This window comes from Amblyomma mixtum, chromosome 5 (assembly GCF_055824585.1).
Source record: "Amblyomma mixtum isolate Tamu chromosome 5, ASM5582458v1, whole genome shotgun sequence".
NCBI lineage: Eukaryota > Metazoa > Arthropoda > Arachnida > Ixodida > Ixodidae > Amblyomma > Amblyomma mixtum.
In genome coordinates, this window is record NC_143016.1 from 183,436,277 (window position 1) to 183,508,365 (window position 72,089).

The 72,089-nt window shown below is 48.2% G+C and overlaps 1 protein-coding gene and 1 pseudogene across 1 annotated transcript; both read right to left on the bottom strand.

Annotated features, from left to right (window-relative positions):
* Positions 1-21,943: 21,943 nt before the first annotated feature.
* On the bottom strand, positions 21,944-25,083 carry LOC149345025 (uncharacterized; annotated as a pseudogene).
* A 24,044-nt stretch (positions 25,084-49,127) lies between these two features.
* Positions 49,128-54,372, bottom strand: LOC149345026 (uncharacterized). Its single transcript, XM_089542816.1, has 2 exons — positions 54,240-54,372; positions 49,128-49,675 (listed from the first exon to the last, which is right to left on the bottom strand). Exons 1-2 carry the CDS (start codon positions 54,370-54,372, stop codon positions 49,128-49,130), a joined length of 681 nt encoding a protein of 226 aa, XP_089398942.1.
* Positions 54,373-72,089: the final 17,717 nt, after the last annotated feature.

Sequence of the window (72,089 nt, forward strand, 5' to 3'; positions counted from 1 at the left end):
AGGGCATTGAGAAGATAATGCATGAGCGATTACTCTCATTCTTCAACCGCCACCATTTGATTGCAGACTTTCAACATGGTTTTAGAAAGCATCGCTCTACGGAAACAGCCCTCCTGAGCCAAAAAGAAATAATTTTAGACGCGTTCAGGTGTAAGCATATGGCATTAGGCATATATATAGACTTGTCTAAGGCTTTTGAATTAATTAATCATTCCATCATTCTTAACAAATTAGAAATGTATGGTGTGCGTGGAATTGCCCACTCGCTTTTGTCATCTTATCTGTCCCACAGGTCACAGTTTGTAGATGCCAATAAAGCAATATCTTCACGGAAGGCAGTTACCACTGGTGTGCCGCAAGGAAGCATTTTGGGCCCACTTTTATTCTTAATTTACATAAATGACATTGCAAGCTGCACAGATAATGCTACATTCGTTTCGTATGCCGATGACACAACCATTTTTATTACAGGCAACGTGGAAACAGATTTAGAAATAAAGGCTAATAAGACACTGTCTGACTTAGAACGCTGGTCCGCGATAAACGGCTTAAAAATCAACCCGATGAAAACAAAAGTAATCTTGTACACGCCTAGAGGTAAGATGTTGACAACTAATATGAATTTGTGTCTGGGCAGTGAGCAGTTAGAGATAGTGGACTCCGATAACATCCTTGGGGTGCATTTTTCAAAGCACCTTACCTGGAATGAGCATGTTGATCTCCACAATCAAAATTGTCATCTGCCATTGGTGTCATTGCTCGTCTGCGTCGCATTCTCCCGACCAAGGTAAAATTTGGTTTGGTTTGGTTTATGGGGTTTAACGTCCCAAAGCGACTAAGGCTATGAGAGACGCCGTAGTGGAGGGCTCCGGAAATTTCGACCACCTGGGGTTCTTTAACGTGCACTGACATCGCACAGTACACAGGCCTCTAGAATTTCTCCTCCAAAGAAATTCCAGCCACCGCGGCCGGGATCGAACCCGCGTCTTTCGGGTCAGCAGCCGAGCACCATAACCGCTGAGCCACCGCGGCGGCCAAGGTAAAATTAATGTTGTACAATGCACTGGTGGTATCTGTCATGCAGTATTCAATCATTGTGTGGGGCACAACTGGCGTGACAAACTTGCAGAAACTACATTTTGCTACAAAAAAGAGCTGTACGTTATATAGCTGATGTCCATTATACATACTCCACAAAACCACTTTTTCCAAAATATGAAATTCTTCCTGTGTTCTGTTTTTATAATTACAGGTTGATGTTGTGCTACAAAGGTTTTGTAAAGTTTGGCATCGATTACATAATTCATCTGGCAAAACTCCAAAAACATTACGAGGAACTTTAGCGGCTAAAGTGCTGAAAGGCGAAAGCCTGAGTGCTGCATTCTGCTACACGATTGTTCACTTCACATTTTGTTGGTGCATTAATTAACTGCCAATTAATGACCCTTAAGCTTCGCCTTTAGGAGTGGAACGCGACAGCGTGTTGTAGCGCTGCCACGGAGTCCATTGAACGCCACCACCCGTTCGGCGCGATGCCTTGCCCTTTGAACGCAACGCTTTTTAAGGAAAGTAAATGGCGCAGTAATTCTCTGTCGTCTCGGTGGACACCTGAGCCGCACTGTACAGGAAGGGAGGAAGTGGAGTGAAAGAAGAGGGGCCGTAATGAAGAAAATGAAAATTGTATTTGAGGAAAGGAAATTACGCATTAACTGTCTCGCATATATCAGTAGCACTAGTCGAAAATTGTATTTGACGAAAGAAAGTTGCGCAGTAACTGTCTCACATATTTCGGTGGACACCCGTCAAAATTCGCGCGTGGTGACATCACGACAATTTGGACCAATCTGAAACGCGGACAAATACGCCTTGCTCGTCAGTAAATTGTTTTTTGAGGAAAGGAAATGTATCTGTCTCGCATATCTCGGTGCACACCTGAACCTCGCCGTAACAGGAAGGGAGGAAGATGGGAGTGAACGAAGACACCGTATTCACTAGACGCACCTTTGTTCATTCCAAACCATCGAGCTGGCATAGCCGAGTGGTAGTATGCTCGACTCGCACTCCAGAGACCGGGGTTCGATTCCCAAGCTCGGCCAATTTCTTACTCGGTTTTATTTATTTATCTGGCCTGACTAGAAGGGTTAATTTGACTAATTGGTTAAGTAAGCAATTAACTAAACTCAAACTTACTTGGAGCATCACTATACGATCCCTTTAATTGGTTGCATGGTTAGTAGCCAAAGTACAATTGGCCCCGTTTGAAATTCGCGCACTGTGACGTTACGACCGTTTCGACCAACTGAAAAGCGTGACATTTCTTGTCGACAGCTCCTGCTTACAACGATGAGGCATTAAAGGCTTCCGCCTTAAAAAACACAAATATTCGTCAGACCCGACATAAAGAAATGTCGTTTGTACACACCCCGAGAACCTCCTATGATGAACAATCTCTATCTTATACATTACCTTCGCTGTTAAACTTACTAGACCGACAAAATTTTGATCCCTCCAGAAACCGAAACTGTCGCATTAAACATTTTTGTCAACTTCTTCATTTGCAAGACTAAATCATGCCTTCCTATTCGCCTAATTTTGTTCACCACTGTTGCTTATGTGTGTTGATTTATCTGTATTACCTTTTGTTGCTTCTCCGATTGATTGCCGTCTTGTTTCATTCTGTATTACCCGTTGCTTTGTGATATTTTTTCATTTTTTTGTGTGAGACTGGCCGTCATCCTGCTGTCATGCCAACTAACAAGGGGTCGGGACCTCGTCAAGCTGTTCGAGCTTTTAGTCCCGTAATCCTCCTTTTCTAAGGAAATAAAATGAATGATTGATTGATTGAGACACCCGAGAAAGGTCCTTTGAAGGTAGATGACGACAGATTCGCAGCGGCCAGCGACAGAACGCCAGACAGTAAAGCACCGAGCTCAGACAAAATCACTGAGGCGTGCGGGTTTTCAGAGAGGTCGTTACCTAGCACTGACTGTAGGGCTCAGGTGGCTTTCCTATGCGAGGAAAATTCCGCACGCGACGAGCCTCCGGGAATTGCTGTGTTGGCTTTTGACGCTGCGGCGAGGGCCGGCACCTTAAAACGTGACGGCACCGCAATACCAGAAAGCAGTCATGCGGTGTAAGCGACGGCTGAAAGATCGATTGTAAGCCAGGAATGCGCATCAGCGCTGCATCAAAACAAAGGTCATTTCAAGGATGAGGGAACGACGGCCGCTCGCGACCGAACACCCGAAAACGAGTTGTGGTTGAATGAAATCGCAGGAGCGGTGGATTTTTCGGAGAGACCGTCGCCTAGAACTGCAAGGAAAGCGCAATTGGCTTTGCTGAACGGCGAGAAACATCGTGAACACGACGGGGCTTTGGAAATTGATGCTGCGGCGAGTGCCGGCAGCTTAACACGCGACGGCGCCGCGATGACCGCAAACGCAAGAAAAAGATGCGCTAGGGTAGCCTTGAGAAAGCGTCGGCGCGCAGGCAAAACTAAGGTGAACGGTTGCGCTGAAATGAAAAAGGTACGGGTCATAAAGCCCGCGAGTTTGAGGACCGGCCAACCTTGTAACTTTGCAAAATTGCATCCGCGGCGCTCAGGAGTTCATAGGCGTCGCATTAAAGCCAAGGTAACTAAGCGTGCGCAGACTGGATGTAAACCACCTGCTCCATTGTGGGACCGCAGCAGGGGTTGTCAGGAGACATGTGAACACTGCTGCTGCCTGAAGAAAGAAGCGCGCGGCCGCCGGACAAAAGGGCGCCGTAGAGCGCGCGCGGGTCAGACAGAGACGAGACATGCAGGGAACCGAGAGAGGGGGAAGCGCCTCTCTCGTGTAAAGCTTTTTCAGCGCTGCCCGGGCTTTGCATGCCAGTCGCAAAGAGACGGAACTAATCAGCCCCGCAGCTTTTTGTGAACCGTAGCTGGTAGAACGGCAGCCCGACCACGCCGGGCGCGGCTGAAGGGTATTCCAAGAACACATGCGTCTTGTATTTGATGTTTGTTTTTTTTTCATGTACGGCAGAGAAACGGAAACGAAGTGTTGAGCGTTTATGCCTGTGCGGGATTTTGACTTCGTGTTTTCTAGCCGTCATGATGTAGCTTAAAGACGCTTGTTAATTCCCTGCGTAAAAGAGTTTTTTTTTTTTGTGACAGCCTTTGAGGTTATGGAATGGATAGTTGCAGTGTGTGGGTTTTGTGTGTTATGTATAGATTAGTGCTTGAGATTACGTGAGCAGTAGTGGAGCTCTACTATCTTCTCGTCTGATCTATCGAGGCCGTCGGTCTGTGGATGGCAACGGCAGCTGTGATTTCTTCCAGCACAAAAACCTGATTCAAAATTGAAAAAAATGCGGTGGCATTAAATCGCCCGCATAGGTCACATCCGCAGCTCACCCAACCAGACCGCCTGAGGGGGGGAGCCAAAAAGGGGAGTTAATTGAGCAGCACAGCTTGAGGCCTTGTTCTTTGTTTTGCCTGGCACGTACGACTCGGGAGAAGGGTGGTGCTCCTGCCATGCCGGGGTGGGGGCATTGTGCAGATTTGACCACTAATGCTCTACCTGAGACCCTTGGCCTGCAGACACCGACCCTTGGATCACCCAGGAAACAGAGGACCTGCCTGGCTGATGCGGCCTCTTCAGAGGACAGCGAGGAGCTGTAACCCCTTTCGAGGCATCTACCTGGCGGCGGACGAGCTGTCGTGACCCTACTTCTATCCACGTGGGCCCGACCAGCAGCAACCGTGAACACTCGACGAGGCCGACAACCTCGCGACGGCGGTGGTGAAGTGGGTGCTTGGAATGCCGCCCTCCGAGCGAAATTCCTTGAGCGGAGGTGACCACGGCAGTAGCGGCGAAGGCCGGAGACGCGCCGGAGGTATTGCCCGAGCAACCACAGCGGATGCGGAGGTGACGTGGCGGCGCCAGTCACGCTGGCGGTTAATTGAAGACTTTTGTGTTCCCGACTCGGGTTCTGGACAACAGGCGGGGAGGCAAGTTCATTCACCTGCTGGAAGACTGCGGGAGATTCCTTCCCAGCCGGGCTGGATGAGTCAGCATCTCCCCCTTCCCATGGACCCAGCTGCGAGAGAGTGGAAAAGCCCGCACCTGCCCGGCAATGGGTGGTAACACCAGCCTCCACTTCGGTCCATCCGATTGGACAGTGCTCTTCGAACATTATTCCCCAGCCAGAGATCTGGGGAATCCGAACCATATTTAACTCGGCTGTGAGTGTGGCCGAGAGAAGCCTGCTAGCGCCAGTCGACTACGGTTGACGAAGACGTACACCCCTTCCACTGAGAGTCTGTCTCAGTCGCTCTATGTAAATAACGTAAATAAGTGTATAAAGCTTTTCGTTACCTTCCTCTAAACCCAGTCTCCCATCCTCCTCGTCCCATCACCGGTCTCCGGCCATGCTACCCAGGTCGCAACAATCCTCTTCCCCGGATCGGCGACGCTCTCGATCGCCTCTGTAGCGCGAAACACTTTTCTTCGATGGACCTCAAGTCAGGCTACTGACGAATTGAGGTCGATGAGCGGGACCGTGAAAAAACAGCGTTTATTACTCCAAATGACCTTTATGAATTTACGACCATGCCTTCTGGACTGTGCTCTGCACCGGCAACTTTACTACGCATCATGGACACCGTCCTTGCCGATTTATTTATTCACATACACTAAAGGCCCTTTTCGGGCATTACATAGGGGGGGGGGTGTACAGTAAGAAATAAACAATACGCCACACAGTTGTACAAGCAAGACAAATTCAAAACCATAGGCAAAATCGGGGGGAACAAAGGTACAGAAACTTCGAAGTTCACAGGACGCAGGAATGGACGCTTCCTAATCCGAATTTATTTGTAAAAACTTTAGTTTCTGCACAAAGGCGTCATGATTTCAAATCTTATCATGATTTCAATCATGATTTCAATCAGCACTTATCATAGAACTCACACGTGCAGCATATATTAACCAATCTTGCCAAAATATGAGGAGTACTCTGGAGGCTTTGTTATATTTTACCACTGAAATATAAACTATTAATATATAACGCGTTGTTCTATGCTCAACTAAATTACTGCGGACTTGTATGGGGCACAAGATCAAAAGAAAACATAAATAAGATTTTTTCTCTGCAGAAGAAAGCCCTTCGTCACGTATTCAACATTCCAAGTGAAAGCCCATTACACAATACGTATAATGAATACAAAATTATACCCTTTCCAATGTTATATGACTTTAACCTGTCGATGAGATATAAACAGTTTAAAAACTTATAACAATGCATTTTTGTCTTTCATCATCATCATTTATTTTCCCTTAAGGACCCCTAGGTGGGGCATTACATAAGGGGGGAGCAAAAATACGAAATCACAAACAATAGGAACATTTGAAATATAACAGTAAAGAAGGCAAAACAATTGTTAAAAGAGCATTGAAGAATGAAAAAGGGAACAACAGGTACACTGGGGCCGTCACGCTATATATACAGGAAGAAAACGGGAACACTGATTAGCAGACAAGGGTTAAAAAATGTAACATGTGCAGAGGTGGTACTGAAAATTATCGGGCATTACACTGTAAGTGCGCTAACGTAAATGATGAGATAAAAGCAGGGTTTTGAATTTATTTGCATCGCGCCCAGTTACAACTGCCTCAGGTAGCTCATTCCACAGTTCAATGGCGGATGGCAGGAAGGATTTTTGAAAGGCATTGGTGGAACCATGTAAACGCTGTAGGCTCAGGCTGTTCAAAAGACGACGAGATGTTCTATTAGGAGGGAGTAGAAGTGTGCAGTGCAATTGAGGAAAACTGTAGTATAACTTGTGGAAAAGGCAGAGTTGGGAAAATTTACGGCGAAAAGACAGTGGCGGTATGTCAAGCGATGATTTTATGCCAGAAACACTGGTTCTGCGATCGTAACATGAAGTAATAAATCGGGCTGCACGACTTTGTACTGATTCTAATGCTTCAATTAGGTATGACTGGTGCGGGTTCCAAATGGGTGAGGCATATTCTAGTTTAGTACGAATGAATGTTTCATAAGCGAGTTTGCGGATGAATGGAGGGGACACAGCTAAGTATCTCCACAGTCTGTTGAGCGATTTTGAACTTTCAGCTACTATGTTTGAGATGTGCTCGGACCATGAAAGTTTGCTAGTGATTGTTATTCCTAAGTACCGGTAGGACTCGACTTGTGTTAGGGGGATTTACCTTAAAGAATACTGGTAATTTAAGCTATTGCGTTTACGTGATACTGTCATGTACTTGCATTTTGAAACGTTTAATGGGATCAGCCACCGGGTGCACCAGTTGGTTATTTCGTTGAGGTCATTTTGGAGGAGGACTTGATCGTTGTTTGATGATATGCGTCGATACAGAATGCAGACGTCTGCGAATAGGCGAATTGACGATGATATGTTGCAAGGAAGGTCGTTAATAAATACCAAAAAAAGAAGAGGGCCGAGCACAGAGCCCTGAGGAACACCCAAAATGACGTTTGTAGCTGAAGAATGGTGGTTGTCTATTACAGTGCGTTGCGAACGGTTAGAAAGGAAACAGTGGATCCACGATAAAACCAGCGGGTCAAGATGAAGGCTCGAAAGTTTGGCCATGAGGCGACGATGGGGTACGCAGTCAAATGCTCTAGAAAAGTCCAGATAAATGATGTCAGTTTGAAAGGCGGAGTCGAGATTAAGGTGAAGGTCTGTTGTGAATTCGAATAGCTGTGTTTCGAATGAAAGACCTCGACGCAAATCATGCTGATTCGTAAAGAAAAAAGAATTGGCGTCAAGGTGTGATGCAATGGCTGAATACAGTACATGCTCTAGCAGTTTGCAAGAGATGCACGTCAAAGAAATGGGGGGGGGGGGGGGGGGGGAGGTAATTCGTAGTGTCAGAACGGCTGCCAGATTTGTGTACAGGGGTTACGGTGATATTTTTCCAGTCACTTGGAATTGATGTTGTGGCGATAGACTGATTGAAAATTATCTGTAAAATCAAACTGGAAACCAGTTTGGTACCTTTTAGAATTTTAGGCGATATATTGTCAGGGCCTGGATTGCTACAGATCTTAAGGTTATCTATTAGTTTCGCTATGCCTTCAGATGTGATTGTGACCGGCTGCATTTCGGAGTAGTTAAAACACGGTTGAAAGGGAAGGTCGGAAGTGGGTTCATGAGTGAACACAGAAGCGAAATACGAATTCATGACTTCAGCGCACTGGTTACCTGGTACATGCGAGCCATCAGAATGGGTCAATGACATGTGTGGCGGGCAGCGTTTCGTGGTTAATATGCTGCAAAATGTTTTGCGGTTTGTCGCGTAGAATAGTTAGAAGGTCTTGGTGGAAGAACTTTCGTTTGGAGCGCTTCAATTCGCCTGTGTATTCACGTAGCGCTTTAAAGCAGGAAGAACACTTCTGGGGAGAATCCGCTTGCTTAGCTTCCCGAAAAGTACGCTTTTTTCTTCTGGCTAGTTTTCGCAATGAATTAGAAAACCAAGCTTGCTGGCATCCCCTCGAATGCGCACCAGTTGAACGCACCTGTCGATGGAGACAGTATTTTGTGTTTGAATAAGGACCAATTTTCTTCAACTGTTCTATAATTAGCGAGGGGACTAAAATGTTGAAGAAAGACATCTAGTTCTGTATTTATCTTGTTAAAATTGGCTTTGTTGTAGTCCCTGATGTACTTGGTTTCAGGTTGGCGATGTTTTAACGTAATGGAGAGGTCGAATAAGAGATTGTTGTGATCGCTTACGCCCTTTATGCTTTGAACAGACTTAATTAACTCGGGATTAGAGACGAGAATCAAATCCAAAATGTTAGAACCACGAGTTGGCACAGTGACCATCTGAGTGAAGTTGAACGTGAGAGCAAGGTCGACAAAGTTTTTTGATAGGGTGGATTTAGCAATGAAATTATTCCAGTCTATATCAGGTAAATTGAAGTCGCCGGACAGTAAGTAGGTCGTACAAGGAAAGCGGGAATGCAAGTTTAAAATGACAGAGTGAAGTTCATCAACGAAAGAATTATCGCAGTCGGGTGCGCGGTAGCAAGAAATAAGTATTAGCGCGTTAGCCGGGATTGAAACATGAAGGCAAAGGATTTCGTGATGACAGTTAGTTGCTATGCGCTGACAGACGAGCCTGGGATTCATAAATACCAAAACGCCTCCTCCTCGACGCCCTACACGGTCAAGCCTATGGATGGTGTAGGTTACGACATTACTGAGAAGTTCGTGGTCCTGAATATCTGGGCTCAGCCATGATTCAGTCATTATTGCGATGTCAGTATCGTTATCTTCAAGAAAGGTTTCCAGTGCTTCCTTTTTGCATATGTAACTGCGAACGTTTGAGAGCATGATAGATACTGTGTTAACAGTTAGCGCTTTTTGAGGGTTATGGCTGTGATGAGCTGCGTGTGAAACAGTTGAAACACGTGCACATTTGGATGGCTATGACAGTTCGACGACTGAATCGGACTCAAGCTTTGTAGATGAACTGTTTGTTATCCATGACCAGTTTATCATAACGGATCTTAAACTTGGATTCATACTGGGATGCGTATAAGTAAAGTTTTTTCCTAGCTAGACGCACTCGCGCTGATAAGTCTTCTCTAATGGAAAAAGACGTGTCCTTCAATTCTGATGATGCGGCAAGGATTTTGGATTTATCTTTGAAGCGCAGAAATTTTACGATAATGGGACGATTCTTGGATGCCTGAAAGCGGCCCAACCTGTGTGCTCTTTGCTTTGGTTTGGTTTATGGGGTTTAACGTCCCAAAGCGACTAAGGCTATGAGAGACGCCGTAGTGGAGGGCTCCGGAAATTTCGACCACCTGGGGTTCTTTAACGTGCACTGACATCGCACAGTACACGGGCCTCGAATTTCTCCTCCAAAGAAATTCAGCCGCCGCGGCCGGGATCGAACCCGCGTCTTTCGGGCCAGCAGCCGAGCACCATAGCCATTGAGCCACCGCGGCGGCCCTGTGTGCTCTTTCGATGTCGCCAGCTGTGATGGCGATGTTTAGTTTCTCCGATAAAAAAGTAACGATATGTGTTTCAGACTGAGCCCATGTTTCATTGTTGGAATCTTGAATTTTAAAGAATAGCAAATTTGATCGCCGCAGACGACTTTCCGCATCTTCGCATTTTTCCGTAAGTGTTCTGATTTCAGATGTAAGCTTGGCAACGTCGCCATGTGAGCTAATGCTCTATCTTTCTCCGTCCTCATGCAGAAACGTCCGCTCTACCTAGCGGCACCGCTTTAGAAGTCACCAAGTTCTTCGTGCATGAGATCGTACTTCGCCATGGGGCACCTGACGTGCTGATCACTGACAGAGGCCCTGCGTTCATGGCTGAGCTGCTGCAGGACATCTTGGTTTACAGTGATACCGACCACCGCCGAACAACGTCGTAACACCCTCAGACGAACGGGTTGACTGAAAGACTGACTCGAACCCTTTCTGACATAACCTCCATGTACGTCGATATTGAACACAAAACGTGGGAAGAAGTGCTCCCTTATGTCACCTTCGCCTACAATACGGCCATGCAAGAAACATCGCAGATGTCCCCATTCCACCTCGTTTACGGCCGTACAGTGACGACGATGCTCGACGCAATGTTACCCCATCTGGACGACTCTAGCCTTCACACTGACACCTACACCTTCCTGGGACGCGCCGCAGCGGCTCCCCAACTAGCCAAAGTACGAATTCAGGAACAACAACTTCGAGATGCAGACCGCTACAATCGGCGCCGTCATGACGTCCATTATGCTCCTGGCGACCGTGGGTGGGTGTGGTTCCCCATTCTGCGACGAGGACTCAGCGAAAAACTCCTCCATCGCTACTTTGAACCATACCGCGTGGTGATCAGGTGATTGGGCGACCTCAACTACGAAGTCATTCCCGACGGATTTCAGAAGTCCGGACGGTCTTCGTGCCTTGAACTGGTTCCCGTGGTCGGCTTGAAGTCTTATCACGAGCGGTAGACTCGCTAGACTCGCCCACTAATCCTGTTCCGTCCTTCCGACCACTTCACTCACTCCCAGCATCGGGACGATGCTTCTTTTTGCCGGGGAGTAATGACACCGTCCATTCGTCGTCATCGTTCAACTGGAACCACGACAGCGCGGAATGCGCGCGAGAGAAAGAAAGAAGCCGAAGTGTCTGGCAAGCGAATGTTCCGCTTTTGGGCTGCTACCGACGTCCGCTGCAGTCGCCTACCTTGACGTACCCAACCATGTCTGACGTACTGAACCACGCAGGACAATGTAAAATACACTAGATTGGTTTGTTGGTTTATGGGGTTTAACATCCCAAAGCGACTAAGGCTATGAGAGACGCCGTAGTGGAGGGCTCCGGAAATTTCGACCACCTGGGGTTCTTTAACGTGCACTGACATCGCACAGTACACGGGCCTCGAATTTCTCCTCCAAAGAAATTTCAACCGCCGCGGCCGGGATCAAACCCACGTCTTTCGGGCCAGCAGCCGAGCACCATAGCCACTGAGCCACCGCGGCGGCTTACACTACATTGATTTCTGGCATTGTACTGTGGGCTGCGAAGCGATATTGAAAATCTAAAAAGCAGGAAAGCCAGCTTAACGAGCTCGCGGACGGACGTTTTGACGGTGCATATTGCGAACCATAACGCCTTCAATCTCTTCAATGCGTTGTTCTCTCGTCGCCTCAGGTCGTTCACAGCTACCACAGCAAGTAGCATTACGTCTAATGATTTCATTCCTCTAATAACGGCCGATTTCACCACATGCAGGGACGAAGAAAAATACACTTGGAACGTGCACAGCAGCGGCCGTGTTTCAGTCTGCGTATGGGGAGCCATTAGCTAAGATGGACCAGGACACCAGTACTGCATTGCAGGACGTATCTACCCAGATCTGCGCGGAGGTGGTAGAAATGGTATTCATGCCTTATGTGTTTGCGGGCCGTTTCCGGATGGGCTGTGTCACTTTCAACAAGATGGAGCGCCTGCGCACACAGCCAAGGCTGTCCGAGACCTTCAAAGCCTTGGCGTTACGACTATTTCGTGGCCTGCAAGAAGCCCCGAGCTAACCTTTATAGAAAACGTGTGGGGACTGATAAAAAAAGCCTCTCCAAGAAATTGAAGCTCTCTAATAGCAACCCAGATCAGCTGCGGGAAGCCATAGAAAAGGAGTGGCGACGCCTCCGCAATGACCGCGCGCTCGTCCACTCCCTCTACGAGTCACTCCCGAGGACAATCCAGAGCCTAAAGAAGTCTTGGGAGCCCCATTCCGCTATCAGTTTGTCTTCTACACCTCCTCTAAACCTGTAGAAAAAATAAACCGACGTGAAATGAGAAGCCAGCGATCTGTTGCATTTTCTGTCAGGCAAAAAAAAAACAGTGCAATAAAATTCAACCGGCCGCTTACGCTTACTTGACGGCACCTCGAACACTATATCTGCCTTCCACTATATTGCCACGTATCATTGTTGTGTTTGTTCGTTCACGCTCAAGGATGCAGGAAAGGGTTGTTATCACTTTTGTTCGTGACGCGAGAAGCGACCAGACTAATCTCGAATGATCGCAGCCATGAAAGGCTGCATCTAGGTTTTTCCAGATTACTGTAGATGATCTTGTCCTGTTTTCTGGAAGTTTCCTTGCCGGCTTTAAATTGAGCGATGCCGCGAGCGGCGGGCATTCGTAGTTCGACGACCGCCGAGCACGCCTGTTGTTGCCCGAGCTCGTCCAGACCCAGCGAAGGTTTTTTTCGGCGCTGGCTTCCTGAGAAGTTTCATCGACAAGTGCAGGCGGGCCCCGGATCCACTGCGACCCGGAGGTTCCGCAACCAGCCTCCCCCGCCCAGGCGCCGTGCCTTTGCCGGTGCTCGGGCAAACTGCGTGAAGTTCGTGCAAGCAGCAGCCCAGCCGGCCACCCGTGACGTCATGGGAGGCCCGGGACCTGCTGCCCCTCCCGTGTTCCGTGCGCCGCCCCCAAAGGCGCACTGTTTTTCATTTACAGTTACTTCCGACGCGACAGCTGACGACATCGTCGACGGCATCGAGTTGGTTGTCGGCCCGAAAGGGCTAGAGAGCCTCCAGCACCATGGAGGCATGAAGTTCTGCGTCGCCATGGCCTCGGCTGCGGCGGCGGAGAAGATGCTCGTGGAAGGCGCCTTCAACGTGAACGGCACTTCCGTCCCAGTAGCCTGCGTGGGTCCTGCCGTGGTCCACGTGACTGCTTTTCGTGTGCCGCTGTTCGTGGGAGACGCGGCGCTCGCAGCGGCACTGAGCTCCTACGGCAAGGTGCTTGACATCACCCATCCCGTCCTCAAGGGCCGTCGTCACGTCGGCAACGGGACGCGCGTGGTCCGGATCGAGATGAAGCAGGCGGTGCCGAACTTCTTGACCGTCCAGGGCCACCGCGTCATGTTTGACTACCGAGGCGTCCGGAAGGTGTGTTCCCGCTGCGGGCAGGACGGCCACATCGGCGCGGCGTGTCGAACGCAGCGGTGCGCTCGCTGCGAGGTGTTCGGCCACGACACGGCCGGATGCGGAGCGGCTTGCAGGCGCTGCGGTGGAAGCCACGCCACAGCGGACTGCCTGCGACCACGGTCCTATGCGGCGGCCGCCGCCTCGAGAAAGGAACCGAGCAAGGACAACGTGGTCGCAGAAACGCGGAGCACACCAACTGTCCGGACGCCTGTTGCCGACGCGGACCTTACGACCAGCAGCCCGAGGGAGCCCGAGCCCACCCCCGCGACGGAGGTGCCCGTGAAGGAGCAGCTCGAGGGGACGCCTTCAAACGAGGTGGAGCCGTTCGGTGCTGTTTTCGCGGAACCCTTGCCGCCGCTACCCCGCACCGCTTCCTTCAACACCGAGAGCAGCAGCGGCGATGAGTCGAGCGTGGCGTCGGGCGACCTGGTGGACGTACCGGACAAAGTCACGCCGCTTCGCCTAACAGGCGACTTGACGTGCGGCCAGGTGTCAGGAACGACGACTCCTGGAGGTGCGGACGACGCGCGCTTCCCGTCACCAGCCAGCCACACCCTCCCATCGGCGACCCTGGCGTCGGCATCGGCTTCAGCTGCGAGCGTCGCCAAGACCACGCAGCAACCGGTGAGCGAGGCCACAAGCGCCGACGGCCCCGAAAACATGGACTTTTCCCGACCAGACTTCAAACGTGCCCACCCCCAATCATCGGAATCCGAAGGGACTGTTAACGAACGTTCTAGCAAAAAAGTGCCGCGCGCGCCAAGCGCCGCCCATGGCAGCGCTCTTTAGGTTGTATGCTATGCCGTCGGTGCTCTTGGCAGTCATGGCGGTTGTGCATCTCCTCTCCCTGAATGTTCGGGGGTTTCAATCCGTAGACAGACAGAGAGAGGTGATGCACTTTGCCAGGGCTAGGGGCGTCGACATCCTGTTTTTACAGGAATGCAACTTCCGTACTTCACTTGATGTGCTGAATTTCACCACCCGGTTTTCTGTTTTTGCTTATTTTTCGTTGACTGATTTTCATATGTGCGGTGTTGGTGTCGTTTTTGTAAACCCCTGCCTGCGCGCGGGTGCTCATTGCACTTTCGGGCTGGACGGCCGCACTCTTGCGGTCGACTTCACACTAAACCAGCGGCGGGTACGTGCGTTGGTTGTATATGCGCCAGCACGGCGGACTAGTAGTTCTGATTTTTTTGAGCGCCTCGACTCATTCCTCCTTGATCCCTACCCCACTTTCATCGTCGGTGACTTCAATTGTGTACTTAACATCGACCGTGACGTCCGCGGACAGGGTCACGGTCGCCGTTATTGCGGTGCCCCCGCGCTCCGCGATCTCGTGACTCAGTTCCGCTTGTCTGACGCGTGGGTGCAGCTTCACGGGGATGCCTTTGGAGCGACGTTTGAGAGAGCACAGTCAGCGAGTCGGATAGACAAATTCTATTTTCCACCAGAGCTCGCTTCTTTTGTCGTTAGCTGCGAAGTTCTCGCGTTCCCTGCAGGCACGCCGGTGATTTCCGATCACCACCCCTTGTCAGTCAGGCTCGACTTTGGTGAGGACACCCCACGTACTGTTACGTGGCGCATGGACACGAGCCTACTGGCGGACCCGGAAAGCGTGGCGTCGCTGCGTACGGCGATGGCAGCATCGTGGAAGAGCTTCGTTGCGACTGATTCATGGGACACACTCAAGGCTCGTTGGCAGGCAACTCTGGTGGCGGCCGGTCAAGACCGCAGACGCCGGGTAACTCATGCACTGAATGACACCCTCAAGCGCATCCGTATAGTGCAAAGGGGAGCACCCTTAACCTTTGCCATGAGCGATTACCTGAGTCTACTTAAAGCACGTTACCACGTGTTGCTCTGCCAGTCATCACGGGCAGCTAGTCGTGCACACCAGCTCGGGCGGCCGATATCAGACCCGGCTGTGCTACGACACGTACGCGCAGGCACGGCAGAGGAATTCGCTCCCGCTACTGTGCCTTTCGTGACACTCCCAGACGGCACCCAAAGCAAAACCACGGCCGATATCTGCACGATCTTCGCAAGCCACTTTTCGAACCTGTTCTCTACGGACAGTTGGCTACATCTTCAAGATGGTTATGACGGGCTTCTACAAAGTTTTTTTGGAAACTTGCCACGAGTAGCTGAAGAGTTGCATGAAAACCTTTGCGCACCAGCCACAAGCCAAGAGCTGCACGCCATCCTGCAGAGTATGAATGCAGCCTCTGCCCCCGGTCCAGACGGCATTCCAACAAGTTTTTATTCAAACTTTTTTTACGAGATCCAAGGAGCGCTCCTGAAGATGGTCAACGGCTTCCTCGCGGTTGGGTTACGTCCAAACTCTTTCCGCGAATGTCGCATCATACTCATTCCGAAAGCGGGCGGTGACCCCTCCGACCCGCAAGCATGGCGGCCTATAAGCCTCTTAAACGCAGATTACAAAATAGTCACATCTTTACTGAACACAAGAATGCGGACGATCCTACCTCACCTAATCCACCGGGCTCAAACCAGCAGCGTCCCTGACCGCTCTGTGTTTGATGCATTGGCACTCACTAGAGACCTGTTCACATTTGCCAGCAGGACGGGCTTCAGCGGGTGCTTTGTTTCACTAGACCAGGCGAAAGCATTCGATCGGGTGGAACACTCGCATCTGTTCGGAGTCCTTGAAGCTTTCGGATTCCCTCCGCAAATTGTCAGCAGGCTGCGCTTACTTTACGCAGACCTGAACGCTCGTCTCTCCGTAAACGGCCACCAGAGCGCTCCCTTCTCAGTCACCAGGGGCATAAGGCAAGGATGCCCTCTCTCCCCAACATTCTTCGTGTTGTGCCTGGATCCACTCATCCGTCGCATTAACGACAGCCCATCCATACGCGGCTTCCCTCTGCCTGGCCAGGGCCAAATCAAGGTATCGGCCTACGCCGATGACGTGTCGCTTTTCCTCAAGGACGAGGATAGCTACGCCGCTTTTTCGCGGCTGTTTCTCGAGTACAGCGAGATATCTGGGGCCCTATTGAACAGGGGAAAAAGCAAGGCACTAAGGTTTGGCACCTTCACACCGAACCTTGCGGGCGAGGTGGAGTGGGTGCAGGGAGTGAAAGTCCTGGGAGTAGTATTCCTCGCCAGCGGAGAAGTAGCCCGCGAAACCTGGACTAACCTCCGCACGAACGCTGAGAAACGCCTCTCGGTGGCGTCAACTTTCCGCCTTTCAATGGCAGAGCGCTGCTATATAGTTAAGTCCACAATCCTAGCCGCATGTTTTTTTGTCGCCCGCGTCGCAAACCCACCGCGCACGTTTGCGCGCAGGCTAACCTCGGCCTGTGGCTCTTTTGGGCGGGCAAAACCGAACTTGTGTCACGAATGTTCATGCGCCTTCCATCGTACATGGGTGGGTTTGGTATACCTTGTATCCGCACCATGTGCAATGTGCTCGCCTTGCGAGGAGTACGAGATCTTGTACGCAACCCAGAATACCCCGGGAGAACACTCCTCACATACTTTCTGGGTACAGCGCGTAACGTGTTTTTTTCACAACACGTGGTTGGCCCTACAGCCGAGCAGCCGCCGGCATTTTTCGTTAATGTGCGTCGCACACTGACGTCGTTGACTGCCAGCGTGCCCGATCTGGATGTCGATGAAACCCCGCCCTCCAGAATGTGTGAAGTACTAACGGTCGCTGCGCTGACCCGCGAACAACTCCACAAAACGAGACGGGCACGCTGGCGCCAACTGACCTCAGCTACGCTTCCCGCAGATGTCAGGGACTTCGGCTGGCTGCGAGGCTGGCGGGTCCTGCCCACAAGAGACCGCCTTGCGGCGTGGGGCGTGGCGCCCTCCGCCCGATGCCCGCAGTGCGGTCTGCTTGAAACTTTGCAGCACGCAATGTTTGAGTGTGTAGTTGCGCGCACCTTTTGGACATTAGTGTCACGCATGTTTTTAACCCGCCTCGAAGCGCGCACTAGTTCACGCGAACTGTTCACAAATATGCTCTTGTGTGTCGGCATGTTCGTTTTGTGGCGGCAGCGTGGAGTGGCATCCTTAAATGGGCGTCCGCAAAGAACAATGTTCCCAATGTTGCAGCGCCTGCGCACGCGCCTCTTTGAACAAGCATGCATGGACGCTCTGTCAATGAGCGAGGCCGAGTTCTTGCGCAAATGGTCGACATACTTTATCGTCCTGCGCGGCGGTCGAGTATCGGCATTTTTACTGCATTACTGACGTGCTCAGTGCTGAGTCACTGCGCATGTGCTTGACTGATCAGAGAATTAAGTTCATCTGTTTTGTTTTGTATTTTCTGTTAAAACAGAAAAAATAAACTTCTCTTTCTACGCCACCACCGAGCGATTCAGTTATTTTGCCGGGCGCAAGTCAGCCCAAATAAAGAGCTTCGTTTGCAAGTATTTCTGGTGTCTTCCTGACCGCTGGACTGCCGTCACTACAACGTGACATCTGGTGGAGGTGCTGGGTAGCCTTCTATGTACCGGACACCCCCTACAAGCCGTGACGCCAGCCCTCTGAGTCATCAGCCGCAGGACCGGAGTCCAGTCCACCGCGCTAGCCGACGCCTGCAAGGGGACGCACCAGAGTTCGGGAATCTGCCGGACCCTACCCGGAAGCGGAAGCCAGCCGCAACGTCCACCATGATCTTTCCCCAGGCGAAGACTCCGATCATTATTCAGCAGCCCCGGGTGCCACCAACCCCGACCCGGCCAGCGACCAGCGGAAATCGAGGAGTTTTTGCGTCGGAAAGAATGCTCACCGCCCAACCGCCTATCACGTTCATCGTGGCCATCGTCGCCGCGCTTTGTATTTCCTAGCCGAGGATACGCGGTGCGTGGACGCTCCCCCAGGCCCCGAAGGTTAAACCGAATAAAGCAGCCTCTGGAGGTGAGGTTGCTTATGAGCGCAAGAACTAAGATCCTCCATCAACGAAAACACAAGACTATGCCTCAACTACGACGACCCCTACGATGACGACCCCAACGACAACGACGACCCCAACGACGACGACGACCCCAACGACGACAACGACCCCAACGACGACGACGACCCCAACGACGACTACGACCCCAACGACGACTACGACCCCAACGACGACTACGACCCCAACGACGACTACGACCCCAACGACGACTATGACCCCAACGACGACCCCTACGACGACGACGACAACTACGACGACGACGACAACTACGACAACACCGACGACGACGACGACACGGCCAGACTTGAAGCTTTTACCGCTGCCCTAAACCTTATCATGAACGCTAAAGGACTCGAAGTTAGCATTCTCCGTGTTTATTTTCATTTTAAAGCATCGAGACGATGCTTCTTTGGGAGGGGGGTAATGCCACGTATCATTGTTGTGTTTGTTCGTTCACGCTCAAGGATGCAGGAAAGGGTTGTTATCACTTTTGTTCGCGACGCGAGAAGCGACCAGACTAATCTCGAATGATCGCAGCCATGAAAGGCTGCATCTAGGTTTTTCCAGATTACTGTAGATGATCTTGTCCTGTTTTCTGGAAGTTTCCTTGCCGGCTTTAAATTGAGCGATGCCGCGAGCGGCGGGCATTCGTAGATCGACGATTGACGAGCACGCTTGTTGCTTACGCCGCCACCGAGCGATTCAGTTATTTTGCCGGGCGCAAGTCAGCCCAAATAAAGAGCTTCGTTTGCAAGTATTTCTGGTGTCTTCCTGACCGCTGGACTGCCGTCACTACAACGTGACAATATCCTGCCTTCCTGCCAAACCTCGCTCCCTTATCTTAGGCTCGTAGCCGCGATGACGATGCAGTACACCGGCGCGTATGTGATGCCGGGAATAGCTCCTCAGTAGAGCTTCGAACGTGCACAAAAAGAAAGTAAAAATAAATTGACAGTGCTTTCACTCTGGTTAAACCTTGAGGGTTGCGAAAGCAACGAGGAGAGAGGGAGAGAGGGGATGGAGAGCGCGCGGCAGCGGAGGCGGCCCCGGCACGCTAGCTATGCGCCGCTACTACACATGGCGACGCTGCGCCGGGCTGAAATTCGCCCGGCGCGCAAGCGGCACGCATACGCAGAAATCCCTTCGTCCGGCCTGCTGCCTCCGTGTAGCGGCTACGCGCTCCACAGACGACGCGCGTGGTGCTGGGTTCGCGGCTTCGACGCGCCCGGCGCAGAATAGGCTGCGTTTCGACGGAATATGTTCCGTTTCGATGCCAGGTCCGGGACCCACACCTCAAGTAAAACCTCATGTTTGTGGCAGCCCTAATGCGCGCTTGTGGTCGGATTTGGGAACTGCTGTTGAGCCGCACCGCCGGCGCAGCGCATTCACCAAGCTGCGTTTCGGTGTCTACGCGTGCTGCTCGCGCCCAGTTTTTGTTCTCGCCAGTGTCTCGCAGGCGTTCAACGAGGAGTTGTGGCTCGTTTTTCACTATTCGCAAGTTCCGCGACCTACAGGTGGCGCGACGAGCCATTCAATATGGCTGCCCTAGTGGTGGTCAGTCCCATGTCAGTCCAGTCGAGACGTAGTACATGCTTCTTCGCTGTTGCTTGCAGTCGAGCAAAGACGCCTGCGGAAAATGCCTCTGCCGTTCTCGCACGCCCTTTCGTTAGGGGATATACTCGAACGCATAGGATCGCGAGAGAAAAGAATTAGGTGCCTAGTCGAAGGTGAAGAAGTACTCAACGCTGGCCATTTGATATGCTGAGGCGTACAAGGTTGCACGGCAGAGACGGTAACCCTGCAAGGGCTGTGCCTACAGACTTCCCATGTAAGGGAAAAGCAGCACGAGCTGCAATTTGCTTACGCCTCCGACCGCTCTCTCAAGGTATGTGCAGCAGTTTTTTCTAGCTTTGTTTTCGTCGTGAAATAAGCGTCGTAGATGCGAGTTGTCAATTGCCTGAAGAACAACAAAAAGAAGGCTTACTACGACGGGCTATGTCTTGCAGACAAAAATCAAAATGTTGAAAGAAAATGCAGATCGCAATTCGTATTGTGAAGTCATTTCAATATATGCGGAATCACGTTTTCAGTTGTGCGCTTCACGTACAGTGGTGTGTGCCAGCCATGTCTCGCCTCCAAGACTTAAAAATATACTCTAGCGATGTCCACGCCCAACGATGCACGCATTTTCTCAATAAAATTTGTAGATTTCAATGAAGCGAATGTGCCAGTTATATATGCGACAAACGGCGCGCTCGTGGCGAAGATTTTCCAACTTGAACATTTTCGTTCTGGCCGCTCGAGCTACCGCGGCCATCCAGAACAAGCTTCTGCGCCACGGCTGCTGAAATCGCATGCCTTCTAGCTTGAACGTGAAAAGTACATAGTTACGCCGCAGGTCTCGAAGAGAAAATCGGTTCCGGGTTCAGTAAATTCGCGGCGACCGCATTCCGAGCGGCACAAGATGAGACAGCAGTAGTGACATTCTTAAGGGCAGGTTCATATCTTCAGAATTGAGCTGCAGTCGTTGTCATGGCCTTACTGCATTTTCTTGGCATCAGACAGTAAATATTCCACTAAACATGAACGTGTCAGCGTTCATTTGGACCGAGGTTTCCAATTTTACATGTATTACGTTTACCATTGCAGTGTAAAGTAACAGCACCTGATGTTTGCTTCATACTATTTAGGGCCACTGTTCATGCAAGGCAGGCAACTCGGAACGATGCAAACACATGATTGCAATGACGCTGTTTGTAAACAGGTAAGTCAGTTTTATTCAGTCTTTTTAGTAAGATGTGATTGTACACATAGTCATGGGAGTGTAAAATGAACAAGTGCCATTTTAACAATGATTTTTTGTTTATTAACAGGACAGGGATTGACAACCCGGAAGTCCTGTCATCAACAGACATGAAGCAAGCATGGGGCCGAATTAAAGCATCCTCAGTGTACACAGGCAGAACGCTACGCGAGTTGTGTCATGTTCAGGCTCAGCCAAGGGTACGCCTCCAAGAGCAGACATTACGTGAAATCAGGCAGCGCCTAATTGCTGCCACTCCACAGAGTGCATTGGCACTTCATCTTCGTGGCAGAGCCGAAAACAGGCGCGTCAGCGTTCAAGATGGTGTTCCATCTTCAGAAGACTGTATCCTGGTGAAACACATGATTGAGAGCAAAATGGAACCTAACACAGAGATGCAGTTCTTTGATGTAGCCTTCGAAGATGCCACAAAGTGCAAGATATACAGGTTCACAAGGTGTCACCTCACAGAAGACGAAGAAAAGTTTTAATCTACACATGTCGAACTCTCAGAAGAGCAATCATTGTCCCTTCTGGCCAACACAAGAGATCAGAGGAATACAAAGTGGCTAAAAGAACGCATAGTGCGAATAACTGGAAGCATATGCCGGGCATATTTTACTTTTGTGCCCAGAAGATCGCTCCTGGGAGGACAAGGTGACGCTGGTGCTTGAAAACCGTTTTCGTGGCAACAGTGCCACAGAATATAGAAAATCGTCAGAAAAACGAGCATTAGAGTACTACAGCCAAGTCACTGGCAATGCTCCTTCTCAGTTAGGGCTTGTAGTGAATGTGGCCTTGCCATGGCTCGGGTACAGCCCAGATGGGGTTGTTTTTAAAAACGGCAGCCCGACACACTTATAGAAGTTAAGAGCCCACTAGTGGGAAAGACGAAGACAATTGTTAATGCAGCCCGTGAGAAAAAGCTCACCTATTTGAAGCAGCAGGGAGAGAACTTCGCTCTCAACAAAAATCACGCCTATTTCTCACAGGTAGAACTCGTAATGTTTGTACTAAATCTAAAGAAAACTCATTTTCTTATATATTCGCAAGTGGAGTCGCTGGTACTCGAAGTAGAGCGGTGTGACGACCACATTGATGAGCTTGTGAAGAGGCTGCAGCACGTTTACTTCAAACATATTTTGCCCCACCTTGCAAAACTTGCTGCTCAGAAAATTGCTGGACATTAAGCTAGTCAGTACTGCTCGGCTGGACGCCATGCAGCAAGTTATATGTGCAATAAATATTTTTGGGTACACTGCACAGCTTTTTATTTCCGTCATACTGTTTTACTGATAAACTTGATGCAGTACATAAGAAAATGTTTTTGTATTATTACAGTTCAAAAAAGTTATTTTCCTTTTCTAAGACGGTGTGTATCTGTATCTTTCTGTATTGATGTGTTTTACTTTGGTCTGCTTATGATGTGTAATGACATGTACACTTGTGCTGTCAGGGGGGCATAGCCTAGTCAGGCCCCATCAGGGCCTTTTGCTATTGCCTCCTGAGCCAATTTGTACCAAATTGTCTCAAATAAAAAAGAGAAAGAAAAAGAATACCAGCCTGACTGTACCCACGACATTGCAAAGGCCTCTCTCGTAACCCGGTCCTATGCCGGCTGCATACATTTGATCCCTGCAAACTTCTTAATCTCATTCGCCCACCTAACTTTCTGCTGCCCCCTGCTGCACTTGCCTTCCCTTGGAATCCAGTCTGTTACCCTTGAGGGGCATCAGTCACCTTGCCTTTGCATTACGTTACCTGCCCATGCTCATTTTGTTGATCTCCACCAGAATGTAACTCTCATTTGTTCTCGAACCCATTCGGCAAGCTTCCTGCCTCTCATTATACCTACCAATTTAAGTTCAGCTCTTTTCATTGGCCTCCATGTTTCTGCCTCGTAGGGGGAGTACGGGTAAGATGCCGCTGCCATATACTTTCCTATTGAGGTATACTGCTAACCTGCAGTTCATGATCTGATAGTGCTTACGAATATGGTCCAGCCCAGTCTGATCCATCTAGTTATATCGCTTTTGTAATCCGGATCTGCAGCTACTACCTGTTGTACTGTACAGACAATTTTAATCATATAAACGGTGTGCAAGTGAAAGCATGATAAATAAAACTAAGCAAGTGAGCAAATCACATTTTCAGGTCCATGCACAAAACAAGCATCACTGCTGCAGGAAGTTGCAGTCACCAAATCGCTCCTCAGCGAGTATTGGTGCAGACAGATTAACTATCCCTGCAATTATGAGAAATATTTCATCGAGTACGCCCACCATTTCCCATGCCACAGGACCTTTCAGCACTTTAATAACTTTCATTCTTTGAATGGCTCGTTCAACATGCACACGTGCTCTGGCAATGTTGATGATTTTCTTGGCATCGTCTGCTGAGAACTGTGCCCGGTGGCGCAAAAAAGGAGGCTGCACAACCCCCAGTCCTAGCCGTTCACACATGTTATCTACATTGAATCCTTTGTCAATCATGACGTCATCCTCAAAGCTGTTCAGTTTATTTAGAACGGCAGATTTTTCCACGCAGACTCTGTCTGAGGCTCTACCACCGAAGCCATCACTGACAAATATAATCATGCCAGCTGGCGAAAAACCTATGAGCACTTTAGCCGTGTGGCATCCCTTATAGTGGGAATACGTCAGAATTCTGCATGAAGAGCAGTGACACTTTTCAATTTGAACTTCTGTGCAATCCAACACCACACGTACATCCTTGTAAGCCTCAAAGCAACGTGGCAAGTTCCTCGAAATTTCAGCCTTTATGGGCCATGGGATAGCAGCCTAAAGGACTGCTGCAAGACTGCGCACAGTTGAGTAAAAAAGTCTGTGGATAGTTGTCTTACTCACTCGAAACAATGTGGCAAGACATGTAAATGACAGACAGGTCTTCAGGCGAACTAGGACAAGAACAACACGTTCAAACACAGTCATTTCATTAACCGTTGCATCTACAAGAGCTACCTCATTTGATAGAGCGAAAAAACTACTCATCGTTGCCGCACCTGTAAATGCCTGCACAGCAGAATCTGTAACCAGCAATTCCACTAGCTTTGTCTTTTTAGTGAAGGAATCCGTGTTAACCTGTACGCTCTTGTCTTTTTGGGCATCCCCCACTGAAAGTGCTAGGAGAGCCTCAATTGCAACACTCTCTGCAGACGTTCACCCCGTTGTGATGTCACCACCAGAGAAGCCTCCACCTGACTGCACCCGCTGTGTGTCCTCAGGCATCTGTGTGAAAAAAAAATAAGCATTTGAATCAGACTCTGAAAGAAATTCATCACATATGTTACTCAGGATGAACTTGAATTAAGGGACTATTATGGCCTCATGTTCATAATAACTGAAAAATACTAACAAGAGATGACGTTTTCATGTAGGCAGCTGGAGTGAAAGCTCACCTGAACATCCTCTTCATGACCATTTTCTCTTTCTTGCGGCTTCAGTGGTGATGCATGAAGCTTCATACTGCGGCTGTATTTGGGGGAATCCTCTAAAAACACAAATACACACATCTGCTTTGAACCAGGAATTGTGTTCATTGCAATATCAGTGGCACTACCAGCACAGAGGCCAATATTTTGGCCACAGCTATTATCTCTGTAGCTTATTGGTGTTTATAATTGCTTAAGTCAAGTGAGATCTGCATTCTTATACTGTGGCTCAAAGCAAAATAACACACAAACAAAATACCTTCCATCTAGTTAGTAGCAACTGCACTGAAATATAGTTGGCAAAAGAATTGCTATCCAAGAGAAGGACGGGCTTGTAATCAATACTTACTGCGACTATCTCTGACAGCAGCTCGTGCAGAACGGGCTGCTGATGCTTGAGTTCTCGAGATATCAAGGCGGTCATGGCTCCTCAATGGTAGGCACTGTGAAGGGATGGCTGTCTTCTTCAGTCTTTTCCGAACAGGTGTCCATACCTTTGGGTCTGAGTTGCAAAATCCGAGTTACACATTTGGTGAAGACATTCTTCAAATGTGATACTATCCACATGAGTCAGTAGTCTGCAACTTGTCAAACAGCTTCACATAATTTATTCGGTTACGTTACACAAAACTTATCAAAAACTGTCGGGTACCAAAATAACATAAAAAGAAATAGCGAGCATTACTGGCAGCGTGCATTTTGCCGGCAGGCGATAAACCGTGCGCTGTAATTCCACCTCAGACTGGCTGCTTTTGGCGAAGTGATGAGCCGTTTTGTTTTTCACTGCTTACGCTTCTGTTGAATCCGCTTAATACTAGGAAACTTCGTAATTGGAAGGAAGGACGCCGCGGTGGCTCAGTGGCTATGGTGCTCGGCTGCCGACCCAAAAGACGCGGGTTCGATCCCGGCCGCGGCGGCTAGAATTTCTTTGGAGGAGAAATTCTAGAGGTTCGTGTACTGTGCGATGTCAGTGCACGTTAAAGAACCCCAGGTGGTCGAAATTTCCGGAGCCCTTCACTACGGCGTCTCTCATAGCCTTAGTCGCTTTGGGACGTTAAACCCCACAAAACAAAACCAAAACCAAACCAAGCAGGATAGTAGCGCGGCTTTCCGGTTGGAGACTAGACTTTCACGCGGGCCGTTCCGGATCTTCTGCGCACTTAGGGAAAAATTGCCGGTCACTACTTGCGCTTTCTGTTGCGCCGAAATGCGTGAGGGAACTCTGAATTTCCTCAAAGCCGAGAAAAGTGACGAAAGTGATAAAGGAATTATTCTCGTGGCACACTGAGCAACTGATCAGCTGCAAGGTTCAAATAAAAGCCAGGCGCTCTACACACCCGAACTCGAACAATCAACTTGCCACTAGAGTACTATAAAGTGTAAGGCAATTACAAGCCGTGAAAGAAAACCAAATCGATAGATTGCCCTGAAGTACTAAGGAGCTAATCGGAGGCAACTGCCGGGAAAATTTCAACCTGGTGAGTCGGCTGCCGCCAGAATTGCCTACTGTGCCATTTGTTTCAAGGAATGAGCAGAACTAGTTATGCGCTGTCAGTAGCATGTATACACACAGGTCGGCTGGATCGTTTCCGCACGCAAAACGTTGCACGCTTGCCGGCATGTCGTGTGTGACAAACCGCACGTGCACCACTTGCAAAAAATCGAATCTCGCAAGCAGACATATTCGCATTGGACAGAAGACATCAACAAAAAAGTATATTACCTGTACGGCTCCAGAAGAAATCGTCATCGACGAAATGCACGCTGCAGACTCATTTCCCGCGTCACAGCCTTTCCGATCTGGAGTTTTACAACCAATTCCTTCTTCAATCGTTCGCCACTTGGAAATGAGTGCAGACTAATCTGATTACTAACAGCTCTATTTGTGCACTGTGGCACACTGCACATTCGCTTGCTTCCAGACTTTCTGCCCATCCCAAGCGAAGCACAAACAGCGTGGTTAAAATGGACACGGTGCCGCGAGCTGCCGCCCGCTGTCGGCAGCCACCACGGGCAGCCACTACCACTCGACCGTTTCGCTCGTCGGCGGTGCGGTGGCGGTCGCGTCTACGGAACTTGCGAATGGCGGGAGCGGCCGCGCGTCGGGCGCGGCAGTCGAAGAGTGGCGAAAGGTATTGTTGTGCTGTCGGCTGCCACAACAGTTCTTTACACCCCAAAGGCAGAGAACCGCCTGTGAAGTTACATCGATTCCCGGGAACGATGTTGTCAGTCACCTGTGACACACACTTCGCCTTTACGAGTACACTGTTCTCCTCAACAATTTGCTCAACGCAGTACACATGGGCCACCAGCAGCTGTCTCTTTTTTTATGTTCGCACTGAGAAAAAAGCACTCACTCTCAACTATCTTTCTGAAACCACATCTACGTGTGTACATAGTTGCACACTCGACGCGCTGCGGTGTTCAAGAGCGAGCGAAAGTGAACGAGTATCAAGCGCGCGTGCGAAACTGGCCGCTTTCACAGAGGCGCGAAAGACCAGGCGAACAAAGCAACAGCACGAGCGCGCTAAAGAGATTTCCCCAACAACGGCATCCAAGTGCGAGCCCGCGCGCGCTAGAATCAAATTTCTCTCAACAACGGCATCTTCTCGCGAGCGGCGCTAGCGGGGAAAGACGAGCGCGCGCGCGCAAAGCTTTTTTTTTTTTTCCGAGCGCCGACGGCGTAAACACACGCAAGCGAGCAGGAGAGATGGTCGTCCTGCCCGCTCAGTTCAGAGGAGTTGCTCAGAGAAGGCGCTTTTCAATGGCGTCCGCGGCGCCCTCTGGCCGAGGCTGTCCCCTGCTTTGGCCAGCGTGACGTGGCAGTGCCACGCGCGCGCGTAACGAAAAGCCCCGAAAAGACATGCAGCGCTCTCAGTTTGGCCACGCATGCCCACACTCCGTCGTCTAGAACCAGGCGTTACATCGCTAGACGTCGCGCACGCAGCTCCGAGCGGTCCGGAGCACGCACTTCGGCTGTTCTAGGCATGCATTTTGCCCTCCGTACGCCGGCTAATGGAACCTGCACACGACTGCGATGTGTGTTTCGAAGGTGACAAGTTCGAGAGAAGTTATTACGACCACACTGCTCGAGCTTCAGCTTTCTAGCAATTACCTTAGGAGCGTCGTTCACGTTAATTGGAGATGCACGCGGCACTTTTAAGAGCACCCAGCACCGCTCGACAGCAGCGAGCTAACAGATCGAGGATAACAAGACTGGATCATTAAAATATTAGAATATTAATTCTTTATCAGGAAAGGAAGTGAACAGTAGATGTCGGACTGCTTGGTGCACACCTAAACCCACTCGCTAAGGGATAGATGAAGGAGGGAGTGAGAGAAGAATGAGAAAAAAAATGGCTGAGGCTTAGCTTAGGTTAAGCCTAGTCATATGCGAAGCATATTGTCGCCGAGTTGCATATCGAGCACGCCGCTTGGCTAGACGTTCTTCGCGCTCTTCATCAGTCTCTGTAGCACGCCGCAACTTTTGCTTCTCATTCCAACGAGCAGCCCTGTCTCCAGGAGGCATCTCTATCCCGTGTACGCCTAGCAGAGGCAGGCGCACCCCCTTGTATACCGCCGCTCCAGCATCACGTGCTCACTACAGCGCACCTAGCGGCAGAAGCAGGAAAAACATTGGTCGCGACGCCTCGCGCGACGGCGCGAGCTGGGCCCCTGTTTCTCATCTGCTGTGACGTCACGCACCACGTGGTCATTCTTGGTCACGACGCCTCGCGCGACGGCGCGAGTTGGGCCCCCGTTTCTCATCTGCTGTGACGTCACGCACCACGTGGTCATTCTTGGTCACGACGCCTCGCGCGACGGCGCGAGTTGGGCCCCCGTTTTTCATCTGCTGTGACGTCACGCATCACGTGGTATGACATGGACGTCACGAAAGGTCAATGGTAACGACACCGCCGCGTTCGAGGAGCTGGGTTGGGCTCTTTTAGTATGCTTCGCATAAAAAACAGCACGCTTTAGAGACCTGCACACCTATTTCGACAGCTTGGTGTTCTTTTAAGATGCGCTGACGACCCCCCAACCCACGGGCATCTTTGACTTCCTATTTCATCGAAATGCAGCCGCCGGAGTCGTTATCCCACCCATATCCTTGAGCTGAGCTGTCGAAACAGCCCCACCAATCAGCCACCGTGGCGTGTCCAGACAGTCTCATCCTTAAAGGGACACTGAGGAGAGCACTATTAATATTTTTTTATAGTAAAATCCGATAGTTGGGCATGTCATGGCTTTGTTGCCACTTGGCCGGCAGCGAAAGATGCATTTATTTCTAAGAAATTTGGATTCGAAGTTGAAAAAGTTTTTCCCGCCGCTCTGATTCAAACTTGGGATTCGTCTATGACGACAGAGGACTAAGAGACGTGAAACATGACGGGCACATGACGTGCACATGACGTAACGCAGACTCCGTGATTTCTGGCTGCCAGCAGTACGGCCTAGCAGCAGCCGAAAAGAAAGCTACCGCCGGCCGCACGTTGAAGGCATCTATCGGCTATTGCGGCCGTCGCTACAGTCGCTTCGATTACGTTTGCACTGGCGTTTTGCCAGTGTTACGATGGATCTCGTTCTCGAAGTCGTCAACGAAGTTCTCGCAAATAGACACCTTTAGCATACCGTGTACTTTGTTACCGCTAGCGGAATACCGGGAGCCCGCCTACCGCCGGAAAACAGGCGCTGATTTGTCCCGATGCTTCAGGAGCGCGCGTAGCAGCCGTGCACGTGGCGCCATCTGGCGACGTCAAGGAGATTTGCGCATGCATTGGCTGCGCCTCAGTGATGCATGTTTCTCGGTTCCTGGTGTTGCTAGAACCATTCGTTCTAGCAACACTGTTTTCTTCTATGATCTCATCACGCTTGTACTTGCGAGTTTGACCTGTGGCGGCGATACCTGTATTTTGGTTCTTACTCTTTTCTACGTTACAAGAGCTTTGTTGTCAGTATGAGTGGCGTTCTTGTAATCAGGAGCTGGTATTCCGTCGATACAAGCCAACTTCAATTTCTCCTCAGTGTCCCTTTAAGAGAAACCTACCAGTCACTGGTTGGTTCGTTCCTCAGAGATTTCTAGGCCGTTAGCTGGGACGCCTTGACGCTGCATATTTGGCCGCTGGCCTGGAGAGCACCGGAGTTCGCAGGAGCGCTGTGACGAGGGGTCAAATTTCAAACGCCGTGCTGCACGCGTACCGTCCGAAGGCATTGACATGAGTTAGCATAGGCTGCGTGCGTTTCCAAGTGCAAATTACTTAGCGTCTGGCATCGAGGCCAGTGTCAATGAACGCCACGAAAAGATTCCTTTAAAGAGAGAATATATTTCCAACACATTTGTGCTACATAACTGAACAGCGCGGCAATAAGTGAGTTGAATATCGCAGTGTATCCTCGTGCACCACTGAAACACGCACGTTCATTAGGATGCATAGAAATGTGCTGTTGAACGGAAAGGTGGCTGTCATTCGAGCAAACGTGCGGAATGAGACGGTATTCACGAAAACCTTTGCTGGGTCAAGTTCATACGGCGCGAGATTGTGCTTAGCAAAAAAAGCGCCAACAAGACAACACCTAGAGCAACACTGCGTATGTACTACATGCGTGTCGCAACACACCTGGCACGGAGATCCACGTAGCGTAACAGGAGCGACTGCGCGCACTTTCTCCGCACTGCGGCTCACTCTGTCATGTCTACGTAATAACTAGGAACAACTAAGGAAATAAGCACACCAAAGCACCGCATGCAGGTGACGCGATAAACAACGGTCGTGGCTGCGTGTGCAGAAAGCCACTCACATTCGGTATATCTTGGCGGGCAAAAAGCTGCAACGAGACTTGTCAGCCGTATCATATCCGAGGACCGTCGAATGTTGCATGTAGTCTCCATTGCTCCCTATTGACAGGCAGTGCGCAGACGCTCGTGGCAGTAGATGAACTCAGGGTAAGAGACTTCGCGATGGAGTGCGCAATCCGACTGTGCGCAGCTCTGCTCTAAAATTCCCTCGCGCGCTGTGGATAGTACCTTGAACACGAGTGAACTGCGTGAAATCATGCCCAGCATCTCCAATACTCACACAGTAACGTCGCACCACGCTCTACAACCACGGCACAACGAACGCGAACGGCGGCACGTACAAAAACGCAGACCGCAAAGCTACACTCGCCGAGCTGAACGGCCGAGAGGCACACCCGCCGGCGACGTCTCTCGTGATTCTGGCCGCTTCGCGCGGGTGCATATACGCAGTAGGGAAGGTTTGAACAGCAATAGGGAAGGTTTAGCTACCTTCTAGGTTCATTCTTGTCATTATTGCTACTTTTAGCTACAACTGGGTGATATATAGGTACTGTTCGGCCACTGGAGTTGAAAACACTGGTTAATGCCCCTTAGAGAGAGAAGGCCTGCTCACTATTTTTATCACGAAAACAGAGTAGACGGGGAAAACTGAGCCCCGGCTAGGGAACGACCGGCCATACAGCTGGCCAGTAGCTGCCGGCTGTGTCGCTTCGTGCACGTAGTACGTTCTTATTCAGTGCTTTTATTTTTTTGCCAGAAAGTCTTGTCTTTGGAAAATCTTGTTGCTGCCTTCAAGCTGTAAGCGCCCAGTGCAACATTAAGGCCTACCATTTCGGAAATAACAGCGTGTGCTTCCTGACAGCAAGCGACAAAGCGTTCTGGAATTGCGCCTACTGCACGCCCAACGGATGGCAGCGATGTTGTGAGCGTGTTTGTGTGTGCGAGTGAGGGGTTTTGAAAACGCAGAAAGGAAGTGGAGTATGTGCCTCTGGGCATTTGCTCTTTTGACGGCGACACAAGCACTTCATGTTCCAAGGAAGCACTTCAGAATGAAGTAAAGAGAGGCCTGACTGCACCGGTGTCCTCCCGCCCGCTGGGCTGCCGTCGGCCGCGTGATTCACAGAATTGTTCGACACAAGTTTATCCACAACTTACCGAGATGTGAATGGCGTTACGAGCTTTCGCCCTTAATCAACAGCCCCCTCAAAAATATTCTGCCCACTCCGCACGGCCGCGGAGCGGCTGGGGAGCCGAGTGGTGGCGTTCCTGTCTTCCAAGCGCGCTTGGTGCGAGGATATAGAGGGTGAGGGCGGAAGGCTCTCTTGCTCTCGGGCGGGCGAGGTTGACAGAGTCGCGCTGGCTCAACACGCTGGCTCAATCTAGGTGGTGTTGGCTGGCTGTGCTGTAGCCAGTGCGGCGTTCGTTTTATCACTTCTTCCCCGGCGCCGGTGCGGGGGCGTTTGCATCGATGCAAAGCGCAGCGTCACCTTCGGAAGCTGCTCCGAAGCGGAGGCTCCCGGTGCAAGCACTGAATTTGTCGCTGGTGCTCGGAAATGAGCCGCGGCAACTGCTTCGCGCTAGCGAGGAATGTGTTTAAGAAACTAAAGTGGCTCAATAGATGCGCGCGTGCTTCGCCACTGAAAAAAGTGAACGAGGGCTGAAGCCCGCGTACAGCGCCTGGCAAAAATCACGCGCTGTTGCCAATTTATTTCAGGCTCCTTTTATACATGGTGTTCAAAGTTAGACTTTACTGATTCTCTTTAAAATCACGTACGTTAATACCGCTTTTGCTTCTTGGTAATGCGGCCAGGCGGACACAAATTGGGGTAATAATTGTTCCCATAAATTCAGTAATTAGCTAAGAATCATTAACTTTTTATTGCCTGAAGCTAGCGTGCATATTTATATTGGAAACTTGGAGGCATTTCATTTTAAGGCCTATTCCATTTTGTACAATTTTAGTAACACGCCTTTTTCTCTGAGATACGCATGTCTAAAATTTCGTCTCAGTTCGTCTAATTACGCATGCGAGATCGCACCTGTCGGCGTGAAGCACCTTTCTCGTGTGACGCAGCTGTAGCGTACGGCACTCTGCCTTGTGTACAGCGAGCGGCGAGGCAGATGACCTTTCATTCTCGGCAGCGTTTTCCTTCTTGATGTCCGAAACCAATGAATCACGAAATGTCATCCGCGTCGCCGGTCGCTCTTGCAAGGCAGAGTGCCATACGCAAAAGCTGTGTCACACGAGGAAGGTGGTTCAAGCCGAGAGCCGCGGTTTCGCAGGCGTAATTACACTAACTGAGACGAGGATGTAGACATACGTATCTCAGGGCAGCGTATTCGCCAACTGCAGCCTGTACAGCCACAAGGCTTGAAACCACGGTGAATTGATCACGGTGACTGAAGATTGTCACAACGGCATAAATCCTCTTAAACGGCGTTATAGGCCACTAAGCATCACGATTTGCGACCTTAAAGGGAAAAAATGAAAAAAAAAATGAAAGTAAAAAAACAATAAAATTACAGTACAGAGAGCGGAGTCGAACGGCCGACCTTCCATACGCAAAACGTGCCTCTAATCCACTGCGCCATAGCGGCGATGTCGAGCCGTCGTTCTGAATGAATATTTATAACCAGCCTTAATGTGGCTGCTACCTCCCGGTGGGCGGCGCTGTCATCGCTGGCTGTACCGGCTGCATTTGGCGAACACGCCTCAGGGCACAGGCGTGTTACTAAAATTGCAGAAACTGGAATAGCCCTGTAAAGCAAGTGCCTCCAAGTTCTCAATATAAACTTGCATGTTTACATCAGGCAATAAAAAATAATAATTTTTAGGTAGTTACTGAATTTTTGCTGACAATTATTACCCCAGTTTGTGTCCTCCTGGCCACATTACCACGGAAGAAAAGCGGTATTAGCGTACGGCGTTTCGCATTTAAAAAAACCAGTAAAGTCTAACTTTGAACATCCTTTATATTGTCACGATGCGCAGCACGTGACAATATAAAGGATGTTCAAAGTTAACCTGTAACAATATGCTCGTTGCTAGTGCGTTCGTGAACCTTTCATTCCCGTCCTTAACTTCAAGCAGCAACCCTAACTCCCAAATGCAGGAATGTAACTTGACTCGTACTTGACTTGCGCTGGTCTCAAGACAGCTTCATCGTGTGCTACAAATCTTACTCGACTTGGAACGAGGCTCGCGCCGTGCTTGACTTGACCGAAGGCGGCCAAGTTTCAAGTCAGCGTCTGGGCTAGCTTGGAACCGACTTGCTGCGTTCTTTTCCAACATGGCAGCCAACCATAACGTCGCACGCAGGATTTCTGCCTTTGGGTTCGCGTGCTACGCCATGGATGTTGCTTTTTCGGAGGCGCATTCTATCCCGAAGCTTCCGCGACCGGCACTCTGCGATCGGGGTAACCCCATGGAGGTTTACAATAAGGAACAATAATGTGCCTGGAGCTCCCAAGGTTTTCCGGTTTCTACTTTGCTGCCTGCCACTATTCACAGAAGTAGTCCATAATGGCGAAGCGTTTTCTTTTCAGAACATTTTTATCCATGATTTGTTATTCCCAACGACTTGATTTAGCAGGACTTTTACTTGCTAACCAAAGTGTCCATATTAACGAGGTATGACTGTACAAGGCAGTTTGTAATATTCCTTTATTCAAACAGGTACCAGAAGGCCCACATAAAGACACGTAACAGCGTCGAAAGGGCCTTTGGAGTGTGGAAGTGCCGCTTTCCTTGCCTGGACATGGGGCTGCAGCACAAGACAGAAAAAGCGGCCTGCATCATAACAGCCTGCGCAGCACTCGACAACTTTGGCTGTTTGATAAAGGAGCCGCATCCTCCTAATGGCAGAGATGCAGTGAACCCCTCCACAACTACAGCGGCAAGGTGACTGCTGCACCTGCCACCTGTTAAGGACCTGATTGACAGCACAACAGGGATGCAAGCACGGCAGCTTCTCATCCAGAAGAGCTTCACTTAGGTAAGAAATGCAGAATTCTCCACACTGTTCCATGCATTTGGAGTCAAACATGCTTGCAAAGTGCAGGTACATGTACTGCCCTCACCCTGCATTTAATTTTGCAAGGAGAAAGCCTTCAGATTTCTTCTCAGCTTGTACCACTTTACAAAGCTCTTTTCCTTGTTAGTGCTACTGAATTTGTTGACAGAGCGTCTGTTTTTGTCATGCCATTCTTCAAGAGTGCTGCATTGACCTTGCAGGAGGAGAATATAATCAAGCTGCTTCTACAGAAGGGCAACTTCTCCAAATGGGCGACCCGTTCTATGGGAGCTCCATCATTAATGGCCACTGCGGTAGTGACTACCGCGCCATTTCTGCATATTTCTGCAGCAGGATTGAGGACACTGTTGGCGCTCACACTGCAGAAATCGGTGCTGCTGTAATTATCTTTTGCTTGTGTGGCTGTCATGGCTGATCTTCTGTGGCTGCCATTTTAAAGGACTATAGACACAAAAGTTTTGCTTTCATGTTTTTTCTTTCAAATGATGCGTTACGTATATACATGAATCACCTCATGGTATTCACATATTACTGCTAATTAATTTATAATAGAATTTATTGAGGCTGTTTCAGCTTATCAACCAAAAGATGGCCGTAGCGTATTGTTGAACTTTAGGTTACGAGAGACAGGAAAAAAATTGACATTACAACTGCCGATATGTCGTTTGTTGTCACTCCAGGTCTTGAAGCAGGCTGGCGAGTATTGTAGAGATTTTTAAAACTACGCATCAGTGTTTATATTGTCACAGATGGGTCCTTAATCACACAAGCTAGGCACAGGCCGCAAACAGAGAAGCAGAGTCCCAGCTCCGAGAGCACGCGAGTTCCTCACTTCTTCGTCCTTTCGGCGCTGCCTGGGGACACCTGGCGGCATTATTCCCCCTCCCCCAAAAAAGAAAGCAAAAACGTGGGCGCACATTGAGTGAACGGGAGGAAGTAAGCAAGTGAACAAACGGTCACATGCCGCTCAACGGCTGGAGGCTACGTCCCTTACTGCGTACAGTAAGGCTTCATGCGCAGTACGTGCACGACCTCAGGCTGATGTCGACGGCGCGAACTCGGTAGAGTGCCATCGGGGAGGACTTCATTCGTCACATCCGTGATACGGCGCAACAGTGTTTACGGTCCAAAGTAGCGGCTCAGGAGCTTCTCCGACAGGCCTGGGCGACGTACTGGGGTCCATATCTACACTTTGTCGTCGGGGTGGTACTCTACGTGTCGATGTCGTTGGTTGTAGCGTTGTGCATCCGTGGCCTGCTGCCGTCGGATGTGCATACGGGCCAGTTGCCGGGCTTCCTCTGCGTGCCGGGTAAACTCCTCGGCGTCCGACGTGAGCTCCTGGTCGTCAGGGGCGCACGGAAGCATGGCGTCGAGCATTGTCTGTACGTCACGCCCGTAGACGAGGCGAAACGGCGTAAAGCGAGTCGTTTCCTGAAGCGCCGTGTTATAGGCAAACGTCACGTATGGGAGGATCTCGTCCCAGGTCTTGTGCTGTACATCGACGTACATGGCGAGCATGTCCGCTAAGGTTTTGTTGAGGCGCTCCGTGAGCCCGTTTGACTGCGGGTGGTATGCACTAGTCTTGCGGTGGGTCGTGTGACTCAGCTGGAACACCTCGTGCATGAGCTGTGCAGTAAACGCAGTGCCTCTGTCGGTGATTACGGAAGACGGGGCGCCTTGACGTAAAACGATGTGGTGTATGAAGAAATGCGCGATTTCCGAGGATGTACTGCGCGGCACCGCCTTGGTTTCCGCATAGCGCGTCAAATAATCAGTCGCAACTATAATCCGCTTATTGCCAGATGCTGATACAGGAAATGGGCCCAGAAGATCAATGCCGACTTGGTCAAAAGGTGTGCGAGGTGGTTCAGTTGGATGGAGAAAACCTGCAGGCTTTAGCGGTGGCGACTTACGACGCTAGCACTCACGGCAACCTCTGACGTAGCGATGGATGGTCGCTGCAAGTTTAGGCCAATAATAGGCCTGACGCACTCGGGCGAGCGTGCGTGCAAATCCCAAGTGGCCTGATGTGGGCTCATCATGACACGCTGAAAGGATGTCGTCGCAGAGGTCTGATGGCACGACTAGGAGGTAGGTCCGGTCACCGTTACGTGAGTTTTTCTTGTAGAGTACGCCATTGCGAATACAAAAAGAGGACAGGTGGCGGGAAAAGGGTCGAGGTACGTTGGAAGCATGGCCCTCTAGGTGATCCATGACAGACCGCAGGTCAGCGTCAGCACGCTGCCTTGCCACCAAGTCCGAACTGCTGACCACACCTAGGAAACGATTGTCGTCCTCTGTGCTGTCATCAGCTTGCTCGACGGGTGCGTGCGAGAGCGTGTCGGCATCTTCGTGTTTACGTCCGGACTTATAGACAATTGTATAATCAAATTCCTGAAGGCGAAGGCTCCAGCGTGCCAGGCGGCCTGATGGGCCCTGGAGATTGGTCAGCCAGCACAAGGAATGGTGGTCTGTGACGACTTTGAAAGGGCGACCGTAGATATAAGGCCGAAATTTCATCGTGGCCCAGTTGACGGCGAGGCACTCCTTTTCTGAGGTGGAATAGTTGACTTCGGTGCGCGAGAGTGTGCGACTCGCATACGCGATCACACGTTCCACGCCTTCTTGATGCTGAACGAGGACGGCACCAAGCCCAGTATTGCTAGCGTCGGTGTGTATATCGGTAGCAGCCTCCTCATCAAAGTGAGCAAGCACAGCGGTAGTGTGCAGTCGTCGTCGCAGCTCTGTGAAAGCAGCCTCTTGCGCGGCAGTCCAGACGAACGGTGTATCTTCACGCGTTAAGCGGGTCAAGGGTTCAGCGATGTTGGAGATGTCTGCGATAAAACGGCGGTAGTAGGCGCACAAACCCAAGAAGCGCTTGAGCGCTTTCTTTGTAGTAGGACGGGGGAACTCGGCTACGGCGGCAGTTTTCTCGGGGTCGGGTGTTACACCGTCGGCGCTCACAACATGGCCAAGAAACGTGAGCTCTTTGTAGCCAAAGTGGCACTTCTCGGGTTTAAGTCTCAAGTCGGCCAACCGCAGGGCATCCAGCACGGTCCGCAGTCGTTCAAGGTGTTATTTATTTATTTATTTTTATTTATTTCATACTGCAGAGTCGCTCGACTCCAAGCAGGCATGAGCACGGGCATGAGCACAGATACAAATAAAAAAACACAAGATATGCACAAACTTCATGCAAGAGCAAACGATAATGCGAAAAAAAGAAACCAAAAAGACATGGGTTTCACATAGAAAAGGCTCTGAAATTATCGACAAAGGTTTCCACATTTGGGCTGTTCTCTACACACTTCGGCAATTCATTCCACTCTGCTATTGATTTGAAAAAAAATGAGTGTTTTACTGTGTTAGTGTATGCACGAAATTCTTGCAGCATTTTTCCATGGTTATAACGCGTACTTGCTCGTGAAACAGGAGTAATATAATCATGGGTGTTTATTCTAATCAGATTATTATATATTAGGAACAAAAATTTCAATCTTGCTTCAGTGCGCCTTGTCTGAAGAGATTCTAGGCCAATAGAATTGATCATAGCTGATACACTATCTGTTCGTTTGTATCGATTGCAAATGAAACGGGCCGCTGTCCTCTGCACTCTTTCTAATTTGGAGATATTCTTGGCCGTAAATGGGTCCCATAAACAACAAGCATATTCCAGACGAGGCCGCACCAAAGCCTTATACGCTTCCAGTTTGACATGTTTTGGGGCCTTTGACAGTTTACGCCTCAAACACCACAGAGTCTTCAGAGCTTTCCCGCATGTAATATTGATGTGAGCATCCCAGTTTAGGCAATTAGTTATCTGAACTCCAAGGTATTTCACAGACGAGGTTTCTGGAAGTGGTACGCCAGCTATACAGTATGGATGTATCAGAACAGTTTTCTTTTTACAAATTCTAAGTACGGAACATTTATTAACGTTAAGAAACATACCCCATTGGTTACACCAGTTTGAGATCTTCTGCAGGTTACTGTTAAGCTTAATTTGGTCCGGTGTGGAGTTAACTAAGGAATATAAAACGCAGTCATCTGCAAATAGTTTAACTTTAACTTCGGAATCAACCACATTAATTATGTCATTTACGTAAACTAAAAATAGGATAGGCCCCAGAACTGATCCTTGCGGAACACCAGATGAAACCGGAAGTTCATCAGAGTACTCATCGTTAACACGAACATATTGAAATCTATCTTCTAAGTAGGCTCTAATAAGGTCAATAATATTAGGATTGATTCCGGCAGTGTAAAGCTTTTGTATGAGTTTAGTGTGCGGAACCTTATCAAAGGCTTTGGCGAAGTCAAGAAAAACAGCGTCTATTTGTTGTTTGTTATTAACTGCAATAAAAAAATCATGGCAAGTGGTTATCAGTTGTGAGACCGTAGATAAACCACGCCTAAATCCATGCTGCTCATCACATAAAAAATGGGTCGATTCCAAAAATTCCGTCAGAGCTCGGCAGATCACATGCTCGAACATTTTGCAGCTGGTCGAGATCAAAGATATTGGGCGATAATTAGATACGCGAGATGGGTCACTGCCTTTAAAAACAGGTACGACACGTGCGGTTTTCCATTCCGATGGGACTGCGCACTGAGACAGACAAGCGTTGAAAATAATATGTAAGTAATGTGATAACCATTCTGCGTAACGGCGGAGAAAAGCTGGAGGGATGTTGTCAGGCCCACTAGACTTTTTTACGTCAAGTTTCAGAAGAAGATTCAAAATACCTTCGCGGGAGATAGTAACATCTGGCATTAAAGAAATGTAGTCGTCTGGCTTGGAAGGAAAACTCGAGGTTTTATCGGTATACACTGATTGGAAGTACTCATTAAACACACCAGCAGTATCTTTTGACCCTGTGACAGGTGAACCATCAACTATTAGTGACACATTGCGTTGTTTGTTGCCATTAATGTATCGCCAGAACTTCTCCGGTGCTTCACTCAGAAAGCGCCCAAGCGTAATATTAAAAAAGGAATCCTTAGCTTGCTTGATCTTGTTTCTTAATAGACTGCCTAGCATGCTCTCATTAGACTCATTTCGATTACGTGAACGCCGCATTCGCTTTAGCCGACGTTTAGTGTGGATAATATCCCGCGTAATCCATGGGTTATGTTTTTTTTTCTTAATAACACTAGGGACATACATTGTCAAGCAGTCGAGGCATATCTTTCTAAACATACACCATAACACATTCACATTCTCCTCAGCTCTGAAGCTGTCAAGGTGGGTCTCTAGAAAATCCAAAATTCCTACATCATCAGCTCTGTTAAAATTTTTCACAACAATGGGACGCTTCTTGCTGTCAACGTAAACTGATAAGGAAAAAACACAGGAAACAAGATTATGATCAGATACACCCTTCAAAACATCAACAGAAATACACTTAACGGCAGAACTAATGAACACTAAGTCAAGAATGTGGGATGCAGAGGCACAGATCCTGGTTGGTCTGTCAACAATCTGGGTCAGATTACACGTGAAGGCAGTGTCTAAAAGGAGCTCAGAGTGACCAGAATTGGAACCCATAGTACACATGTGGATCCAATCTATATCAGGCAAGTTGAAATCGCCACCTAAAATCAACTTCACTCGGTCGCCCCGGAAGCGTTGAACATAGTCACACAGCTCTTCAAGAAAGGCGACATCCGCGTTAGGAGGTCGATATACTACACCTAGTACAATAGTGTTGCCACAGAAATCGATCTTACAGAAAAGACTTTCATGGCTTGGAATACCCGGTAGCATCACAGCAGATATACTTTCCTTAAGTACTATCGCGACTCCTCCGCCACGTGTCGGTCTGTCGCATCGCAATATTCTGTAGGCGGGGGGAACAATTAAGCTATCAGGGATTTCAGAATGAAGCCATGTTTCTGTCAGAAACGTAATGTGCGGGTCCAGGTCGTAAAGAAGTCCTTCGAATTCGGCTGTCTTATTTCCGATGCTTTGAGCGTTGAAGCAAACGAGTCGCAACGGTCTGACATTATCAGCTGGTCATTTATAAGTCTTTCGCTTCTGATTCCGTGTGACAACACGAGTCGGTGATGTGGCAGCATTCGCACTGGCAGAATCTTCGCCTTCGGAATCATCTTTGCGCTCATTTAAAACGGCAAGTTTCCGTCTTTCATTCCTTTCTTCGTCCCAGATGTATGTGTCACCGTTGAAAACTAGCTTATCAAATTTTAGGTATACCTTATCCTCAGGTTTGCAATTATCTTTAACAGTGGACCACAGCAGTTTCCGCACTCTTTGAATTCTAAGCGGGTAGTCCTCAGATAATGACATTCCTGAACCTTTCAGCTTCTTCGCATTCCTAAGAAGGTTCAATTTTTCATTAAAATCGAAGAACCGCATTATCACTGGTCGATTCTTTTCTTCTACTTGCCTGCCAAAGCGGTGTATGCGTTCTACGCTCCCCACCGTAATACCTAGTTTTTTTTCAAACACTTCTGTTTGAAGGTTGGTCGAAGGTTTATGAAAACACCACCACGTCATCTAGATAAACTAAACAGGTTTGCCATTTGAGGCCAGCCAGGACAGTGTCCATCATGCGCTGAAACGTCGCAGGCGCTGAACAAAGGCCGAAGGGCAACACCTTAAATTCATATAGGCCGTCGGGTGTGATGAAGGCAGTTTTTTCGCGGTCACGTTCACCAACCTCAATCTGTCAATATCCGCTGTTTAGGTCGATCGATGAAAAATACTTGACGCGGCGAAGTCTGTCGAGTGAGTCGTCGATGCGAGGCAGCGGGTAGACGTCCTTTTTCGTTATGGCGTTCAGCATATGGTAATCAACGCAAAAGCGCAAAGTCCCATCCTTCTTCTTTGCCAGAACAACAGGCGACGACCACGGGCTCTTAAAAGGCTGAATTATGCCGTCTGTAAGCATCTCCTTCACCTGCGTTTGGATGGCGTCGCGTTCCTTCGGGGAAATGCGGTACGGCTGCTGTCGTATGGGGCGAGCATCATCGGAAGTGATGATTCGATGCTTTGTGACCGCCGTTTGCCGCACTTTCGAGGAGGATGCGAAGAAGGTTTGGTATTGAAGCAGTAGGGCGCGTAGGACGCGCTGTTGAGTCGCTGATAGCCCGGAGCTAATATCGATGCGATCCAGGGACGTGTCCGGTTGTACCATGCCTTCGGACGCAAAACACTCAGTAACATCTGCCAATTGGTCGGCCCACGCGATGGCAGTAGCTCGGAAAAGGTGACGAGGTTCGTTGGTAAAATTAGTAATCAGGAGCTCCGACCGACCGTTATGGAGGTAAACAAGGCTTCGGGCCGAGCAAATGCCGTGTGTCAGTAGGAAGGAAAGGTTGCCCTCGGCGACTGCAGGTCCATCACGTATCCTATCATCGCATTCAACTCTTGCAAAAACACTGGCGCTCGGCGGGATCAAAACACTCTCAGTAGAAATACGAAGGGCGGAGCTGCTTTGACGAACATCGGAGGTGTCGTCGGCTTTCGCTGTAGAAAACGTAACGGTTCTGTTCCGCAGGTCGATAACGGCACCATTCTCACGGAGAAAATCTACGCCCAAAATCAGGTCACGACAACAGTCGCGGAGCACCAGGCAGCTCACTACGGATGTCGAATCGATGATCTGGACCCTAGCCGTGCACTGTCCAAGCGGAGTAATGGTATGGCCCCCGCCGTCCGGTTCTGCATGCCAGAACAGGGAGTCGTGACTTTCTTGAGAAGCGCTGCCAATTTGCCACTAATAATTGAAAACTCTGCTCCTGTGTCCACCAACGCGCTAATGCTGTGACCGTCGAGAAGCACGGGTATGTCGAGTGAGAATCGCTCCTTTAGATCAACTGCTGTCGTCGACGTCGACAAACCTCTATCATCGGATGTCGGCGTCGTCAGGGGGTCCTTACAGCATCGATATCCAGCGACCACGCCCCCGGAGGCCGCTGTCCTCAATTTTCCCGGCGAGGACTGGGCGAGCGGTCCGCTGTCGCTGGCGAAAAGTTCTGCGGATTCGGTGAAAATGATGACCGGCGAGGGGACGGTGATCGGGACTGACGGCGCGCCATGGACCACATAGGTTGCTGCGTCACGTACTCTTCAATCGCAGGGGGCCGTTGACCAAATCGGGGTCTTGGCGCATCGGGGGAAAAACCCTGCAGGCCAAGTTCACGATATGGGCACCGCCGGAGCAGGTGACCGGGCTCCCCACAATGGAAACAGAAACGTCGTCGGTCTGGGCCACGTCAGACGTCCGCTCTGAGCAGGGATCGTCGGTCACTCGGGATGTGCTGCACCGGCTGCAGAGGGTAGCGGGACGTCGTGATGGGCTTGAACAAACGCCGTTGCATTTGGGGCAGGGCGTCGTAAAGCGTCAGCATACGTCGGATGGCAGTAGTCCGTCTGGATAGGCTGTGGAAATGCCGCTGGATTCGGGGCGGGGCGTCGCAGAGCTCCAGCGTACGTCGGGCGGTAGTAATCTGGCTGTACTGGCTGTGGTTCGCCGCGTAGTAACTGCGGCCTGATAGCCTGCTGCACCTCGTCGCGGATAACGCACATAAAGGAGCTGGCCGTGGTCTGCGACGTACCACAGATCTTCTGCAGCTCCTCACGGAGGACAGTGCGGATCATGTCACGGAGGAAGTCGGTATTGGTGTTGAACGCCGGGAGAGGCTCCGTAACAGAAGCAGCAAGGATTGCAAGGCGTACGCGGTGGAACGCTGCCGGAGAACCTGCTCCATCGTGACAGCCTCTGCTAGAAACTCGGCAACAGTGCTTGGGGGGCTGCGCACGAGGCCGGCGAAAAGCGGTTCTTTCACACCACGCATTAGGTGGCGCAGCTTTTTGGCTTCCGACATGGCTGAGTCAGCCAGTCGGAAGAGACGAATAATGTCTTCCACGTACATGGTAACCGTTTCATTGGGCATCTGCATGCGGGACTGCAGGGCGCGTTCAGCTCGCTCCCGACGATCAGCGCTGGCATACGAGGCGAGCAATTGACGTCGGAACTCATGCCATGACAAAAGAGCGTCCTCACGGTTTTCGTGCCACGTCCGAGCACCGTCCTCCAAGCTGAAGAAAACGTCTCAGTTTGGCGGCGTCATCCCACTCTTTAAATGCGGCGACACGTTCAAACTGGAGGAGCCAATCTTCCACGTCCTCCAGCTGAGTCCCGTGAAAGGATTTTTGTAGCCGTGGGTTGTGGAGGGTGTAGTACGCGGCGCCTTGCATGACTGGTTGAGGGGCAGGCGCCGAGGTAGCGTCAAATGGCCTGAGCTCAGGAGGCAGCCGGCCAGGTGCCGAGGTAGTCTCCAACAGCCCATGCTCAGGGGGCAGTCCTAGATTGCCGCGACTGACCCGATGCACTGGCGTGTCGATAGGGAGAGGTCTGGGGTCCTCGGTCATAGGAGGGGTGTGCGACATATTCCAGGGCGATGTACCCAGCACCTCCACCACAAATGTCACAGATGGGTCCTTAAAGGCCTACTTGACCGAAATTTTTCAAACCGTAAAAACGTTGTTTTTTCATAGTACACCCCCCTATTATGCTACCCACAAAACATTACTCTCCAGTTTCAAGCAATTACGGTGAAAAAGGCACGCAAAAATCGGAGTTTTCAATACCGAAACTGGAAAAACGGGCGCCATTGCCGCCCGCCGGAAGTGACGCATGTTTGAGACTGTACTCCGGACGGGTTCGGAGCGTCTGCTCGTTGCGGCTCGAGCAAAGCGCTGGTAGCGGTAGCGCGTGCAGCACTTTGTGCGATAAATACTGGTTATATGTGAAAACACAAATCTTGAAGCAGATGAAACGCCCTAGAAAAAGTTTTAAACGTCTTTTATTTGCTGTAGTAGACTAGAAAAGTCCTGGCTCAACCTCAGTGAACATGATCGCGCCGCAATGCTTGTGAGCGCTGTTTGCCTGGCAGTATTCGATTACAGCTTGTGCAAAGTTCGGATATAGCGGAGGAAGGAAGCATATTCAAATGGAGGCCAAGTAGAAGTGCTTGTATTATAAAGTCGGCTTTTTTGAGCGGGCACGCGCGTGCCAACAGCACATGTGCGCTCTACTGTGCGTGCAATATGGTTGCTGTCTTGATAAAAAAAAATGACCTGCCTTCTTCTTTTCCTTCTCATTTTTCTCCCCCGTCGAAAGGTATTCCTGCCTGTGCACAGAAATTTGGAACAGGTGCTGTGAACGCCAGTTAAATCAATAAAAACAGATGGATGTGTAAAAAGAGAGCTGAAGAGAATTAAGTGCTGCGTTAGGCGAAAGAATATGCCAGAAGCAAAATTTCTGTTGCAAAATAAATATATATTTTTCTCTTCGAGGACCGTGGCATCAGTGCGGTGCCGATGGTGGGCTGGTTCATCTTTGCGCGCCTCGGTCGGGCAAGCCACTGCGCGTTGCGAAATACATGTCGATTCAAATGAACAAAAACTTATGCGTTGCGTTCATTACAGTATTTACCTAGAACCACTTAAAGCCCGTGTACTGCAGGGACGGAAAGGTTTTTCTAATCTTTTCAAACCACACAGCTGGGCAGAACGACGTGGTTGCCAAACCCCAGTCGACCGTATACGCCCACCGCGCAAATTACCGTAGGTGTCTCTAACCAAACATATAAATTTGATATTTATATGTTATGGTATTTATATGTTATGGATCACCAACCTGCCCTTACCCTACTAAATAAAATCAAAATTATTTGAAAAGATTATCATTCAAATAACATGCGTGCAGTTCTCTGGGGTCTTGGAGACGCGTCTCGAATGGTAACGCTGAAGCTTCCTGTAATCGACCTCAAGTGTGAATGGCGTGAGGCAGTAAGAAAGTCGACGTTTTCAATAACGCTTGTGTGGCCTTCCAGGATTCTCAGCCCGGCCTGCAAATCTTCGAGGCAGCAGATACACTCGGCGCACGACGGCATTATTGCGCATTGGGCAGAGCCGTACCTGCAATAAACGGGTGTGCATATGTTGATTCCTTTTCAGACGAAGCAGACCTCTCCTAGACTTCTGCCTGGTGTAAATAACGTGCCGTCAAAAGGGCGTTGCTCGATGAGCAAAGCCGTCCACTTTAACTTCTGGACCGGCTTAGCTAGCTTGTGACAAGCGGTTCCCCCCTCCTCTTTATTCTCCCGATTAGAGACGCCTCAAAGCCTTCGGTTCGTGGCATGCTTTGCCGATCGGGCCAGAAAGACGTAGGTGCTCTGATGCATGATGTAGACCGGGACAGGTCTATTGACAAAGCCCAACCCACAAAAGGGGTTAGCGCGAGGCAGAAGCGTCAGTGACCCACCATTATCTTTTTTGAAGAAGAGAGGGGAATTCACGTTAAAACCTGAGCTCCAGACAGCTGACACCAGCTTTCGAGATCGGGGGTGAAGGGCAGCGGCCGAGAGGTACACATTGTGCTTTCCGCATTCCTCGTATTCCCTTCCGCGGCCATGCACTTCGTCTACATGATGCCAGCAGTTTATTTTTCTCAGATACCATCGAGCTTCGCGGTGAAAACAGCCAGAAACGCGCCAGAAGAAGAGCTTACAAGGGGCGCGCACTCACATCAGAACGCCTGAAACTGGCGAGCCGGCGATGCCGGTGTCTCAAATGTGCGTCATTTCCGGTCAGGTTTGTTAGTTATTCAGCACACCGTTAGGGGTCTGCGTCGTCTGCTACAGAGGTTTTTGAACGCTTCTAACTAAAATTCTAGACGCTTCACAGCCCTAATATTAAATATATATATTGTTAATAACATATCACACTATATCGAGCGAGTCGAAGTAAAGTTTCGGTCAAGTAGGCCTTTAATCACACAGGCTAGATACAGGCCGCAAACAGAGAAGCAGAATCCCAGCTCCGAGAGCACGCGAGTTCCTCACTTCTTCGTCCTTTCGGCGCTGCCCGGGGACACCTGGCGGCAATATTGCAGGCTTTTTTGTGCCTCACGTGGCCTGAAGGCCAACTATACGTCACAGCCATCGTTCGTTCGATGAAACCAAAAGAGCATGAAAAAACAAATTCAATTATAAATTATTTCACAGTCGTAGGGAAATGCCACACGCTCTTCCATGTATTTTTAATGTCTAACGCATCATTTAAAGAAGGGAACGTGCAACTTAAATTACGTTTGTTTTTTTTCTGCGCGCTTTTTCACATCCCAAAGCGGCGAGGGCTAGGGGGACGCCGTAGCTGAGGGTTCCATAATATCGGCCACCTGAGGTTCTTTAAAGCGCACTGACATCGCACACTACACAGGCCTCTAACATTTCGCTTCCACTGAAATTTGACCGTCGCAGCTGGGATCTAATCTGCGTCTTTTGGGTCAGTAGCTGAGCACTGTAACCACTGAGCCACCGCAGCGGCAAACTCAAATTGTGTGTCTAAAACCTTTAATGTTCTCACTATCGTATGCTTGGGCACTTTGTTGGAAAGACTCAAGGTGCAGACCCGTTCATTCATGAACAGGAAAGCAACTGTGTATTCAGAGTTAGGCTGTAGATTTTGTTACATAGCCGGCGCTAGCTGCAGTGCTCCAGCTTACGTAAGGCGGTGGAGTTGTTCTGTGTTTCGCCGAGTTGTCTCTCTTGACATCTCTTCGAATCCAGGCTCTATTTGGTAGCATGTCTCGAGTCTCCAGGCTGAGGAAGGACTGAAGCTTTGAACTTTCGAAAACAAAAACAAACAGGTTTAATGGAACTTTTACGAAAACTTATTTACATATTGAAAAGGTTTCACGAGCAAAGGGACAGGAATGAAAAGTTCATAGTGACGAGCGACTGCATCAGCCTTTTTGCCAAGGCTCAGAGTATCTTGGATCACTCAACATTACTGTTTAATCCCCTGAGGTCCAGCCCATCCCTCAGCCTGTAGGCAATGAAACGCAGGGCACATCCCTCGCAGGATGGGAGCGGAACAAAACAGCACAACGCTGCAGCAGAAGAAACGAAGCACAGTCTTCTGTCAAAGTCGCAATAGCCTGGCAGTGCTGGCAGTGCAGTTTATTACATCTACGTAGATGTCGTCATGTTGATCACGGTCAGACTGGTGAAAAATGGCACACTGATACGGCTGACAGACGGCACTTTGATGCGATTCACAGCTTTTAACCAATGGTGAAATGTTGGTGAAATGTATTATATGCTCTTACGATTATTATTATTGTTCACTTTGTTGTTTACCTCTGTACCCTTCTTGAATGTAATTCTTTGTAGGTTGAGTGCCGTGCTAATTTTATTCACTGGTTTTTTTGTCAATAACGAAGGGTTTCTTGACTTCTGTGCTTTCTCATTGCATCTCATTTATTGTTTTGCATTCACTTTATTCTTATGTTTTGCAGTCACTGACGATTCTAATTAGTTGTCACATGCTGTATGCTATGTCTTGTAGAGATCTCTTGGACCTAGACAGCTGAGCTGCCAGGTTTTATCCAGGAAGTCACATTGCGTGCAAGTTCACACTATTCTTGCTGTAGCCAGTATCTAGCTTGAAACTGATGCTTTCACCATGCATTCCAAGGTGCGATTGATGTCAAGGTGGTTGCATACCAGGAAAAATATTTCAGCTTATCCTGCTGTCAAGAATTTTCAAGGAACACAATTAACTTTTTTAGGACCTCCTACCTCATTGGCTTTGCTTTAACATTCATTAAATACTGCTCGGATTTGCTGCAGGCGTAACAGTCATGATCGTAGGGCACGGCAGGTGTGCAATTTGTGCGTTGTTGAACAGTGCGAAATATTGCTGCTTTGGCTGCGAGAACTGTGCTGCATCTTTAATACTATAACATTATGGTCCCAAATCAAGGTGCATTTTTCTCATTGCTTCAGCAGGTATGCTGAACTGCTTCATCAAACTGCTCATATTCTTTTGCTGCACAGTTCAAGACATCAGATGCATGTATTAACTTCTTCTGTGGTCTGTTTGCACAGGATATTGAACTGTTTTGATAGGAACTTTTGTCATGCGTCCTGCTGTTGTTCCCTACAGCGCATTTTGGGAAGCCAAATAAGGTTCTGGCCTTTCCTCTATAGCATTACAGCTTCTTCAAAATATAAACACAAAGTGCAATTTGAGTGCACATCTGCAGCCTCCACACAGTGATACCAGCAGGTGAAGACAACAATCCTGTTTGCCACATGACCAACCTTCTTTTGTGCGATAGCTTGTCTAGCATGCAAGGTAGTGGTAGGGCAACATGTTTGTCCACACTGTGCCATGCGCTTAAAGGCACACGTGTGCAAACAAGGTGTAGTTATATGAACTGCAACATACTAGCGCAAACATTCAGACAGCATTCCATTTTCAAGTCAGCTGGGGCACTGTTTAATTAGAAGCGTGATGCAACTCCAGAACCAAGCGGCTTTTCCCCGTCAAAGGACGCTCTTCCAGCAAATGGCGCGGCCAATTCTCATGGGCCCGCTAGCGTGACAATGCAGGCAGTAGCAATGAAATGGGATAGTCCCATCCCTCCATGGATGAGGATAGTCGTCGCTCTGCAGTGTCATGAGTATGAGCAGGTTCATGAGCAGGTTCATGAGAATTGGCCGACGCCATTTGCTGGAAGGGCGTCCTTTGACGGGGAAAAGCCGCTTGGTTCTGGAGTTGTCCAACAGCATTGCAATTTCGCCCAAGCTGGGTACTGTTCAATTTGGAGCCTCTTGCAATCTGCGAAGCTGTTCCTGCTTTATCGCCTTCTCAGTCTGCAGGATTTCGAGGTCAAGCTTCACTTTTTCAATCTCTATTTCTTGAACTTGTTCTTCAAACTTGTTTTTTTTTCGTTGCGCTTCAAGTTTTAAATCGTTGATTTCATCATAAAAAGTTTTCTTGCGATGCTGCTCAGAAAGCACGTCTTTGTGGTCCTCCTGCATGAGTTGCAGGCGGAGCACATGCTCCCCCCGAAGGAGAGCAGCTCGTGCATCATTTTCGTCTGATAGGGTTCTCTCTAAAAGGGCCATCCGCCCTCTCGGAGCCCTACTGTCCCCAGTGGCCACTGCTGCAGCAATGGTGCAGTTTGCATCAGCTCCAGATACAACTGTGTTGGAAGCAGCATCAGGCTGAACGATGGGTGACGAGGTGCTGTTGTCATCCTCAGTGGCCTCTGGAGCTACTGCAGCTGTCCCGCTTCTTCCAGGAGGGGTCACTGATGGCTGTGACTGGCCTCCATCAAGGCTGGTTGGCTCCCACTGGTCATCTGCAATCAACCAAAAAGACCAAAATATGCGGGACGAGATAAATCCAAGGTTATGAAACAGTATCCATCGCGTTTGCTAGCTTCACGTACAAACTACAGTGCATCACTGTTTTTTCTCATGACTTCAGATGTTAGTCCTGCATCAAAAAGCAATTCAAAACTCCTGCAGTGTTCTTGTTTTACACTGCCCCATACAGCACCATTCTTGTAACCAGCGTCGCTACTGCGTACACAGCTGTGTTGTAAATAATGCGTGCACAACAGGCAATTGAAACTAAATAAATGACTGTATAAAAGCAGTAACAAAGCTCTTTGCTTCACCTCTCTGCGCTGTTCTATTTTTCGTGGCGATGCTGCCCACACAAACTATTGCTCCACAGTTCCCCTGTGAGCAAATGCACTGCCATCAGTGATGCTATCTTCAAAAGCCCAGAAGCTTTCCAAGTTCATGCTACATACACAAGGTAAACAGCAGCCTACTATATAACAGGAAGGACCATAGCCTATGAAGCACCTTTCTAAGACGCAAAAAATCAAATACTGTGCAGTAACATCTCTGCATACAAAACTAAAAACATGCTTAAAGAAGCAGCCAGGTTACGAAGAAGGCTTTGAACATTGCAAACAGATCAGCTGCAGTAAGTATTTGGGACAAGAAGTCAGGCATTGCGGCATGGAAGTACATCGATATGGCACTGTACTAGATAAGCAGCACACATTTCAAAGAATTGCACCCAAATGAAATCTTTTACTGCTGAGAAAGTGATGCAAGAATGCCTAAACAAGATGCACAAACAAAAAACATCCAGATGTGAGAATGTTGCAGTTAATTAAGACCGCAGCACTGACTACGCTCACCACGTACCACACCACCTGAGCTTACTCCCCACCTTCTGGTGCAGAACAGCAGCACTTCACTGGCATGCTTGTAAGGAGCCAAGGCAAACGTGTCCTCTGTGTACAGACGTTGCTTTGAGCAGCCGACCATTATAATGCCCATTGATGCAGCCTTTCTCTACTTGCCCAAACACTTGCAACCCCATGCACAACAACTTTATCCAGTGTTGTTTCCAGTCATGCTTTACTCTTTATTACCCATGAGAGATTCAACCCTTTCTGTCCTGCATAGCACCCCATGGTGTTCATAACGAACACACAACACAGTGTCTGCTGTGAAATTGCATGCTGTATGTGACATTAAAAGAAGTGCACAGGGAAGGAAATGCTTTTCTTGCTACTCCCCCTATTGAAAAATCCGGTATCGCGGCAAACCGGATTTTACCGGAACATATCGGTTTCATACCGGTCCGGTATCACTCTCATACCGGCGAGACCCGTCCGGTTTGATGGCTATACCGGTTCATACCGGTCCGGTATCGATCCCAAACCGGACAGACCGCTCCGGTACGGGGCTCATACGGGGCAGTCCATTCCCTGTTCGAAGCTCAAATCGGACAGACCAGTCCGGTACGGAGCTCAAACCGGACAGACTAGTCCGGTACGGAGCTCAAACCGGACATACCAGCCTGTATTCAGAGCGATATGTGCTGCGGTTCTGGTGCTTGGTCTGCAGATTGACTGTTGTACGCCAGCAGATATTTTTTAAGGGAAGGGGGTGGGGCAGCGTGCGCATAAGTGCGATAATCAACACATACACGGTTTTGTTGAAAGGTCTAGGAAAAGAAAAGGGCTAAGCGTGAGCTTCGCAGTGGCAAAACATGCAGTTTCTGCATGAAAGGCGGGGGCTGCTTCCCGTGCAGCACCCTGACAAAGCCAGGGCTGCTGTGTGCGGGCAACCGGCTAGTATATATCCGCCAGCAGCCTTCGTAAGTCCTTCGAAGATTACTCTGGATTTCACAATGCAGAACTTCAAGACTGGCTGATAAACATGGCGAGCCTCCGGTGACTGCGCCAGAGGCTCAAAAAGGTTTGTTACTGTCGCGTTCATTGCAGCAGCTTTCTTAATGTTCGCTAGCGGCAGCCTCTAGCGACGCATCGATGAAGAAAGAAAATTCTTGGTTTTCGTGCAGGAATTCTTTGCACTTCTTCTTCAAGTGATCGCCCATTGATAACGCAACTTGTCCAAGCGTCATCGCGAGTGGCCCCACCCTTCACTCTATCAGGAACACATACTAATCACAAACCGCCCAGAACATTTCTATCGACAAACAAGAAAAGGTTAATTCAACGGAGCCGGCCGCTTGGGGTGTTCCCTTAAGGGCGGCGCTTCGTGCTAGCTAAAAGATACAGCGCTCGAGAGAACAAAATAAAAACAAAAACCACCTGTAGAAACCTTACACGAGTAACCCGTCTTTGCGCAGTTTTTTTTCAAAGCTTTTTTCTTTTCTCTCCTCACCGCCCTTGCTTTTCCTTGGTCCGGTCGCAAAAAAAAAAAAACCTGCGCATTCCTGGCTTTTCTGTCCTGTCCCTTCCAGTGCCGTTCCGCGAAGCGGCGTGCGGAGGCGCTCACTCTACAACCCACGACCGAGCATTTTAAGCCGCCCTCCCGACCACGCTACCCGCGAGGCTTCCATGAAGTGGCGAGGAGGTTCCGATTCTGCTTGTTCACTGTGCCCGGTCGCAGCGCGGTGACTTTATGCAGAAGTCCTCCCCCGCCTTTCCTGCGTTTGTTGGGAACAGGTTTTTCTCTCCAGCGGCTGGGAAATTGAGTGTCAAGCGATGAAGGTAGCTGCGAAAACACGCTGGCACTCGTTCGTTGGCTTTGAATTTGTGTTATACAAATTTTTGCGCCTTTCTTCGTGTTGCCTTGATCAATCCATGATCAAAGATGACATCGCCTTTGATGCGTACGTCCAGTGCAAATATGGTGGTACCCTATCATCCTTGTCTCAGTGATGAATGACTTCGCTCCGAAAGACGTGAGTGGTGAACATTTGACCGGTGGAGGCCACGGCGGTGAAGGCGGATTTTATGACGGCGACATCGTGCTGCTAGGACGTAAGTACGCATTTTAAATCACTCTGTTCTTTAAGTACTGCCTCCGTCTCGGGGATATGCTCGACGTCAACAGAAACGTTCTAACTGTCCAGTGTCTTTTTAACTAAAACTTTGTAGATTGCACAGCGTAGAGGGACGGAATAGCGCAAAATTTTCTTTCAGTTACATACCGAAATTGCTTGTCCTTCATGATAACACGACTAAAATTAGTTTTATAGTTTGTATTCTTTCTTTACAGAGGCATGTGGTGTACAGGTGCGAGAGCAATCATCGATAAGCGTCCTGAGGGGGAGCGGCTCAAGCCCTTGAACAAACATCAAGCATCGCATCGATGCTGCGGTATGTGCCGTAAATAATGGAGGATGACCACGCAAGCATCGGAATCGTCCGAGCAACCTGTTTACACACCAACAATGTTACGACGCAAATTTTCAATAGATTATTGATTCAAATATGGAAGGCGAGGTGCGTTCACGATACTCAGCATTGCCAATGCTCAGGGCCTGGCGTCTTGAGACGCCTTGCTTGTCTGTGGCTTGTCTGGGCCCATGAGGGCCCGCAATTCAGAGCCGCGTTTGTGCTACTGGGGTATGCATTTGTAATTATTGCATACAGGTCCACCTCGGGAATGGAATTTTTATTCCTTCGGCAACGTGGGCAGCAGTTATGGTGGCACCCAAAGATTCGCGTTTCTGCAAGGACGCAGCCTTTGACGACTACACAACTCCTGGAAAGGAGCGCTACCGGGGAAGCTTGCCATCGGAACCTGAAGTCAGAAGCCTCGACAGTGGGCAGGAAGCCAATGACCCCTGAAAAGCTACAAGCCATTGGCCGTAAGTTGCATGTCACAGTGCTCAATGCATTATGTTGTGTGTCAGTGCCCAATTAAATGATAAGGTGGGGGCATTATGTACTACCAATCATATTTTGTTTTCTGCAGGTGCTTTTCACTACTTCATTGGCCAGCACCCTGTAGAGACCCCAGCGCCGGTAGATCGTCGCAAAGAGTTAAATTATTATCTCAGTGAGCTGGTTCAAGACATGCGAAAAAATAAACATCTTTTGGAGTTTTTTGATGCATTATAATACTCACCAAGCTACCAATACTTGGTAAAAGCTGGGAGCAAATAACACAATTGCACATCGACTGCAATACGAGTCGCTGATAATCGCAGATTACCAGTTTCTGAAGCTCTGTATATTGCAGCATTTGGCATGTACACTTACGGCCCCAGTTTTTGGGCAGATTTAGTCCAAGTGGAATATATTTGAAGCATTTTATTCTTGCCTTTGTCCTGTGATACAGGGCCCTCCTGTATAATACGGGCCTAGCCTGTAGAATACAGGACTGTCCTGTAATCCGGTATGAATTTTAAACCGGAACCGCATACGGGTTATTGTACAGGATTTGTGATACCGGATTACCGGAGTATCCTGTACAAAACAGGAGAGTCCTGTATTATACAGGACTGTCCTGTTTTATACAGGATATTCCGGTAATCCGGTATCGCAAATCCTGTACAATAACCCGGTATGCGGTTCCGGTTTAAAATTCATACCGGATTTTTCAGTAGGGCCAGTACATTACTTATGCAGAATACCTTACCTCTGTAGTCAAACTCCATGTCATCTGTGCCGTCGATCATTGGCTGAAGCAGCCTCACGACGGGCAGAGTGTGGACGAGGGGCAGGTCAGGTGCACCATCAGAATTAAATTCATTCCGAATTCTGGTGCTCATATGGTCCTCCCCCTAAACAAGAATAGTGATTTAGCACACAGGGAAGCCAGCTTTGAAAAATAAAGTATTTCAATTAAAAATAAATTATCCTCGACCACTTTTCCTTCCCTCACTTCACTTTATTACCTTAAAGGACCCAGCATTTGGGGTATTTCATAACGGGTGGGTTACATTGAAAAAGCAGATTGAATAAACAAAGAAAAAACGTAAGGTACAAATATTATTTGCTGTTAAAGGTCGCTGCTAAACTATTCGCAGATGTTGATGGGCAGGTGATTGCGGTGATGTGTGGAAGGCCTTTCCAGTCCTTGGCTGAGCGTGAAAAGAATGATCTTCCTCACGTTTAATGGAAACTACCTCTCTTAAACTGCTCGCATACGAAAAATTGTACACACTAGTCTGTGCTCCTACTTGTTTTCGTGCCTATATACTCGAAAGAATTAATAAGAACCAGTAAAGGCTAGCTGCTCTCTGCGCATGTCTCTGCTAGAGAACTTTTGACACAAACACAGGATGCACCATCTACGGAAAAAGCAGCAAAGATGCCCTTTCCGATTCTCATGCTGTCAGGAAACCCAGAGGGGTAGAGAGCGCGCTCACGTCACGCAGGTTATCCTGTTAACTGGTGACCGCGGCGTCGCCGCTTCGTCGCCGGCGGCTTTTTACGCTCTCATGGCAGCCTGATTACTTCTCGCAAAGCCGGCACATGGAATCATGAAGAAAGAAGCAAACAGCACATTTCGTTGAAAGCACGGTTTCCACCGTATATGGGTGCTCTACAGTTCCATAACGCATTCCAGCACTTGGTGCTTACAAGCGTATTCCCGCTCAGTGTGCTGAACTGTCACGCGTTAATCCGCGAATACAAAATATGCAGGCAAGTGAAATGTAAACACGGCCCAAATGCGCCAATCGTGTGCGATTGGCAAAGTGTGCTTACTGGTCTTGTGGCGCTCCCGCTTTTCCTTGGCAGTCGTCTCCTTCCACTTCTGTTTGAGATTCGCCCAGAACTTCTTGAGCTCCAGGAAGTCGCGCCGGGTAACACCGTGATGGGAATTGAATACATTCGACACCTCCTTCCATGCTTGATTTTTTTTTTTCCTAAAGACGCGACATCCGTTCTTTTACATTCCAAAACATGTGCGCGCTGCTTCACGATCGAGGTTAGCAGCGACTTCTCTTCCGCCGTGAATCGCGGTGCCGCCTTGCGTTGCGAGGGCGCATTGCCTATCGCCGACAAAGGTACCTGGTTCGGCTGCGACATTTTCTTCTACTGCATGCGACAACACCACGACGAAAACTGCGTGAGCGGCATGTGTTCGTTAGCACATGGCTGAACACCTGTGACGCACATTGCAAACCGAAAACCTCATTCGCGCCATAGACGCGGAGAGCACTGATTTGCAGTGCCCGCCGGAAGCTCTTTTCTCCAAAAAGCGCTCATACTATTTATGCGCCTGCGAATGTTCAGTGAACTATACACTTTTTTGGTCACGTAACATGCGCTATGGTAGGGAATCAATTGTTAATCTCGATCACAGACGACGAGTGTGTCCTCGCATCGAAGCACGCCCTCGACTTGACGAAGCAAGTCAGGTTGAGCATCTATGAAACACGAAACCGAAATTGAGGGTTCTGAAGTCGACTTGGTGCTTCAAGTCGACTTACCGTAGTCGAGTCCAAGCGCGATACAAGTTCGAGTGAAGTTAGATTTCTGCAATCGGGGGTAAGTAACTTACTGTGCTGCGCACCTTGCTCCGTTGCAAAAAGTAAGACAAATACTGCCGACCGCTCAATGAAACGTATAAGCGTGAAACTCTTTTCACGTGTCTAGTGACCAGTGGCCGCACGCCATTGCCAGAGGATGAGAAAGCTTGCACCACTGCAGCGAAGCTGAATTTAACCGAAACCATTAAAAGAACGCAGGCCTGCGCTGAAATTAAGCCTCATTATCCCTTTGTACGGGTTCGTCTCTCGGCACGCTCCCATGGATACTCTGAGCTGCAGCAGGCGGCGTACGGATTTGACTTCATTAGTTTCAAAGATGTGCGTGCTTGAGATTTGCACACAAACTTTTCCCTCTGTAGCTTTTAGGGTGTGCTCGTCAGAAAGACATCTCGGTTTCATTAAACTTAGACAAGTTGAAATTGTCAGGAATAATGTCGTGCTTTATAGCGCAGTATAAGGAATAATGTTGGAACCACTATGAGTGTTTTCAGCCTGCTAAAACTATGCTCCCAGTTGCTCGCGTGGTGGTGGTGAAAACTTTTATTTTGTGAAAAATAGTTTGGGAGCCACAGAGTGGCCCCACTACATGGTCGGCGTCCCTAGTCCGGGACACCGCATGACGAGGCCCCGTCTCTCGCCCGTTTCACCAGAGCCCTTTGGGACTCAAGCGAGGAGCAGTTGAGGAGGGCAGTCTCCCATGCCTCTCTGGAAGGGGTAGGGGAAGGGGGGAGGTGGGGATTTTGAGTACATGCCCACACCATGTGGAAGATATCACAGGTCTCCCCACAGTGTGGGCATCGCCCATCCGTGTTAGGATCGTAATGTTTTATTATTGCAGGAGAGAGTAGAGTACCTGTCTGCAGGCGCCTTAAAGTTCGCTCCTCCGTCTTACTCAGCCCCCTTGCAGGGGCCGGGAAAAGGCGGTGGTTGTCGCTATAATGTGTTAATATTTCCCTGAATCGCAGCAGCGGCTGGTTAGTCTTCGAGCCAGAAGAGCTGGGATGAGGAGCCCGGTGCGTAAGCGCTCGGGCAGCCGCGTCAGCGGCCTCATTACCTCGTAAGCCCTGGTGGCCAGGAGCCCAAATGATTCGTTTGGGTGTTGGATCAGTGGCAGTCCGTCGTAGAATACAAGCAGCTAAGGGGGAGATCTCCCCTGCCAAGTAATGTTCACATGCTTTTTGGGAGTCCGTGATGATTATTCTCAAACTGGCGTGGGCGGCAGCAAGCGCTATCGCTATACTTCCTCGGCCCGCATTGAATTCGGGGCTCGAAAGGAGAGTCCATCAAAGTGCATTTCCTGGTGAACGACAGCGGCCGAGTAAAATCCCGTGGGCGATGGCCCTGCTACGTCTACATAATATATACCGGGTCGGGAGCCGTGTTGTCTCTCAAAAGCCCGAGCCCGCGCTTGTCGTCTGTTTTCATGCATGTCGGTGTCCATGTTACGGGGGAGCGGGGAGACCCAGAGATTATGGCGCCATAGTACTGGGATACGCTTTAGCGGTTTAGCAGGCGGCGCCCAGGAGCCGTCTGCATGAGCCGCGTGTATTGGTTCACGAGGTGGGCCCCCCGCAGCTCCTGGTAGGAGTTTAGCACCCCCAATGCCTTGAGTTTGGCAAGAGAGGTAGCCCCCGGGAGATCCAGGGCTCGCTTAGTTGCCTTGCGGATGATGGCGTCTATCCGCGCCTCGTCTTGCTTAGTAGTGCGGAGATATGGCAAGGCGTAGAGGATCCGGCTAGTCACGAAGGCATAGACGAGCCGAAGCGCGTCCCAGCCCCGGAGACCACCCCGCTTGTTGGAAACGCGGCGGATCATGCGCCCTACCTGTTCGCCTGCTCTCTTGAATTTCGCAATAGTGGAGTCCGGTCTGAGTCGCGTAACACGTAGGTGAGATCTCACTTGTACCAGCTTTTTTCTGGTTTCTTTTATCGCATAGCAAATTCGTTGTTGGTTAAATGTAGTTTAACGTTCCAAAGCGACTTAGGCTCTGGGGGACGGTGTAGTGAAGGGCTGCAGGATAACTTTATCACCTGGTGCTCATTAACGTGCACTGTCATCCCACGGTCCACGACCGTCTAGCATTTCGCCTCCATCGAAATGCGACCGCCGCGGTCGGGATGGAACCAGCGTTTTATGGTCGGCATCCGAGCACCATACCACTCAGCCGTAGTTCAAAGATGTTTGGGTTTTTTCCCGTGTGTAGATCTGCAGAACGACTATTAAGACGAATTCCTGCCGCGCCACACACGGTCGTGTTATCTGGCAGTTATTCCAAGAAAGTGCGTCTTCCCAGCGGATGTGAAGCAGTAAATCGATGACTTTCAACTCTTGCTGGTCACATTTGGTCTTTTTTTGCGCGCTCTTACACGCACGGAATCGTGAAAAAAGAGGAGTAGGGCATATCAAGATTTCTCCAGCGCCAGGCTACTTGGTATTCCTGGAACAGATCCAGTTATTTCCCTGTCGTCGAGCGAGCTCGGAGCAAAATTTCACTAGAGGGGGTAAAACGGAGCGCCTAGATGATGCCACGAGGCTAAAAATTGTAGCTTTGTGCATGGGTGGGCGAAGCCGAAGAGCGATAGCTCGAGAGGTTGGCTGCTTCAACGCTGCGGCGGACCGAGCCATAAATGCGTGCAAGGATCGAGGAATCGTCAGCGATGCCCCACGGTAAGGACGGCCGCGTATAACATCTGCAGAAGAGGATTTGGAAGTCGTTGCGGCCTTGAAACTGCAAGCCCTCACTGACTCTGAATGAGCTCAAACAGGAACTTGTGCTCCGGGTCTCGCTGAGCACAATCCACCGTAGGTTGCAGCAGGCCGGGATGCGAAGCAGAGCTGCATGCAGGCGTCCTTCTGTAACCGAAAGGGGAAAAAGGAGCACGCCTGGAATTCTGTCGTGAGCACATTTCGAGGGACGAGGACAAGTGGCAACTGGTGATTTTCAGCGACGAATCAACGTTTGTCACAAGATGGGATCAGCAGCGGCGAGTGCGGAGGCTCCTTGGTACGCGGTGAGTGCTCTTTAATGTCTGCGCATTTTGTCGCCCTTTGTTTCGATCGTTATACGGTTATCGTAGAGACGGTAATTGATCATCCTTATTCCAACTATGCGTATCAAAATACTGGCCTAGAGCACGCAACCAGAGACGGGACAGTGTATCCTGCGGAATATTGGCCATGAGAATACAGCTTCCATACATTTGCAATTGGTTTATGCAGAGATAACTTAACGAACGTTGACTTTCCACGTGACTTTCTCTTTCATTTTTTTATCCCCTCACCCCCTTCCCTCCGTGCAGGGTAGCAGACCGATTATTCTTCCGGTCAACCTCCCTGCCTTTCCTCTTATTCCTCCTCCTCCTTATGCGCAGCAATTCAACAACATAGTCGCTGTTCGGCTATTCTAAACACGTTCGTTTTGAGTTTCTTAAGAGAGAAAAAAAAACTGAATGGGCACTTAAGCTGCGTCTTAAGCGTATGACGCGATAGAGTTAATGAGTTAACCTCAATATATAATGAATTGGCCATTTTGTACTTCGCGCTGATAGATCGCTGGTAGCCCTCATCTGTCGCAGTGGTGCTGCGGTTAAGCGATGCGCCTCTGGCCCGGTATATAGGTGGCTGTATGAAAATCGAAAGCGCATTAGACACTCATTTAGAATGTGGCTAAGAAGGACCCCAACTTTTCGAGTATGGTTTCCAGGAATAGTGGTAAAACAAAACGTACACTCGCCATAGATGGTTTTTAAAACATAACGTTTCGGGACCCCTACGGGTCCCTTGTTCACAATGAGAGATGGACGGAATCGGCCGCTTCTTATACGCGCACTCGACAGCAGAGTGAGTGGGCGTAGTTATCCGGGAGATTACCCTTCGTCCTGTTAATAAAAAAAATCCGTAGTCTGTATATAAAAAGATTCTAAAAGCACTCGGGACGATAAGGGTTTCATAGTATCCAAGATTGTGGCGTTCTCCCAGTCAATGGTGTGCTTCATTTCTTGAGCATGCCCTGCCAGCGGGTTGGATGACGGGCGACATTTGTTGACGTCGTTTTTGTGTTCTCTTAATCTTCTGTTGAGATCGCCTGACTCGCCAATGTATGATGCATAGCAGTTTTTACAGGAGATTTTGTACACGACTCGGGGTAACGTGGGCGCTCCAGACGGTCTTTTACTTGATACAGCTGTTGTTTCAGCTTGATGGACGGCACGTGCGCAATGCGGACGTCGTGTTCTGCAAATATGCGTGCCAGAGCCTTACTTGTCCCCCGGGTGTAAGGAACGCTCGCGCGCTTCTGTTGTCCGAGGAGTCGGGGCTCGGAAGGTTGCAGAGAGCGACGTTGTTCGTTTCGCAGCAGTTGTCGAGCATAGCCATTCTTCTCGAGGTCGACGCGGTCTTTTTCTGCTCGGAACAGCGCAGACCGGGACTGGAGCAAAGACGAGCTGCACGGTTATATAGAGCGGACGCGACGGAACATTTATGGCCAATGTGGTGGGCGGATTGAAAATCCAAGTACTTCCCAGTGTGTGTGTGTTTCCGGAAAACAGTAGTGGCAAGACCATCGGGAGTGCGTAGAACAAGGACGTCAAGAAAAGCAATCCTTTCGGAGACTTCTTCCATTGTGAATTGAACTTTTGGTTGAGAAGAATTTAGATGGTCCAGAGACGGTTTGGCGTCCTTGCGGGGAATTACAGAAACAGTCGTCCACATACCGCAAGAAGAACTTCAGACGAGTTTGAAACGATTTCAGGGCCGAATTTTCAAGAGATTCCAGAGCGAGGTTGGCACAGGTTACGGATAGCGACGCACCCATAGCCGTGCCAAAGATTTGCCTGTAGAAGTCGTTGTTGAAAGTGAAATATGGTTCTGCAGACAGAATTTCAGGAGACGGCACAGATCAGCTGTTTCAAAAGGCGCCCGGGATGGCAGCGATGCGTCTTGTTCCAGTATCCTCTCGCAGCATTCCACAACGAACTGAACAGGAACGCATGTAAAACATGGATTTCACATCAAAATAGACCATGTTGTCATTGTCGTCAACCGCCACAACCTTCCTCGTAGTAACAAAATCAGCCGAATATTTCACACATGTCGGTGTTTGTCTAACAAGGGGCCTAAGGACTTTATGCAGATACTTGGATATGCTATGAATGGCGAACGCGTGAAATCAACAGTAGGCCTGAGAGGCACGTCCGATTTATGAACCTTGGGTAAGCGGTAGATAGCTGGTGCTGACCCGTTGTGGCATATCAATTTGTAGTAGATGTATGTACTTCTTTGAAGGAGGGAAAAACTTGAACACATCGGTTAGCAGTTTTTGAAGCTACGCTTCTACTTTTTTCATGGGATCCCGGTTCAGCTTGGCGTATGTTATAGCATCCTGCAGCAGGTCGGTCGTCTTTTAAATATACAGAGTACGGTCTAATCTCACGGTGGCGTTTCCTTTGTCGGCCGGAAGGATTGCTATCTTTTGATTGTTCTTGAATCTCTTGAGGGCATGCTTCTCAGAAATAGGTAAAGTGCTGGGCAAATTTGAACGTTTGGTAAGCGCCCCAATAGCACGCGAGCGTGCTTCTGCTTTAAACTTCGGATCTACTACAAGAACTGCCTGCTCAACGGCACAAGTCCTTTGGCCTACCCCTGGTGCGGCGCCTGTGTTGAAACTGAGGCCACGGCTCAGGGGGGCATGTTCCGCGGGATCCAAGTTGTGCGACGGCAAGTTCTGGATCCCCGGTACAGTATGGCTGCTTCCGCTGGTGCCGAGTAAATGCTGGAACTTTGCGTCCAGGCTGGTGACCCTTTCATCTTCTGTTCGGGATGAGACGAAGTTGGCATAAAGCAACACGTCGACGAGATCAGTGCGCAGAAGACCCTGAAGTCTGCTTTGCGAGAAGAACGCTTCATTATGAAGGCGCTTGGTAATGGCTTTTGTTCCATGATGCGGGCCTGAAGTAGACACCGTTGTGTCTGAGCAATTTCATTTCTTCCGAACGCTGTCTTTATGAGCAGGGGTAAACGAAGATACTTTGGAATAAGGCCGATGTGCCTTGCAAAGGGAGTGATTTCTAGTCTTGATTTCAAGAAAATGAACTGACGGAGCTAGGTGACTGCAGCGGGTCCATGCTTTCCTCAGAAGGCAACGTAGTGGAGGGTTCGATAGAATCCGGTCTGGCTGGGAGAAGCATAGTGGTAAAATAAAACGTACACTCTCTAAAGATGGTTTTTAAAACATGACGTTTCGGGACCCCTACGGATCCCTTGCTCACAATGAAAGATGGATGGAATGGGCCGCTCCTTATATATTCCTTTTTAGGAATATTTCCATGGCAGTTGCAACGTATCGCTCTCATAACTGTGCCTCAAAACTTCCCAGACAATATGGGGCCTAGAGCAGAGATGCTTGACAGTTTTCGCTCTGCGGGAATTATGAGCAAAATGCCACGGTGGGGAATTTAGCTCATAATCATGAAAAAGGGGGGGGGGGGGGCTGGTCGTGATGACATCACAAGGTTATGAGACCTAGCTGGCACCTCCTAGGTTGCCTATCTGGGAGTTTTCTGCTCACGCCGCTGACGATGACTACGCCGGGTTTTCCGCTTAACGGGACGCTTAACGATATCCGGTTAAGATTAGCTCATTGTGCAGCAAAACATATTAAGAGTTTCGCATAAAATTTAATTTCTGAGTGTGTGAAAAGTCTAAATGCCTGTAATTTCTTTTTGCAGCTACGATCCCCAGTACATACTCCAGGTGACGGCTAGCGGGCGTAGTGCCGTAAGTGTTTGGAGCGCCATGGCAGCGGACCGACTCAGGCCACTCCACATCACAGACGGAATCTTAGATTCTGACCAATATGAAGTTGAAGTTGAAGTTGAAGTTGAAGTTTATTTCCTTTGTTGCGAAAGGAGGAGCCGGGACTAAAAGCTGTGGTGACAGCTTGACAAAGGGTCCCGGCTCCTTTACATTCCCGACAGTACAGGAGGAAGACGATGGCTATACTCATACATACGTACTTACATACATAAAAAAAATATATCAGCAAGATGAATACATCACTCACTGCTGAAAAAAAAATAAATTAGTTAATCAGCATTTTACAGACCACTTATGCACATCATGCACTAACGAACACACAAAAAAAGAATGTCATAAATCATCACAAAAGAAACACCGCAAATAAAATTGAATAAAAATAATAAACGGCACCTGAAATTCAAGGAAAACAGTTTGTTCGGCAATATTCCAGAATTTCAAGTTTTGATTTGTTAGTTATATCAAAATTTTCTTGGATTAATTTGTTCAGCAGAGTTGGAAGGTTATAACATACGGATTCATTCACATAGTGGGCTCTTGGTGTTGGGGCAGACCAGGTTTCTCTATGTCTCGTGTCACGGCAGCTGGTGTTTTCTCTGAGTTGTGCAAGCAAAATGATGAGATTATTGGGGTGTTTTAATTGAGATTTATAATGTAATAGTAGTCTGTATGTATAAAATGCGAATATGGGAAGAATTTCATACTTTGAAAAAAGACTAGTGGTAGAAGATGATAATGGTACATTGGCAATACATCGCACTGCTTTTTTCTGAAGCAGATGTATCTTTCGAAGATTAGTTATGCCTGTTGTGCCCCAAACTATGTTACAATATTGAAGATGAGAAAGTACTAACGCATTGTAAAGCATGATTTTTACCTTTGTTGGAAAGATGTGTCTAAAACTCGCAAGTATACCCAGGGCTGAGGCAACTTTAGAACGAATGTATTCTATGTGTGCATTCCAAGATAAATTGCTTGAAAAGGTTACTCCCAGTGTTTTTACAGACTCAACGAGTTCAATAGGCTGATTATCGAATACGGCTTTGATAGGACGTGATATTTTCTTTCCCCTAGGACGGAATAACATAATTTTTGTCTTTATCGGATTTATTCGCAGATAATTTGCTTCTGCCCATAAGCCGAGTTGAGTAAGTGCACTGTTTGTTTCTTTTTCAATGTCTGTTTCGGAAGTACCTGTGATAAAAAAAGATGTGTCATCAGCATATGATACTATATGAGCGCTACTTGTGCAGTGGAAAATATCATTTATGTAAATTAAAAACAGTAATGGCCCAAGTATGCTGCCTTGAGGCACTCCGCATGTTATAGAGAGGGTAGAAGAAGTTGCTCTGTTTACATCTACGTACTGAGCTCTGTATGATAAGTAGGATTCTAATAAATTTAGCGCTACGCCACGTACACCATACCTATTTAATTTAAAAAGAAGAATATTATGATTAATGAGGTCAAATGCCTTAGAAAAATCGATATAAATACCAATGGCGAGTTTATTTTCTGTGAAAGACTTTATTATAATTTCTTTCTGTGTTAGAAGCGCCGTTTCAGTAGACCTGTGCTTCCTAAAGCCATGCTGGAAGTCAAGTAGTAAGCGATTGCCATCAAAATATGAGGTAATTCTGGTGTGGATTATTTTCTCAATACCTTTAGAAAGCACAGGTAGTATGGAAATCGGTCGATAGTTATTGAGTAATTTTTTATCTCCATGCTTAAATACTGGTACCACTCGGGCAATCTGCATTTCTTTAGGGAAAACGCCAGTGGATAAAATTAGGTTATATATGTAGGTAAGAACAGGGCAAATGACGTCAAGAACATGCTTGACAGGCAATATTTGCATACCATTCGAGTCCTGTGATTTGCTATTTTTGATATTATTTATGCAAGCGAAAACTTCACTTGAATCAGTTGGGGCAAAAAAAAGAGATTGCGTACTGTCGTTACCTTTCACGTACTCAGCGTAATTGCGGCAGATACTCACGTCCTGGTTAAAGTGTTTAGTTTGTTCAATAAAGAAGCGGTTAAAACCATCTGCCAACAAAGTGCCGGTGAGCAGCTTTCCCTCATGTGTAAGGGAGTCAAGCGTAGATGCATTGATGCCGGGATGTAATAATAGGTTCAAATTGCGCCAAACAGCATCTGGACGTTGTGCGCATTCACCCCGGAACATGTTTATTAAGAAAGAATCTTTAGCCTGCTTCAGTTTCGATGTAACTTTATTTCGATAGGTCCTAAATTGTGCAAGTATTGTTAAATCTTTTGTTTTTACAAATTTGGCAAACAACGCATGTTTATGCTTAATCATATTCAGTAATTCTCGCGTTAACCAAGGTTTTCGCGCTTTCTTCGGTTTCTTTACTTGCACTAACGGAAAATGTAGGTGGTAAATATCTTTAAATATGCTTATAAATTTTGAATATGCAGTATTACTATCACTGTGTGTGTAGACGGACTCCCATGTTTGGTGTTCGATTGCGCAGCGGAATGACTCAAGGCGAGAAGGATTAATTACTTGGCGATAAGTAGTTTGCTCTGTATTCCATTTGATCGGCAAGGGCTTATTCACTAATAGAAATATTCCCAGATGGTCGCTCATGCTAGTATAAATAGTTCCAGCGAATATTGTGTCAGTGTCAACATTAGTAATAAACACATCTAATAAAGTAGAGCTTTGCTCTGTGATCCGTGTTGGATGAGTGATAACATTCGATAGCCCATATGCAGAAATAGTAAGGCTCAGCTCATTCTGGTTTGGCGTAGGTATGAGCATGTTGACGTTCAGGTCTCCACCCAAAAATATATTCACTTTCTGTTCCACAGCATACTCAAAAACTTCGTCTAAAAAGGTCAGAAAGTTGCAAAATGTACCCGATGGTGGTTTGTACACCACGCAAAACAGATTATCAAGATGGCGCAAGGTGAGCACTTCAAAGTCAGGTGTGACAGCACAGAATCGTTCTTCGGTATCACAGATAATATTCGCTTTTACAAGAATAGAAACACCACCCCCTTTCTTGTCCTGACGATTGCGAAAGAAACACTGATAACCTGGTAAGTGAAATACAGCCGATTCTTCTTCATACCATGTTTCTGTAAGCATTAGCACCGTGAATGACACTCCGAAAAGATCTAACAAGGCATTCATTTCACTTTCTTTGTTTTTTAAAGAGCGAACGTTTTGGTGAAAAAAGGATAGGGCTGGTTTTTTGGTAAGAACCAATTTCTGAATTTCCTGTGGTAGGAAGCCCATATTGGCTGGACAACAAGTTATATAGGTTCAAGAAATTTACACCATCTTGGTCATGTCATCCACGCAGGTGATAGGGATGACAGGTGTGGTATCTGATTTGCGAACATAAATTTTTCCGTTCTTGACCCACGCGTACTTCCAGCCCTGCGCTTCTTTCGCTGCATTTGCAGCACCGAAGAGGCGCTTCATGGCTGGGCACAGGTGTTCGTTTACAAAGATTTGGTTGTTTGGTTCTAGCCCCAGGTCATTTGCCGTAAGTCTGCACTTTTTAGCTTTTTCCAGGAAAGAGTTTCGCCGAGCTCTGCGTGTAAACTGCAAAATTATGTTAGGGGAGGCAGTATTTCCAACAGTTTGAACACGATGACAAGCCTCAATGTCACAGTCCTCCAGAGGCATGTCAATTTCTTGAGCCAGTTTTTTGGACAGTTCTTGTAAATTTTCGTTGTCTATCTGTGGCACTCCTTTGATTTCGATGTTGAAGCACCGTGAGTGCTGTTCGTTCTGCATGAGTCTAGACTCTTGTTCCTTTACTTGTGCACACAGAGTTTTACGTTCCTCCTGCAGCGTTCTGATTGTTTCTTTAAGATCCTTGTTCTCTGTTTCAACTCTTTTAACGGAATCTTTTATTTCTTCATAGCTTTGGTTAATAAAGCCCATGCTAGTCTTAATTTCTCTTATATCTTTCCTGAGGTCTCGCTCGATACTTTCTCTCATGTCGCGAAACTCTTGTTTTATTTCACGCTTCAAGTCTTCAAACATTTTCTGAAGTTCTTTCGTCATTTCTCAGCCGTTTCACAACCCAAAAAGGCACACTAGTTCTAAAACAAAACGCGCATCAAAGTGCTTGGCAGCAATATGGCAGCGGATTCACAGTGAATAGTTTTACATGCAGTAAATGAAAATGTTTGGTAGCCAACCTGCAAAATATGGGCGGAAGATATAGCACGGCCGTCGTCTCCGCTACCGTAGCTGCCAAGTGATGCTTGATGAAGCTCTCGCAGATTATGTAGCCTCAGTCGATGTGACGTCACGCCAGGACATCCAATGGCTGATGGCCTCCTTTCCGGAATGACAGTGATGGTGCAGTCACGTGGAGCTGCACTCGGCAACAAAGTCTGGCCGCGGGAGCTGCAGAAACGTCCGGTAGAAAGCGATGCTGCAAAATATGGGCGGAAGATATAGCACGGCCGTCGTCTCCGCTACCGTAGCTGCCAAGTGATGCTTGATGAAGCTCTCGCAGATTATGTAGCCTCAGTCGATGTGACGTCACGCCAGGACATCCAATGGCTGATGGCCTCCTTTCCGGAATGACAGTGATGGTGCAGTCACGTGGAGCTGCACTCGGCAACAAAGTCTGGCCGCGGGAGCTGCAGAAACGTCCGGTAGAAAGCGATGCTGCAAAATATGGGCGGAAGATATAGCACGGCCGTCGTCTCCGCTACCGTAGCTGCCAAGTCCTGTTTTATGTGAATAAAACTGAAGAAATCCTGCTTCCGTATGCACTTCCTTCTGGCTATAAAGCTGCGCAAGTCGTCGAGAGCCTTCACACATCGGGCAGCGGTGGCGGTGGCACGTTGCTGCACAAGAGTGCTCAAACAACTGTTTTGAATTTGCAGTTCCTTCGCTGCTGTCCGTCTGCAAGAATTTCCGTATCAAGCGCGATCTGCATTCTGCTGGCTTCGTTGACGCACCGTGTGCGGCTGCCTATCGTGCTGTCATCACGTGAAGATACGCCCCTTCCTTCTGGCTATAAAGCTGCGCAAGTCGTCGAGAGCCTTCACACATCGGGCAGCGGTGGCGGTGGCACGTTGCCGCACAAGAGTGCTCAAACAACTGTTTTGAATTTGCAGGTCAGTTGTCTTTTCTTATTGTTGTTAAGCTGCCAGTGCATACTGCCGCCACTGCTGCCACTGCTGCCCATGGTCTAGTGTCTTGCTTGCAATGTCATCTGAAAATTTTGATCCTTGTTCTGCATGCTACGAAGACATTATAGATGGTGAAGAATTTATGACTTGTGCGGATTGCTGTCAAAGGTTTCATATAGGGAAGTGTGCAGGGGTTGGGGAGCGGAGTTTCAAAGCAAAAAATGCTGAATTAAGAAAAGCCCTGAAATGCTTGACATGTCGATCTTCGGCGTCTCGCAGTCATGATAGCAGCAGTAATGCATCTTCTGCTGTCTTATGCAAACAGCTTGCTGAGATTAGTAGGTCTTTGGCAAATCTCACAGCCAAAGTGGATGATCTGACATCTTTGAAGGAAACCGTTTCAAGCATTGAAATGTCTGTACAACATATGTCTGACACGTATGACAAATTGCTCGAAGTATCTAATAGGCATGACAAGGAAATCGAGCTCCTACGTAAGAGAGTTGACGACATTGAGGCAAACCAGGACGAGCAGCAAATTCGAAAACTGCGTCAGGAATTGAACGACCTGAGCCAGTACAGTAGGCGGCAAAACATGGAAATACATGGAATGCCTGTGACAGATGGTGAAGATTTACTGAGCAAAGTAAACAGCCTTGCTGTGAAGCTTGACTTGCCCACACTTGTAGCAAAGGACATTGAAGGGCTACACCGCCTTCCATCTCAACCTGACAAGGTGCCTGTGGTTTTGATCCGTTTTGCCAACCGATCCACAAAAACAGACTGGATTTCAAAGCGCAAAGAATGCGAAGATGACATTCGATTCTTTGATAACCTGACGGCTTCTAGCAGGAATTTACTGTGGCTCGCTAAAATGAAGGCTAAGGAAATGAAGTACGCTTTCGTCTGGTCAAAGGAAGGAAAGATCTACGCTCGAAAGCAACCTGGTGCACGAGCCATCAGGATAGCTTGTGAGGAGGACATTGATAAGATGGTTTAATCACTGTTGCTGCGAGACTGCGCAGTACACCTGCTCAACAATGGCTTATTTTACTGCCGAGTCATTCACCGACTTTCTAAAGGACGGTGCTTACAATCCTCGCAACACACTATCTCTTTACCACTTGAATTGTCAAAGCCTAAAAAATAAATCAGAAGAAGTAGAAGCTGAATTAACTAAACTGAATTTTAATTTTGACCTTATTGCCTTCACTGAAACATGGTTTACCTCAAATGCAGATGTCAATGAGTTTCCTGGTTACAAACCTATTTCAGTATTTCGAGATGGAAAGCGTGGTGGTGGTGTATCTTTATATGTGCAAAATTATTTGTGCTTCGAGGTCTTGTCGGATTATTCACTTGTTTGTACTGATTTTGAAACTGTCTGCATTGCTTTTCATAGAGTTGCTATTATGGTTGTGTATCGCCCCCCTCGAGGAAATTCTGACAATTTTTTTCGCTTCATTGATTGTTTTCTGAAGTTTGCAAACCAAAACAACTGGCGTATCATTGTGCTAGGTGTCTTCAATATCAACTTTTTGGAGGACAACGCTCTGAAGATTAATTTAAATGAAATAATGCTGTCTAATGGTTGTGACAACACTATTGAATTGCCTACTCGCATATCCTTGCACTCTGAAACATTAATTGATTTGTGCTTCACTAATTTCCCACCTCATAGTTGCATATCCGGTGTTTTTTCTTCTGGGATTAGTGATCACTTGCCTTTCTTTTCACTTTTTCCTGACACGACCAAATTGAACAAACCCGTTCACGCTCGTAGAGTTATTGATGAAAAGAGCATCTCCAGATTTTGTCACTTGTTGTCTACAATTAATTGGGTAGATGTATATGGTGAAAATGACTCGTCCCGTGCTTATGATATATTTATTCAGAAGCTGCTTGAATGCTATTACGCTGCGTTCCCAACTCAAACTATAAAAAAACATAGAAAGGCTAGAAAAGAATGGATGACAGGAGCACTTTTGAAACAAATTAAAGAAAAGAACAAAATGTTCTCTCGTTTTTTGGAAACGCGTTGCCCGGATGATTTAGTTAAGTTTAAGAAGTTTCGAAATAAATTAAACTCAAATCTAAAGAAAGCTAAATCTTTTTTCTATATTAATAAGTTTTCGTCAATCTTACACAATCCTAAATTACTTTGGCAAGGTATTAACGTTATTATAGGGAACAGGAAGAATTGTCTTCCCTCTGAGCTGAAAGTCAATGGGGTGAATTATGCTGGAGTTTCACTTGCCAATATGCTGAATGAACACTTTTTAGCTGCCGGAGCATACCGACCCTCTGCTAGCTGTCATTCAACTCGGACTGTAGACTCATACTTACCCTCTTGCAGTACTGAATCTATATTTTTGTCCCCTACTTCAGAGGATGAAGTTATTTCTATCATTAATTCTTTTAGGAACACCTGCTCACCTGGAGATGACGAAGTTGCTGCTTTTCCTATCAAATGTGCTGTAAATATTATTGCTGGCCCTCTTACGCATATTTGTAACAGAATGCTACTTTCTGGTGTATTCCCTAGCAAATTAAAAGTCGCACGAGTTACCGTTTTATTCAAAGGAGGCAACAAAAATGACCCAAATAATTACCGTCCTATTTCGGTATTGCCTTTGTTTTCGAAGTTAGCTGAGCGTGTACTCTATAGGCGACTAAGCAATTTTTTACAAGCTAAACATCTTATCTGCCCCCAACAGTATGGCTTTCAGGCCGGTAAATCAACAGAATCTGCTCTGTTAGATATTAAGAACTCTATAATTAACAATCTAGAAACTAAGCTTTTTTCAGTTGGAATTTTTCTTGATCTGCGCAAAGCTTTCGATTCTGTGCAACATACAATACTGCTCCATAAATTAGAGACTTATGGGATCCGTGGAGTGGCAAATTCACTTTTGGAAAGTTATCTAACTGCACGGATACAGTACACTCAGATTCATGATGTAAAATCCAGTTTTGGTATGATAAAATTCGGTGTTCCTCAGGGTTCAATTTTGGGACCACTTTTATTTATTCTCTATATTAATGACATTGTAAACATTCCATTAACTCCTAATATCATGATGTATGCCGACGATACTAATGTCTTTTTTTCCGGCTCCAGTCTCCAAGTAATTGAACACCAATGTAATGCCTGGCTTGAGGAGTTAGCGGTTTGGCTCTATGTTAATCAACTTCAATTAAACGTAAACAAAACAAAGTTTATGCTCTTCCATCCAAAAAACAAACCATTAGATCATCACATCAAACTATTTTTTAATGACTTTAACATCGAGCAAGTTCATAGTTGCCGGTTCCTTGGTGTGTTTTTTCGTAGCGATTTGGGTTGGACTGATCATATAAACTACATTAGACTAAAAATGGCCAGATCTATTTATGTTATTTATCGTGTTAGACATCTCCTCCCACTACAAGTTAAAAAACAGCTATATTTTGCCCTTGTTCATTCTCACCTGGTGTATTGCAACCTAGTGTGGGGTACATGCAACAAAACTGATTCATACAAATTGCTTTCTCTCCAGAAAAGAGCTCTACGTTTATTAAGTTCAAGTTCATCTGTTGAAACAAATCTTTTCGAAACATTTCATGTGCGCAATTTCTTTCATTCATACAATTTTAGTTTGGCTCTTCATATTTTTTATAAAGTCAAGCATGAGTTTAGCTCTTTCTCTAACACTTATAATTCAAGAAACGTTGCGTATGGTCTACGTTCCGTTGCCCTATCTACTGCAAGACCCAGAACAAATTATGGTAAACAAACAACCGATTATCAAATTATAACATTGTGTAATACCTACCAGTCTCTTATTCAGATTGCTTTAGAAAGTTATAGTGTGTCTGTATTCAAGAAAAAACTAACGATTCTTTTCCCCCCCGGTTAAATTTCAGCTAATTCTGTATACTTAGTTGTTTTTGTTTTTTTGAGTGTGTGTTTGTGTTCTGCTTTTTTTTTAATGTGCATATTATGAAATGTTTTGTTTATTGTTAATTGATATTTATTATTGTCTATCATTAACTATTTTCAT

Coding starts and splice junctions, on each gene's coding strand:
- LOC149345026 (XM_089542816.1), bottom strand. CDS start 54,372: ATGAGCACCAGAATTCGGAATGAATTTAATTCTGATGGTGCACCTGAC. Junction 49,676..54,239: donor CATGGAGTTTGACTACAGAG/GTAAGGTATTCT, acceptor GGTTGATTGCAG/ATGACCAGTGGGAGCCAACC.